The sequence below is a fragment of the Bufo gargarizans genome, chromosome 2, assembly GCF_014858855.1.
Source record: "Bufo gargarizans isolate SCDJY-AF-19 chromosome 2, ASM1485885v1, whole genome shotgun sequence".
In the NCBI taxonomy this organism is placed as follows: Eukaryota; Metazoa; Chordata; class Amphibia; order Anura; family Bufonidae; genus Bufo; species Bufo gargarizans.
In genome coordinates, this window is record NC_058081.1 from 474,358,058 (window position 1) to 474,419,005 (window position 60,948).

General features: G+C 44.9%; 1 protein-coding gene across 2 annotated transcripts; it reads left to right on the forward strand.

The window, feature by feature from the left end:
- Positions 1-23,433: 23,433 nt before the first annotated feature.
- NUP50 (nucleoporin 50) lies at positions 23,434-47,565 on the forward strand. 2 transcript variants are annotated; one of them, XM_044281097.1, is made up of 8 exons: positions 23,434-23,594; positions 28,269-28,347; positions 33,133-33,216; positions 33,295-33,469; positions 34,269-34,892; positions 35,948-36,029; positions 37,324-37,442; positions 45,511-47,565. In XM_044281097.1, the coding sequence occupies exons 2-8, from the start codon at positions 28,279-28,281 to the stop codon at positions 45,711-45,713; spliced, it is 1,356 nt and encodes a 451-aa protein (XP_044137032.1). In that variant the 5' UTR covers positions 23,434-23,594; positions 28,269-28,278; the 3' UTR covers positions 45,714-47,565. The 2 variants fall into 2 exon arrangements, with proteins under 2 accessions (XP_044137032.1, XP_044137033.1); XM_044281098.1 differs by lacking the exon at positions 33,133-33,216.
- Positions 47,566-60,948: the final 13,383 nt, after the last annotated feature.

The window sequence follows — 60,948 nt, forward strand, 5'->3', positions numbered from 1 at the left end:
ACTTAACCGGGACCACTCTTGCGGTAGCGACCTGGTGTCTCCCCTGCAGCTAAGACCAGCTTCCACATCTTGGAGCGGGATAAAGGGTGAAGACCAGGGGAACACTTAGATTCCGCTCCCAAGTTTGGCCCAAAGACAAACCGGTAAGTGGCACAGCGGGTCCACACACGTTGGAGCGTTACAGACATCATGTTTTGGATGTCATATTACTGTTATATTTTGTGTTCACAGAAGCTGAAAAAGATAATATGCCTTTAAGATTCATTTTGTAATGAAAGGTAAGCTCAGTGACATAGCAGAAACAACAGAAAGTATAGTTTTCATCTGTTGTTGCTGGGCAGAAGTCTAGACCAATCACAGCCAGCTGCTCACACAGCAAGAGCTTTCACCAATCACAGCCAGCCTCACACACAGCCTGTCTGGGAATTCCCCCAGCTCCTGCTGCAAAAATCATTATTCACCAAAGACAGGAGCTGAAGAGACATTCAATCCACTGGGAGCTGAGTTGTATGGGAACACAAGGCCAATATAGGTATTTAAAACAGTTATATAATGTTCATATTGTTAGTATTGTGTTTATAACTGTATATTGAACCAGTTATATGTGTGTGAACTACAGATACCATGCAAACAAATTGCAAATACAAATTGCAAGCTACAATTGCAACCATATTGCAATCTAAATTGCATAAAACCATACCAGATACAAATACAAATACTGAAGAGAGAAATATATCCACCGTTTTATGTTAAATGACAAGATTGAACAGTTGAACCACCATCTTATGCATACCACCATTTTGTGATATCTTTTTAACATGTGTTATGTACATGGACTATCTGCTGCGGAAGCGGCAGTGTTACATATGAAGAAAAGTTGAAGTTAATATAGAAGTAATTTGAAGCATTTGGTGTGCTCTTTAAACCTACTGTTTCCATAGAACTGCGTTAGAGCAATTACAGAGTAATAGACAGTCTGGTTAGACTAAAATTCTGAGATAGCAAAATTCTTCTAATGCCACAGCGCAAAAGGCACTTCATAGTGCTGCGCCTGCCACAGTGGAACTATGGCCCTCAGAGGGCGAAGTGATAGCGCTCCTCAACTTGCACAGTAAAGAGCGCATTAGAGCAGTGGAGTGCCAGCATATACTGCCGCGCAACAACTGTTCCCTAAGTGAGCAAGAAAAGACACATCAGCGGAGCTACCATAGAGGCCATAGAACGTGCGCATTAGTCAAACTGCAGCCGACTCTTAAAGTGGCAGAACGGCAAAGGCAAAATAGTCACAGAAAGAGCGCCACCCCTCCTGCGATCCCTAGAGAGAGAAAGAGACGCATGGTGGGAGGCCAAGGTCCAGAGCTAGAGTGCCTGCACTACTATCCACGGAGAGACCACGTACTGCAGTCAGCTAGTTTCCCGCCACCAGGCCCAAAGCCTGCAGCAGCGTATTCAAGCCAGCGCATCGCAAGTCTGCACAGAGCATCACAAGTCATTTGTTCAAGCAACCTTCAGATCGCAGTATCCTGCTCTTCAGAATAAGGTCAGAGTTTTCCTTTTTACTACTTATCATTGCATATAGGCTTTGGCATAAAGAGAATTTTTTTGTGTTCAGATATAAGAAACTTTAAATAAAAACAAAAGACAGTTTGTAGTACACGGACTCTAAAGCATTTAAAGTGAAAGTCATTTATTGCCTACATTTATCGCTGTTATATTGAAAGTGAGCTCCAGCGAATAAAGATGCAAACCAATAACGAGTCAATTAGAAAACACCTAGTTCCAGCAATAGTAATAACCCCCTAAAATGATACACTTTAATTATTAAATTTAAAAGTATGACATACGGAACACAAATTACTGAAGTCGATACAGCGTAGGCAAATATACCAAGTGGTAGGTGGGGAAGCTATCCCTATAGTCTCTCCCTAGTCTAATGCTCAGCCCAGGGACAGCCCCTGATGGTGGGGACTCCCTGTCCTCGAACCTGGACTAGACGACTCCTAGCAAACCCTACTACCAGGATATTAAAGGAGGGTAAGATAGGTGCCTAACGGTGAAGGACAAAATACACACAAAACACTGAATACATACACTCCCTAATAGACATAGGGTAGGTAGGTGGACTTTGTATACAGCCCTACTGATAGAAGTATTGATCAAAGGTACAAAGTACACCAAGGTATATAAAAACACCCCAAACGTAAGGTACAAAGAAAACCCCAACACGTTTCCCCCACTGTGTGGGATCATCAGGGGGTAGATAGGGTCAGAAAGCCGATATCAGAGAAAAACGGGTAGCCTTGCTATAAAGTGATACCCGTCATATGGGTGAGGACCACCAGTATTGATAAATCGGTGTCCATTATGTATTCATCTAAATTATCAAGGGACCATCATTTGATGAACGAAGGAGGTCGGAGTCAGTTGAACTGTACAGCGACCATAGATGAGGAAGGTGGTTGCTTCAGACAGTCAAATTTTCAAAGACACATCTGTGGCGGAGAGACACACAGTAATGATAGTGAACATACTAAGAAGTGACCTCCACCACTAGCCACCCAGATCACGCATAAAACTTACAGTCTCAACTGAGATAGGGAGTATCCAGCTAGGTAGCAGGCACCAACAACCAAAATAGATATCCTAGATAACAAGAGGGGCACATTCAATATCACCAGCAAGTCTAAATATAATAGCAGACAAAGTGGGAAAAATGTGTCCCTACTTACAGTTAGTTGTCAGGCTGTTGAGTGACCATACCGGCTCCTCCAAAGGTCCGATACCATAATGGTCCCTCTCCCTCATATAAATACCCCCCTGCCAATTACTGTGTCACTCAGTTCAAAACATCACTTCTGATTTCGCACCAGGTCACCAATACTATGCGAACCACATGTAAAGCGCAGACTAGCCCTTGGCACGCATCCCGGGGTTCCAGCTTCCGGTAAATGGAACGCATACTGCATGCGTCCTACTTCTGGTCACACGGACTGGCCCGTGGAAAGCATATCCCTGGTCTCTTCCGATGGTTGGAATGCATAATGCGTCATACGCACTTCCGGTCATATGGTAGGAAAGCTCCATAGCAAATAGATGAAGTGGGTAATTAAAGAGAACTACAACTATAGGAGCACAATCCAAGCCACCTGCGAGTGGCAAGAGGAGCGCAAAGTGCCGCACATAGGCATCCGGTCACCTGACCCCCAGCTTGCGTCACCTATGAATCGTACATATAGGTATCTCCATGGCAATAACCCAAACTTCTCCTGGGTACACTCAGCGCCAGAATATCTCAGTACAGCACATACAGGGGGACAGAGGGGCATAGTCCTGAGCGCTAACGGCCAGGACAGCAATGGGTATGCACAGAGGGAGTAGTAATCAAGGGGAACCATCATCATTAACTTATTAATAGGCACCCACTAATGATTATAGGGGGGGTCTAAGCGCAATGAACCTAATTACGTTCATTATTATTGATACTCAATTATTTAAGATGCTTCCCGCATCTGGCCAGTCACAGGAAACTCAATTTTACAGTTGGCCAAGCCAAGAAGGACAAGAACAGCCAACACACGACACAGGCTGCCATCTCATTGGTGGTAGGGAGTAACACAATTTGCGATCAGAGGAAGCAAGAGAAGGTCAATCTTTCATTAATCCCACGGGGGACTGGGACCGGAATCGATGTATCCATTCACTTTCTTTCTGAAGGATCTTCCTGTCCCAGTCAGCCCCACGGGGAGATGGAGGCACCAATTCCAGAACCGAGAATTTTAAGCATCTCGGGTCACCCCCATGGTGGTCATTAACATGCATTGCCACCGGTGTCACATTCTTTTTAATTACGTCATTGACATTCTCCAGGATCCTCCTTCTCACCACTCTCACCGTTTTACCAATGTAGTCCATTGGACATGTGCACTGGCATATATAGATTGCACCTTTACTCCTACAATTGATAAAATCCCTGATCTGAAAAAAGTCAGATTTCTCGCTGAGCATGTGATGACTTTAGCCGTCGATATAAACCACACAGGCCTTACAGGCACCACATGTAAATACACCTATAGGCTTGCAATCAAGCCAAGTGCCACTCCTGGCTGGTGGTGTGAAATGATTATGTACGAGGCGGTCCTTAATGCTCCTACCGCGTCGATACGACACGGCAGGGTGCTCAGCAACAATATCAGACAGATCAGAGTCCATCCGTAGGATAGGCCAGTATTTCCTCAACACACCCATAACCTCACGGTTAGCAACATCAAAAGTAGAGCTTATCTGCAGTGGTTGAGAGGCGTCAGAGGTTCTCTGCCTAGGAACCAACAGATCAACCCGGTTCATTCCTTGTGCATGTTGAAATGCCTCTCTAACACTGTCTGCGGATAACCCCTAGCCCTGAACCTCTCCTGTAACATTTCGCCTCACTGAAGAAGGACTCACTCTCGGAGCAATTTCTCCTGACTCAGAGGTACTGGCCTCTAGGTATGCCCTGTTTGAGGGGGAACGGATGGTGACTACTCCAGTGAAGCAGGGAGTTCGTGGCCGTGGCTTTCCTATGAATGTTTGTTGATAGTTTATCCCCTATCTTGGTAACCCGAACATCCAGAAACGTAATAGTCCGGAGGTCCAGTTCAAAAGTAAACCGAAGGCCGATTTCCTTTTTATTGAGGTCAGAGACAAACCTTTTGAAGTCCACTGATCCACCTTTCCACACTACAAAGATGTCGTCAATGTAGCGTGTCCAGAATAGGATGTTGTCGGCCCACCAGACGACGTGATCAGGGAATACATGAGTATCTTCCCACCAGCCCAGGAGAAGATTGGCATACGTAGGGGCCCAGGGGCTGCCCATTGCCGTTCCCCTGAGCTGGTGGTAGAAACGTGCATTAAACAAACAAAAAATTATGGGGTAATGTGAATTCCAATAGCTGTAGGGTGAAGTCGTTATGTGGACCGCAGTGTGTACCCCTGGTTCGTAGAAAGTATTCAACGGCTAAAAGTCCATGAGGAAGATATGAGTCAGAGTAGTCATAGGTTCAAATCTGTACTAACTGAAGAAAAAGAGTTCCTTCATACGCTTAAGAGAATGAAAGGAAATCTCCAGCTTCTAGTAAGGAAATAACTTATTATCCTCCAATCCCTGCTCATAAAAACAAAGAGAGGCCTAGGAAGAAGGTGTGTGAATCTACCCTCTATCTCTACCAGAATTAAAGAAAAGGACTCACCTAACTGAGAACTAAATAAGAAAATAGTATGATTCTATTCCTAGATGTCAAGGCAATGCTCAGGAGAGTGTTACAACTATTGTCCCAACAGGACAACAGAGAACAGTCCTCGCTAGACTTCCTGTGCCGCAACCCACTGTATTGTCAGGAGACGTACTGAAGTTCATAAAGTGGAAGGCAAGTTTTGTAATGATCATTGAGCATCATTGCTTCAGTCCAATTGACAAGTTATTCTACCTTCAGAGATATGTTGGTGGGGAAGCAAAGAAAGTTCTTGAAGGTAACTTCTATAGAAAAGATGAAGAAGCATACAAGCAAGCTTGGGAAAAATTAGATGCAAGATATGGTCATCCTTTCTTAGTACAAAGAGCTTTTAGAGAGAAATTGAATAACTAGCATCAAAGAGGTCCTAAAGAACACATCAGACTCCAAGAGTATGATTACTTCCTGCAAGCATGCAGCAATGCCATCCCACACGTTCAAGGACTGGAAGTACTGAATGACTATCTAGAAAACCACAGGATGATAACTAAGCAACCTGACGTACCTGAATAAGTGGCTTCTAGATGGAATCGCTATGTGACTGAACAGTTAGATCTAGGAAAAAACTTCCCAAGTTTTAAAGAGTTCTCTGAGTTCATCAATAAGGAAGCCCGGATAGCATGTAATCCAGTAACATCATCTTAGGTCTTAAAATCCTTAGAAGAAAGGCCTGCAAGAGAGATTAGATGTGCAAGAGTAACTAGCGTTGCAACCAACACAGCAGCTAAAGATCCAGATACCTATGAGAGTAAGTTTGAAGTCACTACTGGGATCAGTAGAGAGACAGAACCGACAAATCTTCAGACTACCTTCAAGTGTATGTTCTGTGAAGAGAACCACTCTATACATAAGTGCCAACAATTGAAGGAGAAGTCCCCAGAAGAAAAGAAAACATTTGTACTGGATAACCAACTGTGTTTTGGTTGTCTAAGAAAAGGCCATGTTACTAAAGAGTGTAAGAAAAAAGCCACATGCAGCATTTGCAAAGGACGCCATCCTACACCATTACATGAAGAACATCCAAATAAAGATAAATCCTCAATACCTAAAGATACTGAGGAAGGAACATAGAAACATAGAAACATAGAATGTGTCGGCAGATAAGAACCATTTGGCCCATCTAGTCTGCCCAATATATCTGAATCCTATGAATAGTCCCTGGCCCTATCTTATATGAAGGATAGCCTTATGCCTATCCCATGCATGCTTAAACTCCTTCACTGTATTTGCAGCTACCACTTCTGCAGGAAGGCTATTCCATGCATCCACTACTCTCTCAGTAAAGTAATACTTCCTTATATTACTTTTAAACCTTTGCCCCTCTAATTTAAAACTGTGTCCTCTTGTGGTAGTTTTTCTTCTTTTAAATATGCTCTCCTCCTTTACCGAGTTGATTCCCTTTATGTATTTAAAAGTTTCTATCATATCCCCTCGGTCTCTTCTTTCTTCCAAGCTATACATATTAAGGTCTTTTAACCTTTCCTGGTAAGTTTTATCCTGCAATCCATGTACTAGTTTAGTAGCTCTTCTCTGAACTCTCTCTAGAGTATCTATATCCTTCTGGAGATATGGCCTCCAGTACTGCGCACAATACTCCAAGTGAGGTCTCACCAGTGATCTGTACAGCGGCATAAGCACTTCACTCTTTCTACTGCTTATACCTCTCCCTATACATCCAAGCATTCTGCTTGCATTTCGTGCTGCTTTATTACATTGTCTTCCCACCTTTAAGTCTTCTGAAATAATTACTCCTAAATCCCTTTCCTCAGATACTGAGGTCAGGACTGTGTCAAATATTCTATATTCTGCCCTTGGGTTTTTACGCCCCAGGTGCATTATCTTGCACTTATCCACATTAAATTTCAGTTGCCAGAGTTCTGACCATTCTTTTAGTTTTCCTAAATCCTTTTCCATTTGGCGTTTCCCTCCAGGAACATCAACCCTGTTACATATCTTTGTGTCATCAGCAAAAAGACAAACCTTACCATCGAGGCCTTTTGCAATATCACTGAAGATATTAAACAAAATTGGTCCCAGTACAGATCCCTGTGGAATCCCACTGGTAACATGACCTTGTTTTGAATGTTCTCCATTGACTACAACCCTCTGTTGTCTGTCACTCAGCCACTGCCTAAGCCACTCAACAATATGGGAGTCCATGCTCAATGACTGCAGTTTATTGATAAGTCTTCTATGTGGGACAGTGTCAAAAGCCTTACTAAAATCTAGATATGCGATGTCTACTGCACCTCCACCGTCTATTATTTTAGTCACCCAGTCAAAAAAATCTATAAGATTTGTTTGACATGATCTCCCTGAAGTAAACCCGTGCTGTTTTTCATCTTGCAATCCATGGGATTTTAGATGTTCCACAATCCTATCCTTTAATAGGGTTTCCATTAATTTGCCTACTATTGATGTCAGACTCACTGGTCTATAGTTACTCGATTCCTCCCTACTACCTTTCTTGTGAATGGGCACGACATTTGCCAATTTCCAATCTTCCGGGACGACTCCTGTTACTAATGATTGGTTAAATAAATCTGTTAACGGTTTTGCCAGCTCACCACTAAGCTCTTTTAATAATTTTGGGTGTATCTCATCAGGCCCCTGTGACTTATTTGTCTTCACTTTAGACAGCAAAAGGAAAGAAAGTATCGATATTCTCTTGCAGAGTGAGGGAGGGAGAGAGCAATGGCACATCTATGGTTGTACGAGTGTGCATTTCAAATCCTAAAAGGAGGAACAAGAAGTATAACGCCTATGCGCTACTGGATGCCCAGAGTGACGTCACCTTCATTGATCAAGAAATCTGCAAGAAATTACAAGTGGCTACAGAACCAGTGAAGCTCAAACTCACCACAATGACGGGGAGAGACACATTAGTGAACAGTCAAAGTGTCAAAGGACTGAGAGTTAGAGGACTTCATTCAAACTGCACATTAGATCTACCTTAAGCGTATACAAAAGAAGATATATCTCTAGATCGAGATCGCATACCTACCTGTGAAACATCCAATGAATGGGAGAACCTATCTGTCATATCTCATGAAATGTGTAATCGAATATCTGTCCAAGAGTTACCAACTGTAAGTCCAGAAAAAGTAATCAAGATCCTTGAATCCGACTTTGCAGACATAAGTTCTAAAGAAAAGAGTGTATCTCAAGAAGACATAAACTTTGTACAAACACTAGAAGAAAGTATTCAGCAGAATCAACAAGGTCATCTTGAAATGCCCTTACCTTTTAGAGAACGACCTCGTCTGCCAAATAACAGAAATATTACCCTAGCAAGATTGAAATGTTTGAAGAAAAAGATGGGAGGAGATCCCAAATTCAAGCAGAATTATTTGAAATTCATGGAAGGCATCCTCGAAGAAGGACATGCAGAGAAAGTTAATAACCAACCTAAAGAAGGAGAATGGATATATAGGTGGGTGGCTCTCACCTAGTGGCTATGATGGGTGCTACTAGCTCACAAATTGGGTGCCTGGACCCAAGGTGATTGTAAAAAATTGGAAACAAGAGGGAGAGTGAGCACTCACAACACCTAGGTCATAGGATATACAGAATGTTTTAATTGTTAGGATAAGACCTGCACGGTCAAAAGGGTAAAATAATTACACACCATTCATAATATAAAATACATTCGAAATAAAATAAAATGTTGCAATTTGTACCAATATCTAAAATATACTGATGTCGGGGTAGAATCCTATTGCCACAGTCTATGTGGGTGTTAGTATTTGAAGAGAACTCTTTTTGGGGAGAACTCCTTTTAGCAATTTATATGTAGCAGTGTCCGGTCACTGCCACTGCCTCCTACACAACAAACCGCACATCAATAGGGACGTCCTGAAAGTTCCTCAGATAGATCACTTATGATAATGGCTTATCTCCGGTGCATGTAGTCACTATAGCCAAAAGCTCCTCCAAGGGTGCTTAATTCTTCTACCTATTTGTTAGCCACCCAAGCAGGTAAGTTATGGCGTGGTCCGTGTCCAAATTGCGTTGCATAAAAATGGCTTCACAGGCAAGGATATTGTGACTACTAAGATTGCACCTCAATCAACAATTTATAGGATCATCAAGAACTTCAAGGTAAGAGGTTCAATTCTTGTTAAGAAGGCTTCAGGGCGTCCAAGAAAGTCCAGCAAGCGCCAGGATCATCTCCTAAAGAGGATTCAGCTGCGGGATCGGAGTGCCACCAGTGCAGAGCTTGCTCAGGAATGGCAGCAGGCAGGTGTGAGCGCATCTGCACTCACAGTGAGGCGAAGACTTTTGGAAGATGGCCTGGTGTCAAGAAGGGCAGCAAACACAGCCATGAATAAAGAATGGTACCAAAACACCCTCCAACAGCAACTTCTTCCAACAATCCAACAACAGTTTGGTGAAGAACAATGCATTTTCCAGCACGATGGAGCACCATGCCATAAGGCAAAAGTGCTAACTAAGTGGCTCAGGGACCAAAACGTTGACATTTTGGGTCCATGGCCTGGAAACTCCCCAGATCTTAATCCCATTGAGAACTTGTGGTCAATCCTCAAGAGGCGGGTGGACAAACAAAAATCCACTAATTCTGACAAACTCCAAGAAGTCATTATGAAAAAATGGGTTGCTATCAGTCAGGAATTGGCCCAGAAGTTGATTGAGAGCATGCCCAGTCAAATTGCAGAGGTCCTGAAAAAGAAGGGCCAACACTGCAAATACTGACTCTTTGCATAAATGTCATGTAATTGTCGATAAAAGCCTTTGAAACGTATGAAGTGCGTGTAATTATATTTCACTACATCACAGAAACAACTGAAACAAAGATCTAAAAGCAGTTTAGCAGCAAACTTTGTGAAAACTAATATTTGTGTCATTCTCAAAACTTTAGGCCACGACTGTACATGGACTATCTGCTGCGGAAGCGGCAGTGTTATATATGAAGAAAAGTTGAAGTTAATAAAGAAGTTATTTGAAGCATTTGGTGTGCTCTTTAAACCTACTGTTTCCATAGAACAGCGCTAGAGGAATTACAGAGTAATAGACAGTCTAGACTAAAATTCTGAGATATCAAAATTCTTCTAATGCCACAGCGCAAAAGGCACTTCATAGTGCTGCGCCTGCCACATATAGTCCAATAAAGCCCTGGCCTCATATTTCATCCGCTTTAGGGCTCTTTCACACCTGCGTTCTTTTCTTCCGGCATAGAGTTCCGTCGTCGGGGCTCTATGCCGGAAGAATCCTGATCAGTTTTATCCTAATGCATTCTGAATTGAGAGAAATCCGTTCAGGATGCATCAGGATGTCTTCAGTTCCGGACCGGAACGTTTTTTGGCCGGAGAAAATACTGCAGCATGCTGCGCTTTTTGCTCCGGCCAAAAATCCTGAAGACTTGCCGCAAGGCCGGATCCGGAATGAATGCCCATTGAAAGGCATTGATCCGGATCCGGCCTTAAGCTAAACGTCGTTTCGGCGCATTGCCGGATCCGACGTTTAGCTTTTTCTGAATGGTTACCATGGCTGCCGGGATGCTAAAGTCCTGGCAGCCATGGTAAAGTGTAGTGGGGAGAGGGGAGCAGTATACTTACCATCCGTGCAGCTCCTGGGGCGCTCCAGAATGACGTCAGAGCGCCCCGGGAGCCGCACGGACTGTAAGTATACCGCTCCCCCGCTCCCCACTACTACTATGGCAACCAGGACTTTAATAGCGTCCTGGCTGCCATAGTAACACTGAAAGCATTTTGAAGACGGATCCGTCTTCAAATGCTTTCAGTTCACTTGCGTTTTTCCGGATCCGGCGTGTAATTCCGGCAAGTGGAGTACACGCCGGATCCGGACAACGCAAGTGTGAAAGAGGCCTTATATATCTAAGATAGTTTTTATTTATCAAAGCCAGATCTGTCCTAGATATAGAGTTTACAGATTTACTTACACACGAATATGCTCTTTTCCACTTCCCTAAATAACCCCACACATCAATGAAGCCAGATTTCAAACAAAATAATGCCAAGGGGGACCCTTGTGCATGAGTATGGGTATCGACCCCCATTGAAATCCTATCAATTCCTGAATTAATGACACAATTAAAATCGCCATTGACTATTGAGGGACATTCAGGTCATTGATCCATGAAAGTTAACTAACAATTAAGTACATAAAAAGAAAAGGGTGGAGGAATATAAATAAAGGCCAAAATACATAATGTCCAAGTGAGCTTTCCATAAAGAAACACAAATCTACCTTACTTATCAATAGAAGATGTCTGGCAAATAAAATAAATCTGCTTATGAACCAACACTGTCACTCCTCTAGAATAACTAGAAAAAGTGGAGTGATAAGTTTGCTTGGCCCAATCGCTAGTAGATGTCTCTGTACCAAATCAAAAACCGCCTGTCTTTTTAGCTTATCCCCCAGACCCCAAACATTCCAGGTTAGGTCTATAGTTGACAAGTCAACAGTTATTCTAAGCCGAACGTACCTGCACTCATCAGGATTTTAGTTGACATCAAACCAATCAATAGATTTCCAAGAAATAAAAAAACTTTAACTTCCCCATCTCCCAACCCCTCCTCCAAAGAGACGCACCACAATCCATCCCAAACACCCCCCAAACCTCTTGATCCGTCACATTACTGCATCAGTTCTCTTAACCAAGACCACTCCTCCCCCTTCTCAAAATCATATCCCTGTCTCGTGAGACCAATATCTTCGCCAAAAGTACCCGTGGCTGCCTTCCCGGGGTAGGTTTTCCCCCGGGACTCGATCTGCTCTTTCTACCAGGAATAATGGTGAAAAATGTTCCTTTCCAAATTTCTTAAGAATTCAATTTGTATCATATAAACTGAGCTTTTTCCTTCTGTACCTTCAGGTAGACCTATAATTCTCACATTGCATCACCTGGACCTATCCTCCAAATCAACCAATTTTTTTCTAAGGGTATTAACACCCATACTCAGGGTGGAGATTTCAGTTATAAACATTTTATCTTCATTCTCCAAGACCCCCACGGATTTTTCTATGGTTGTAACTCTGTCCCGTATACATCCTCCCTTATCAGCATCACATCAGTCTGGATTGCCCCAAGCTGCTTTGACATATCTTGTATTAGTTCTCAATTTTTTTTGAACCACCACCAAAATTTCTTTCAGTGGGGCAGATTCAGCAATAGGCAAGTCATTTATGACCTTTCTCGCCATCCTGTCTTCCTGAGAATAATCTGTACAAAAAAAGAGCAAGAATTTAACAAGGTAAAAAATATAATGCGGGAAACCCGGGGTCCTCCAGCCGCAACTCTCCCCGGCTCCGTTCTCGTTATAGGTGCGGGTCCCAGAGGTGGGACCCGCACCTATCAGACAATGGGGGCATATCCTTGCGATATGCCCCCATTGTCTAAGATGGGATAACCCCTTTAACCACTTCAACCCCGCTAGCTGAAACCCCCTTAACCCCTTAAGGACACATGACGTACCGGTACGGCATGTTTCCCGAGTCCTTAAGGACACATGACGTACCGGTACGTCATGGCTTTAAATAGCGATGCCGGCGCCGCGGGGGTTAATCGGAACGGGATGCCGGCTGAAATCATTCAGCCGGCATCCTGTAACAATGCAGGGGGGGGTCATTTGACCCCCCCGCATCGACGATCGCAGAAAACCGCAGGTCAATTCAGACCTGCGGTTTTCTGCGTTTCCGGTCCATTCGGGTGTCCTGTGACCCGATGAACCGGAAAAAGACTGCGATCGGTGGCGTAATTTTACACCACCAATCGCAGTCCGAGGATTTGCAGAGGCGGAGCTGGCCCTGGTGCTGAACGCCGCTGTCCAGGGTGCTGATTGGTGCAGGGGAGAGAGGCGCGAGATTCAAACTTCCTGCGCTCCTCTCTCCCCTCCTCTTCCTGTTCTGCACGAGCACCCGGCAGCATCGTCCAGCACCAGCTCCTGTGTCCCCCTAATCGCCATCCATCACCCTCCTGCACCCATCGCCACCCAGGTAGGTTAGGGTCAGTGAGGGAGAGGCACCTTTAGGCAGGGATAGAAGGGAAAAGTTAGAAAAAAAAAATAAAATCACATTTATTCCAAACTTTTTTTTTCAGCTACCAGACCCCAGACCCCCCTGCCACTTGCCCCCCCGCATCCCCCCCACCACCAGCCCCCCCCTCACCACCAGACCCCCCCCCCCCACCAGACCCCCCCCCCACCAGACCCCCCCACCACCACTTTTTTTTTTCTGCGTGCGCTGACTGGCCGGCACTTTCTGGCGTCCGTCCACTGTTAGCGCATCGCCCGCCCCACCGCCCCACCACCCCACCGACCGCTGATCAGCGTTGAACCGCTGATCAGCAAGTTTGAACTTTTTTTTTTTTTTTTTCTAACACTTGCCCATTTTTTTGCCTGGACTTTTAGTACGTGAACACCCGTGCCCCCACACACACGCACATAGAATAAAGGTTTACACGCACGCACATACACACGCACACACACACACCCATGGCCCGCCGGGTGTTCTCGGCCGAGGAGGCATATGCCCAGATTGCCTCCGACTCTGAGAGCCCCAGTGAGGATGAGGATGACCCCACGTTCCTTTTGTCATCCGCATCCTCCTCATCATCATCGGATGACGATGAGCCACCAAGGCAGCGGAGACGCCGCCAGGCGGAGCCAGGGGCCACACATGCTAGGGATCCTGTGGCCCACCCTAGTACGAGCCGCCCTGGGGTTCGTACTGGTTTCCCGGCCCACCAAATAAGTTCACCGGAGCCCCCTGCCGATGAACTTAGCTGGTGTCCCCCAGTGGACTTTGAGCCTGAGATTCCGGATTTCGCTGGCAATCCTGGAATCCAGATTCCCACAGTGGGGTTTACTGAAATAGACTTTTTTAGTTTTTTTTTCAGTAACCCACTGGTGAATCTGATGGTGGAGCAGACGAATCTGTACGCCCAACAGTTCGTCGCTCAAAACCCGGGCTCATTTTTGGCTAGACCCGGTGGCTGGACGCCGGTCAGTGCAGCCGAGATGAGGACATTTTGGGGCCTCGTGCTGCATATGGGTCTAGTGCAAAAACCCAGTGTCAGGCTGTACTGGAGTGGGGACGTCCTATACCAGACCCCACTGTACAGTACGGCCATGACACGCTCCCGGTTTGAGGCCATCCGGAAATGTCTGCATTATTCCGATAATGCAGCATGTCCCCCCCGAAGTGATCCTGCCTATGACCGGCTGTACAAGATACGGCCGGTCATCGATCACTTTGGGGCCACATTTCAGCAGGCCTACGTACCTGGAAGGGAGGTCGCGGTTGATGAGTCTCTCGTTGCGTTCAAGGGGAGACTCAGTTTCCGCCAATACATTCCCACAAAGCGGGCGAGGTATGGCGTGAAGCTATACAAAATTTGTGAGAGTACCTCAGGGTACACTTACAAATTTCGTGTGTACGAGGGGCGAGATTCCCGGATTCAACCACCAGAATGTCCCCCCACTCTGGGTGTTACCGGGAAACTCGTGTGGGACCTTATGTACCCACTGCTGGATAAGGGTTACCACTTGTACGTGGACAACTTTTATACCAGCATTCCCTTGTTCAGGTCCCTTGCCGCCAGATCCACGTTCGCTTGTGGGACCGTGCGGAAAAATCAACGCGGCCTCCCTGCCCACCCCCTCCAGGTACCTATCCCCAGGGGTGAGACCCGTGCACTTACCAGTGGAAACCTGTTGCTGGTCAGGTATAAGGACAAGAGGGATGTCCTTATGCTGTCCACAATCCACGGTAACAGCACCACCCCAGTCTCTGTGCGAGGTACCACGGCAACGGTCCTCAAGCCCGATTGTATCGTCGCCTACAATCGGTATATGGGAGGAGTTGATCTCTCTGATCAAGTCCTCAAGCCATATAATGCCATGCGCAAAACCCGGGCATGGTACAAAAAAGTTGCGGTCTACATGGTGCAGGTTGCCATGTACAACTCTTTTGTACTATCCCGAAGCGCTGGCAGTACAGGGACATTCCTCCAATTCTATGAGGCAGTCCTCAAAGACCTGATCTTTTCGGACCGGGAAAGAGCAGGCCGGAGTACCTCGGGAACTGGAGGCGCCCGGATCGTCCCTGGCCAACACTTTCCAGGTGTGGTCCCCCATACTGGAAAGAAGGGACGAACCCAAAAAAGATGCAGAGTGTGTCACAAGAGGGGGATACGGAAGGACACCACTACTCAGTGTGACACTTGCCCCGATCATCCGGGCCTCTGCATTATCGATTGCTTCAGGGAGTATCACACTTCCATGGAGTACTAAATTTTTATAATCTCCAACAGTCCCCTAGAGAACATAAAACACTATGGCTCTCAGACTTTGGAGACACAGAAACAATTTTTTTTTCCCCAAAAAAATATTAGTTTTAGTGCAGGCATCCTCAAACTGCGGCCCTCCAGATGTTGTAAAACTATAACTCCCAGCATGCCCAGACAACCTACAGCCATCAGCAGGGCATGGTGGGAATTGTAGTTTTACAACATCTGGAGGGCCGCAGTTTTAGGATGCCTGCTTAGTGTCTCCAAAGTCTGAGAGCCATACATATTGGGCATCGTCGCGTGCGTAAAAGTCGTCGCTATAAAAATAACATTTGACCAAACCCCTCGGATGAACGGTGTTAAAAATATAAAATAAAAACGGTGCCAAAACACCCATTTTTGGGCAAAATTTCCATTTGAATCCTTTTTTTCCAGTAATAAAGCAAGGGTTAACAGCCAAAAAAAACTCAATATTTATGGCCCTGATTCTGTAGTTTGCAGAAACACCCCATATGTGGTCGTAAATGGCTATATAGCCGCACGGCAGGGCATAGAACGAAGGGAACTCCATATGGTTTCTGGAAGGCAGATTTTGATGGACAGTTTTTTTTTTTTACACCATGTCCCATTAGAAGCCCCCCCTGATGTAGCCTAGACTAGAAACTCCAAAAAAGTGACCCCATCTAAGAAACTACACCCCTCAAGGTATTCAAAAGTTACTTTATAAACTTTGTTAACCCTTTAGGTGTTCCACAAAACTAAATAGCAAATGTAGAAAAATTTTAGAATTTAATTTTTTTGTTACCTTGCCTCAAAAAAGTGTAATATAGAGCAACCAAAAATCATATTTACCCCTAAAATAGTACCAAATCAACAACCACCTTATCCCGTAGTTTCCTAGATGGGGTCACTTTTATGGAGTTTCTACTCTAGGGGTGCATCAGGGGGCTTGAAAGGGTACATGGTGTAAATAAACCAGTCCAGCAAAATCTGCCTTCCAAAAACCGTATGGCGTTCCCCTTCTTCTATGTCCTGCCGTTTAGCCAAATAGTAGTTTACGACCACATTTGGGGTGTTTCTGCAAACTACAGAATCAGGGCAACCCATTTTGAGTTTTGTTTGGCTGTTAACCCATTTTTTTCAGTAATAAAGTAAGGGTTAAAATGGAAAATTTTCCAAAAAATAGAAATTTCTAAATTGTTTCTCCATCTGCCATTAACTCTTGTGGAACACCTAAAGGGTTAACAAAGTTTGTAAACCCAGTTTTGAATACCTTGAGGGGTGTACTTTCTTAGATGGAGTCACTTTTTTGAAATTTCTATTCTAGGGGTGCAACAGGGGGCTTCAAATGGGACATGGTATAAACAAAACCAGTCCTGCAAAATCTGCCTTCCAAAACCCATATGGCGTTCCCCTCTTTCTACGTGCTCCCGTTTGGCCAAACAGTAGTTTACGACCACATATGGGGTGTTTTTGCAAACTACAGAATCAGGGCAACCCATATTGAGTTTTGTTTGGCTGTTAACCCTTACTTTATTGCTGGAAAAAATGGGTTAAAATGGAAAATTTTCCAAAAAATAGAAATTTCTAAATTGTTTCTCCATCTGCCATTAACTCTTGTGGAACACCTAAAGGGTTAACAAAGTTTGTAAACCCAGTTTTGAATACCTTGAGGGGTGTACTTTCTTAGATGGAGTCACTTTTTTGAAATTTTTATTCTAGGGGTACAACAGGGGGCTTCAAATTGGACATGGTATAAACAAAACCAGTCCTGCAAAATCTGCCTTCCAAAACCCATATGGTGTTCCCCTCCTTCTATGTCCTCCCGTTCGGCCAAACAGTAGTTTACGACCACATATGGGGTGTTTTTGCAAACTACAGAATCAGGGCAACCCATTTTGAGTTTTGTTTGGCAGTTAACCCTTGTTTTACTCCTGGAAAAAATTGATTATATTGGAAAATTTTCCAAAAAATAGAAATTTCTAAATTGTTTCTCCATCTGCCAATAACTCTTGTGGAACACCTAAAGGGTTAACAAAGTTTGTAAACCCAGTTTTGAATACCTTGAGGGGTGTACTTTCTTAGATGGAGTCACTTTTTTGAAATTTCTATTCTAGGGGTGCAACAGGGGGCTTCAAATGGGACATGGTATAAACAAAACTAGTCCTGCCAAATCTGCCTTCCAAAACCCATATGGTGTTCCCCTCCTTCTATGTCCTCCCGTTCGGCCAAACAGTAGTTTACGACCACATATGGGGTGTTTTTGCAAACTACAGAATCAGGGCAACCCATTTTGAGTTTTGTTTGGCAGTTAACCCTTGTTTTACTCCTGGAAAAAATTGATTATATTGGAAAATTTTCCAAAAAATAGAAATTTCTAAATTGTTTCTCCATCTGCCAATAACTCTTGTGGAACACCTAAAGGGTTAACAAAGTTTGTAAACCCAGTTTTGAATACCTTGAGGGGTGTACTTTCTTAGATGGAGTCACTTTTTTGAAATTTCTATTCTAGGGGTGCAACAGGGGGCTTCAAATGGGACATGGTATAAACAAAACCAGTCCTGCCAAATCTGCCTTCCAAAACCCATATGGTGTTCCCCTCCTTCTATGTCCTCCCGTTCGGCCAAACAGTAGTTTACGACCACATATGGGGTGTTTCTGCAAACTACAGAATCAGGGCAACCCATTTTGAGTTTTGTTTGGCAGTTAACCCTTGTTTTTTTCCAGGAAAAAATTGATTATATTGGAAAATTTTCCAAAAAATCTAAATTCTAAAAATGTATGTCCATTTGCCATGAAGTGTTGTGGAAGACCTAAAGGGTTAACAAAGTTTGTAAAAACAGTTTTGAATACCTTGAGGGGTGTAGTTTCTAGAATGGGGTCATTTTTGGGTGGTTTCTATTATGTAAGCCTCACAAAGTGACTTCAAACCTGAACTGGTCCATAAAAAGTGGGATTTTGAAGATTTCCGAAAATTTCAAAATTTGCTTCTAAACTTCTAAGCCTTGTAACATCCCCAAAAAATAAAATATCATTCCCAAAATGCTACAAACATGAAGTAGACATATGGGGAATGTAAAGTCATCACAATTTTTGGGGGTATTACTATGTATTACAGAAGTAGAGAAACTGAAACTTTGAAATTTGCAAATTTTTCTAAATTTTTGGTAAATATGGTATTTTTTTATGCAAAAAAATTAACTTTTTTGACCCAATTTTAGCAGTGTCATGAAGTACAATATGCGACGAAAAAACAATCTCAGAACGGCCTGGGTAAGTCAAAGCGTTTTAAAGTTATCAGCACTTAAAGTGACAGTGGTCAGATTTGCAAAAAATGGCCTGGTCCTTAAGGTGAAATAGGGCTGTGTCCTTAAGGGGTTAATGACCAGGTGAATTTTACCTCCTTTTCTTCTCACTAATAGAGCTTTCATTTGGTGGTATTTCATTGCTGCTGACATTTTTTGTTATTAATCGAAATTTAACGATTTTTTTGCAAAAAAATGAAATTTTTCACTTTCAGTTGTAAAATTTTGCAAAAAAAACGACATCCATATATAAATTTTTCGCTAAATTTATTGTTCTACATGTCTTTGATTAAAAAAAAATTGAATGTGTGCCCCTATGCCCACCTAGGCTGCAAAAAAGTGTCACACATCTGGTATCTCCGTACTCAGGAGAAGTTGGGGAATGTGTTTTGGGGTGTCATTTTACATATACCCAGCATGGGTGAGAGAAATATCTTGGTCAAATGCCAACTTTGTATAAAAAAATTGGAAAAGTTGTCTTTTGCCAAGATATTTCTCTCACCCAGCATGGGTATATGTAAAATGACACCCCAAAACACATTCCTCAACTTCTCCTGAGTACGGCGATACCAGATGTGTCACACTTTTTTGCAGCCTAGGTGGGCAAATGGACCCACATTCCATGCCAACTTTGTATTAAAAAAATGGGAAATGTTGTCTTTTGCCCCTAAAATGACACCCCAAAACACATTGCCCAACTTCTCCTGAGTACGGCAATACCACATGTGTGACACTTTTTTGCACACAAATTTTCTGGCGTAAATACTGAACATTTTAGAAAAAGTGGTGAATGTGGCGTATATTCCAGAGAGCTGGCAAAGCAGCTTTAAAGGGTTTTTCTGATATATTTTAACTGATGATGTATCCTCTAGATCGGTCAACAGTATCTGATCGAGGGCGTCTGACACCCAGGCCCCTCGCTGGTTAGCTGTTTAAGAAGGTAGTAGCGCTCACAGTAGCTCTGCGGCCTTCTACAGTTTTTCCTAGGCCGAGTGACGACACGTTTATCGGTCACATGGCCTAGTCCCAGCTCAGCCCCATAGAACTGAATGAGGCAGAGCTGCTATACAAAGCATAGCCGCTATACGATTTCAAACAGTTCATAGGCAGGGGCCCCGGATGTCGGACCTCCACCGATCAGATACTAATCACCTATACAGAGGACAGGTCATCAGGAAAAACATCTCGGAAAACCCTTTTAATAAATTCCCCCATTCTCTCAGCTCTTTGTGCTCCAGTGTCTAAGGTTGAGGCTACATGGCGACATGTGTAAGGCTACTTTCACACTTGCGGTTACATTTTCCGCTATTGAAATCTATCATAGGATCTCAATAGCTGTGGAAAACGCTTTAGTTTTGTCCCCATTCTTTGTCAATGGAGACAAAACTGAACCGGAGGGAATGGAGTGCACCAGAATGCATTCCGTTCCGTTTCATTGCGTTCCCATGACGCACATAAAAGTACTGCAAACAGCGTTTCTAAGTGCGTCCACAGAAGCGGAGCAAGACGGATCCGTCATGATTTACAATGTAAGTCAATGGAGACAAAACGGATCCGTCCCCTATTGACTTACAATTGTTTTAGAGACGGATCCGTCATGGCTATTTTAAAGATAATATAACCGGATCCGTTCAGAATGGATGCAGACGGTTGTATTATCACGAAGAAAGCGTTTTTGCTGATCCATGATGGATCCAGCAAAAACGCAGATGTGAAAGTAGCCTAAAGCGATAAAAAAATATGTGTGACTTGTCTGCAATTTAGGGGGCATTCAAACAATCGTATGTTTTGTGGACCGCAAATTGCAGATCCGCAAAACATGGAAAGAAACATACAGTCGTGTGAATGGGCCCTAACTGTCACATAACTACTTTAGTGCGACCTGAGACACAAAATCCACCAGGTCTCACACTGTGACACCACTGACACTTATTAGACCAAATGTCACTTAAAGGGAATCTGTCACCTGCTTTTACCATTTTAAGCTGGCACCATTGCTATGTTGACTAAAGTACCTTATTTCCAGCAGTCTTCTTTTTACTTTATTTCGTTTTGTAGTTTTGATATAAAAGCGCTTTTTATGATATGCTAATTAGGGTCCAAGGTGCCCAGAGGGGCGTTTTTTTCACTCTCCGGTGCCCAGTGACGCCTCCCTGCAGTGCCCAAGAACGCCTCCTGATCATCAAATAACCTCCCACAGCCCGGCAAACGGTTCCGCCCCCTCCCCACGTCATAGTCTACCTTATAGAAATGCCCCGTCCTTCTTCCTGTCTGCGGCCAGAAAACTCGCGCAGGCGCAGTACCACCTGTGGCCTGCGCCTGCGCGATCATCAACCTCCTGAGGGCAACAGCGCTCAGGTCACATCACTGGGCTCTCTCAGTGAGACTTTTGAGGCTGTTGCCCTCAGGAGGTTGATGATCGCGCAGGCGCAGGCGGTACTGCGCCTGCGCAAGTTTTCTGGCCGCAGACAGGAAGAAGGACGGGGCATTTCTATAAGGTAGACTATGAGGTGGGGAGGGGGTGGAACCGTTTGCCGGGCTGTGGGAGGTTATTTGATGATCAGGGGGCGTTCTTGGGCACTGCAGGGGGGCGTCACTGGGCACCAGAGAGTGAAAAAAAACGCCCCTCTGGGCACCTTGGACCTTCATTATATCAAAGCTACAAAACACATGTGTAGCCCCAGCCTTATAACTGTCAATGGAGTCACACTGCTGCGACTACTCAGGAAAAAATCCAGACCTGATGGAGTTTGTGTCGCAGGTCGCACGCAAATTTTACTCCATTCGCTTTACTGTCAGTCCGATGCAACACGCTACTCACCTGTGACTCGGCTGTGTTTTTACAGCTATATCACAGCTCTAAAGTAGTCGCATGACAGAAAGTTGCACATATTTTACTGTGTAACCCCAGCCTCTTGCACACGAACGATGTGCATCCGTTCTGTTGGGGACTACAATTTGCGGTCCCCAATGCACGGGCAACATCCGTGCGGTGGCTGGGACGGATGTGGACCCATTCAACTTGAATGGGTCCGTGATCCTTCCGCACCGCAAAAAAATAGAACAAGTTCCGTGGGGTTCTGATCCGTGCTTCCATTCCACATCTTCGTGATTGGGAACCCATTCAAGTGAATGGGTCCGCATTCGTGATGGGAAGTGCACACGGGCCAATGCCCATGAATTGCGGACCCGCAAATACGGCCACGGGCACACAACGTTTGTGTGCAAGAGAGCTAAGTCAAAAATATGTGGACACCTAACCTTGTCAGCCATATTGGAAATCAAGGTAATGCTTTTTGTCACCAGGAACTTTCCGTCCTGATAAATGACATAAGGTAGAGTGAGCGGCTGAGCGGGTAGTGCAAGCCCTTTCCTGTGTGAAAAACTGCAGTATAAGGGCTTATTCACACGGCCGTTCCGTGCATTGGGGGCTGCAATTTGTGGTCTTCAATGCACGGGCAACATCCATGCGGCTGCCACGACTGATCCAGATCGATTCAATGGGTCCGTGATCCATCTGCACTGCAAAAAAAATAGAACATGTTGTATTTTTTCTGCGGTGCGGAGGCACGGAGAGAAACCCCACGGTAGTACTCCGTAATGCTTCCGTGGATCAGTTCCACACCGACCTGGGTTTGGATCCGTCGCGGCAGCTGCACAGATGTTGCCCATGCATTGGGGACCATGTGCATGAGCCCTAAACCAGAGGGTTTCTGTCATGGATTAGGCAAAATTCTTATTGTGAATGTTGCCTAAATCTGTACGCAGTGAGCTCCCCCTAGTGGTGACTGATCATAGTCGCTTTGACAGTTTCATCACAAGCAGGTCAGTGCTGGCCACGACAGCAATCTCTAGTAACCTGTTACAATCACATGACAACCATTTTATTCTACGTTTGGTTTCATTTTGATTTGTTACATGATAGTCCGTCGCCATTGAGACATAAACCTAAAAGAGAAAGCCATAGGGGGAGATTTATCAAACTGGTGTAACGTAGAACTGGCGCAGTTGCCCATAGCAATCAATCAGAGGCTACCATTCATTTTTCAGAACACCTTTGAAAAATGAAAGGTGGAATCCGATTGGTTGCTATGGACAACTGCGCCAGTATTTCTTCTCGCCAGTTTTCATCAATCTACCCCATAGAGGGTTTACCCTTACAAAAACGTTCAAATATATTCTGAATTATGACGAGACGTAAAAGTACATAACAATGTTCTATGACCACCAGAATAGTTAACGATCCAGCATACGGAACTACCCATACTCCGAATGCTCTATGGTTCATGTGTAAATTCTCTCACTAACTCATGGCTGCGACATGTAGTTCCACAGCAGGAAAATAATATAACCTCCCCGCTGCAATACACCGGGTTAGAACGTGAGTATGTAGCGCATGCGCCCTGCTCTCCCATCTTTCTCAATGAACGACGACGTCACGCATCCTATCCAATAAGAAGGAAAGAATCCCTAACGCACGCGCATTAGAACTTATCTTTTCATGAATGGACGGTTGAAGCCCCGCCCCTTCCTTCCTCCCTCCCGGCCGTTACTGTTGGAGTTTGCGCACTGGTTCTAACCTGTCGGCGCTCTTACAAAATGGCCGCCTGAAGACGTTTCCCGCCCTCTTCTTGTTGCCGGGTGGAATGTGCTTGTGAGGGGACAGAGAACAGCGAACAGACAGAGCCCGAACGGAAAGTCGTGTGTGGTGGTCGGAAAGTGACGAAGCCTCACTCGTGTCTACCGGAGGTGGGTATGGAAACCGCGGTAACAGCGAGGGCGGCGGGGAAGGCCGCGGGATGACAGGGGCCGGTGTTCTCTGTCACTGGGCGCCCACATGGTGGCTGCAGGAGAGCGGCGCTGCCGGGGTCCTGCATGGTGTATAGCGCTCTAATGTATTGTGTGTGTGTGTGTGTGTATAGAGAGGGACGTGTGTGTGTATAAATATATATATATTACTGTGTGTGTGTATATATAGACATTTATATAATAGTGTAGTATTGTGTGTGTGTGTGTATGTATAGAGAGGGACGTGTGTGTGTATAAATATATATATATTACTGTGTGTGTATATATAGACATTTATATAATAGTGTAGAATGGTGTGTGTATCTATAATGTGTGTGTATGTATGTATGTATGTATATATATATATATATATATATAATCACAAAAACTTATATTTGGCTTTTGGGTGAAATCTATGGAAAATGTAAGAAGTTCACACTACAGTGATATTAAATCATGAAAGTAGGGCATTTAAGTAGACGCACGCAATGATGATTTCCTCATCTCAAGCTATTTACTGAAATAAAAGCCAACAACAGTGGTGAGTATACCCCCATAAAAAATGTCAATGTCTCAATAACTTGTCATGTGGCCTTGAGCATCATTTACAGTTTGACAACTGTGTCTCATGCTGTTCACAAGTCGACTGATTGTCTGCTGAGGCATGGCATACCACCGGCCTTCAGGTCATTGAAGTTCTGCGGTACAGAGTTAGGCTATTTTCACACTAGCGTTCGGGGCTCCGCTTGTGAGTTCCGTTTGAAGGCTCTCACAAGCGGCCCCGAACGGATCCGTCCAGCCCTAACGCATTCTGAGTGGATGCGGATCCGCTCAGAATGCATCAGTCTGGCACCGTTTGGCCTCCGCTCAGCAGGCGGACACCCGAACGCTGCTTGCAGCGTTCGGGTGTCCGCCTGGCCGTGCAGAGGCAAACGGATCCGTGCAGACTTGCATTGTAAGTCAATGGGGACGGATCCGTTTGAAGTTGACACAGTATGGCTCAATTTTCAAACGGATCCGTCCCCCATTGACTTTCAATGTAAAGTCAAAACGGATCCGTTTGCACTATCATGAACAAAAAATAAATACATTTCTGAACGGATCTAAGCGTTTGCATTATAGGTGCGGATCCGTCTGTGCAGACACCAGATGGATCCGCTCCGAACGCAAGTGTGTAAGTAGCCTTACGAGCCTCTACACGGTGACAGTTTTCAATGGGATTCAGGTCTGGAGAAAGTGCAGGCCACTCCATTTGAGGTACCCTAGTCTCCAGCAGCCATTCCCTAATTATGTGACCTCGATGAGCTGGCGCATTGTCATCCATGAAGATGAAATTAGGCCTGTGTTGTTCATGCAGTGGCACAATGATTGGATTAATGATGTTAGTACCATTCACAAAGTGTAGGGCAGTTCTGTATTGACTAGACACACTGTAACACCACCACCACCAAAGGCTCGTCTGGTGACAAGTGGCTGATGCATACCGCTCTCCGTGACATCTCCAACATTGTTGGCGGCCATCATTTATGCTCAGCATGAACAGCACTGAGGCCCACTGGTCCCTCGTCCAACGTAGATGCTCCCTGGCCCATGCAAGACGATGACGCCTGTGGTCACGTTCCCTTGTAGGTCGTCTAGCACACAGACCACGCTGATGTAAATGTTTTAGAATGGTTTGGCACACTGCTGGGACTCCGATTGGAACTGCTGCTGCCACCAATGATGGGAGGGCGCACTGCCCACCAATGATTGGGGAGGCCACCCCCTATCGTACCTCCACAGTTCTGAGAAGGAGACACGCCGCAGCAATGAGGAGCCTGAGCCAGTAGCGGTCCTCTTCACTGTAGTCTGGGGCGGGAAGCGTAAGGGGCAGGCCTAGTAGTGCTACTGCTGCGCCCGGCTGCTGGTGTGCTGGCCCTATTTTCGAGCAGGGACAAAATTCCTGATCGCCATGGCGACATGGGGCCATGTTTGTCGAGCCCTGGTCTGACGTAACACCTGGGTGCCTCTCGCCTCCCTAAATGTGCCGGCGCCTCCTTCTCCCATGCTGCAGCGCTGGCCAATCACAGCGCTCAGCTCATAGCCTGAGAGGCTTTTTTCTCTCTCAGGCTATGAGCTGAGCGCTGTGATTGGCCAGCGCTGCAGCATGGGAGAAGGAGGCGCTGGCAGGTTCCCCTGGGTGGAGCCTAACTGTGAAGATACCGGAGGCAATAACGGGAAAACGGAGCGGCGCCCAGGTATAACAGTAAGTGCGGGGGGGTCCCTGGGCGCCGCTGTACATGTCTGTATAGTTAATTTAGAAGTTTTATTCTGGTGAAAGGTCCTTTTTAAGTTCACCTGTAAAGGTTAGGCTACGTTCACACTGGTGTTTCTGGGTCCGCTTGTGAGATCCGTTCAGGGCTCTCAGAAGTGGTCTAAAACGGATTAGTTCAGCCCCAATGCATTCTGAATGGATAAGGACCCGTTCAGAATGCATCAATTTGACTGCGTTTTGGTCTCCTTTGCGGTTTTTTAGAAGGTCACTAAAACGCAGATTGAGAAGGCATCGGCATGGCCTCACCAAGCACCGTGCTGCACATTGCATGGCATCTGTGTGCGGTATTGTGCTCAGCCCCATTCACTTGAATGCGTCGTCACTTAGCCTAGGAAAAGCAGAGAAGGCTGTGGTGCTCGCAGGAGTGCTGTTGTCTTAAACAGCTGATAGGTGGGGGTCTGGCTGTCAGACCCCCCACTGATCAGATACTCATGACCTATCCTGATCTAATAGAGAGACTCTAGTCTGTACAGAAATGACTGGAATCCCTGCACATATCTGAGGTGTACTCGCATGTCAACCTGACCAAGCACATGTTGCCATCTCCTCTGCGTCCTGCTGTACGAAGGGACTTTGGAACCAGAGACTACGTTGACAGATGTGCTCACAGAAGATCTAATCAGGTCTTCTACAGGGCAGTAAGGCTACTTTCACACTTGCACTTGATCGGATCCGTTCTGAACGGATCCGATCATATTAATGCAGACGGAGGCTCCGTTCAGTACGGATCTGTCTGCATTAATAACTTAGAAAAAATTCTAAGTGTGAAAGCAGCCTGAGCGGATCCGTTCAGACTTTCAATGTAAAGTCAATGGGGGACGGATGCGCTTGAAGATTGAGCCATAGGGTGACATCTTCAAGCAGATCCGTTCCCATTGACTTACATTGTAAGTCTGAACGGATCCGCTCGCCTCCGCACGGCCAGGCGGACAGCTGAACGCTGCAAGCAGCGTTCAGCTGTCCGCCTGGCCGTGCGGAGGCGAGCGGAGGCTGAACGCCGCCAGACTGATGCAGTCTGAGCGGATCCGCTCCATTCAGACTGCATCAGGGCTGGACGGAGGCGTTTGGGTCCGCTCGTGAGCTCCTTCAAACGGAGCTCACGAACGGACCCATGAACGCTAGTGTTAAAGTAGCCTGAATGTTCTTGATATTTCCACCCAAAAAAAAGCTTCAAAAATGTTATAGATTTTTCTTACTGATGTAATGCTGACCTATTCCATCATCACTTGTCTCCCCAGCGAAGCTTGCAATCTAAATTCTCTATCAGTAAGTCTTTGGAGTGTGGGAAGATACCCAAGCAAACATGGGGAGAACATGCAGATGCTGTCCTTGGTCAGATTTTGACCCCAGCACTACCGGGCACCAATGCTAACCGCTGTGACCTATACATGCACACTGTCAGGGGCAGATTGGCCATAGACCTTACAGGGAAATTTCCGGGTGGGCCGATACCTGGGGATGTATTTTGTGCTGCTGGCAGTATTTTATGATGGACTGTGGTATTTGGCTCTGTTGGGGTGGTATAATGTGCCACAATATGGTATTGCTGGCCCTGCCTTCCATCAATTTGGACCCAACTACAAAACTGGGCCACTTTTTTAGTAATTTTTTTTCAGGGCCACTTCAAGTTCCCAGTCCGCCCCACACACTGTACTGCTGATTTTGTTTGGTATACTTTTTGCTACCATTTTCCTATCAGTTGGTATATGTTGGAGAGTCCTGTCAGAGGTATATTAATATTGCGGTCTCGGGGGTCCGACCACGTGGTGCAGTCGTGTGGCGCTTGCGATGCAACCAGACAACCCGTTTAAAGGGCTTCTCTCATTTCAGACCATGCCTTAAAGAAGTTTTGTTTTATCGGGGGGCCTTTCTGCCTAGCACCCAAGCCCCCCTCTACCTTCCCCATGTGGCTTGTCCTGTGGAGGGAAACATGTTGATATGCTCCTGACCACTGGGTTCCAGCTCCTTTTGGTGGTCATGTGGCTGCTGTAGTGGTGATATCACCCAGTGACATGTTGCTGAAGCGGCCACAAGCAGTTGATATGCGGGACCTGAAGGAGCAGGCAAGTATGCTCCCCTCTGGCCACGTGGGGGTTTTGCAGAAAGATGATGATCAAAAGGGATTATTCAGCCTTTCACATATACATGCACACATAAACTTACTGATATACTGTGCTCCTGTTCAGCTTTTTGCCAGCCCGCTGTGAACGTTGTGTATCAGGGCATGCTGGGAATTTGTAGTTTAGCCGCTGCTCAGCCGCGTGCTTTTCTTCACGTTTACATGGCAGATTCTTATTTAACTTTTCACCTTATCTTTTCAGTGCAGGCAAAATGGCAAAGAGATTGGCAGACAAGGAGCTGACAGACCGAAACTGGGATCAGGAGGAAGAGTCTGAGGATGTGAGTGTGCGAGATGTCTTACCGAATACTTTACTTTGCCCTGTAAATGTATTTTTAATTTATTTTATTTTTTTGCTGCTGATATTTGGATAAACTGACAATGGCTGGATGTACACCACAACTACTGAATGGACCCCACTGACTAATGGTGTCCATTTGGGAGTCTGCTTTTAGCAGAAAAAAGGCCCGGACGCAGGACTTTGCTGTTTTTGACAACATCTGAAATGGATCCTAACAGAACCTCTGCAGACGTGAATTTAGCTTTAGAGAGGACCACCATTTTTTTCTTTAGAAAAGCAATCCCTCCGACTGTAGTCCAGGAGATGCCATCTCTATTTTATTTCATCATCTGCTCCTCTGCTGTGCCCTGCGTTTGTTTTTTGCGCCTAATATGCTAATTTATAGCATCGGTACAAGTGGGAGGAGACATCGGCTTTTCTCCCGGGCTGTGGCGCTGTCCAGTCGCTGTTGACCACTTCACAGCCAGGGAGGAGACGAGCTGTTCTCATGAGACTTGGTAAAGCTTGTGAGAACAGTACAGCAAGCACAGTGCTCACTTCCATAGTGCGAGAGGAGCCCGGGAGCAGCTTAGAATAAAGGGATAGCACAAAGCACTGAGAGGTTGGTTAATGTAACAGTGGTTTTCCAGGAGTATGGTACTGATGACCTATTCTAAGGATCAGTGGCGGATCCAGAGCCTGGTCTCGGGAGGGGCACTTTCAGATTATTTTTTGTCCGCGGCCACAAGACTACAGTGTAGAGGTATACTGTATATTGTGTGGCACAGTGTATGCTATATGTGTATAACAAACATATTTCACATGAAAACTTACAAATACTTGGCTTGGCCCTTAGGGATCTCGGACGCCGCTTCAACACTTTGGCCGGGGGCTCGGTGGAGCTGATGTGTTTTATCCTAATGAGGAAGATTTCATAAGGATTTGGAGAAGGGGCAGAGGGATAGCAGAGCAGGGAGAGGCTGGTGCTGCTACTAGGAAACTCATACCATGGGGTAGTAATAAAGCCCACCATAATGCCGCCCCCTCCCCCTGTAGTAATAATTCTCCTTATAATAGACAGTGCAAAAAATACCCCCTTGTAATGTCCCCATAGTGCCCCATAATGTGCCAGTATATAGTGCCCCAGTAGATGCTCTGTGCTCCTCATAATTTGCAAGTATAAAATACCCCGTAGATGACCCCCTAGTACGCCTCTCCCCCTTCCCCATAGTACCCACCATAATGTGTCCCAGTATAAAATGCTACTGTACAGAGCCCCCACATAAAATACCCCTTCTTTGTGGCCTCAGTAGATGCCCCTATAGTGGCCACAAATGATGTTTCAGTAAGAAGTGCCCCAATCATGGGCCAGTAACGAGAGCCCCCCCCCCCCCCCCCACACACACACACACACAATCATGGGCCAGTAACGAGAGCCCCCCAATCATGTGGCAGTAACACTATTGTACATATTTAAATAAAATAAAAAACTTACCTCCATTACCTCTTCTGGCCTGTGTCCAGCGCTGTACGGCTCAGGCCAGAAGCGTACGTTATAAATGTTACAACGTTCATTTTTCGGTATAAGTAACATATCTTTATTATCTGGGTCACTGCGATTACAGTGATGCCAAATACATACCGGTGTTTTTTTTTTTTTTTCCATTTTGCAACTTTTTTGTAATAAAACCCCTTTTAAAAAAATAAAAAATTGCATTGCTGCTTCCCAAGACCCATAACTATTATTATTTTTTTTTCTATGCAGTTGTGTGAGGGCTTGATTTTTGCAGGACGACTTGTATTTTTCATTGGTATCATTTTGGAGTAAATGGTGCTTTTTGATCGCTTGTTATAATTTTTCGGCGGCAACTAAGAATAATTTTTTTTAATTTTTTTTTTACGCAGTTCACCGTAGGGCATAATTTACTTGATATTTATGTAGTTCTGGTCGTTATCGACATGACAATACCAAACATATATGGGGGAGATTTTTATATATTTTTTTGTTTAAACTGACAACATTCTGATTTTAAAATGCAATGAATTATACCTATAGTGCATTGCATTTTAATCAGTGCTATTCTGATATTGACCTGACCAGCAGGCTGCACCAGAGGGGGGCAGCCTGCTGGAATTGACTCAAGACTGGTTTGGGGCCTACACAAGAACCCAGCCAGCCTTCACACACATCGGCACCCTGCGATTGCATTTGCGGGGTGCCAATGGGAGACAGCACTTTCAGCACTTTACATGTCGCGGGTACCATTGCCCACGGTGTGTAATGGCTCGTCTGGTGACAAGTGGCTGATGCATACCGCTCTCCGTGACATCTCCAACATTGTTGGCGGCCATCATTTATGCTCAGCATGAACAGCACTGAGGCCCACTGGTCCCTCGTCCAACGTAGATGCTCCCTGGCCCATGCAAGACGATGACGCCTGTGGTCAAATTCCCTTGTAGGTCGTCTAGCACACAGACCACGCTGATGTAAATGGTTTAGAATGGTTTGGCACACTGCTGGGACTCTGATCGGAACTGCTGCTGCCACCAATGATGGGAGGGCGCACTGCCCACCAATGATTGGGGAGGCCACCCCCTATCGTACCTCCACAGTTCTGAGAAGGAGACACGCCGCAGCAATGAGGAGCCTGAGCCAGTAGCGGTCCTCTTCACTGTAGTCTGGGGCGGGAAGCGTAAGGGGCAGGCCTAGTAGTGCTACTGCTGCGACCGGCTGCTGGTGTGCTGGGCCTATTTTCGAGCAGGGAGAAAAGTGTTAAACAGCCCAGATCGGCACTCCTGACGATCCAGGCTGTTAGAGCAGCGCTAAGACTGGGCCGCTGTTAAAAAAAAAAAAAAAAGCAGAGACCCAGCTTAAGGCCCCTTAGTGACCATTGTAAAAAGGCATATGGGTGGTCACTTAGGGGTTGAAGTTATGGGACTCCAGTCTCCTAGGCCAGTGACATCACATTCATTGATCACAAGGCCTTTGTGAATGGACCTGGGCTGCATTACCAAGCGCAACTGCCATACAGTGTATGGCACAGCCTGGCATGGTGTGAGAATGGACACATAATAAAGAAAGGGAAAAAAAGGAGGAGGTTAACAAACGCTACCTGGGTCAAAGGTATCCCGAGGGTAGTGTTAAGCCAGAGGTGCCGAAGGTGATTGTAGTGGAAGGGAATTAGAAGAGTAAAAGATGAAGCAGGTGGGTTGTGGGAAGATGGAGAAGGCAGCTGGAAATAGTGTCAGCACAGCTATACACTTGGTGATCAGGTAAAGGTGATGGAAACTTGGCAGGCAGGAAATAAACGTCACCAAATGGCGCTTACCGACTAGCACGTTTTTAGGATGAAACAATGTAAAAAGACACAAGGGTGTAAGCACCACTCTCTACTCAACCATAGGGGAAGAAATTATGGTGGCCCAAGAGACCGGGGTGACAGTTCTTCGAGTGGAGTAGTTTATCCTCCACACAGTACAAAGATAGTGATGGTAGTAAAAAAATACTTTGGAAGTGCCAAATGTTAAGATAAGAATCACAATAATGTAATTAAAATGTAAGACACGTACTGTAATAAATCATAAGGTAAAACTCTAGTGAACTCACTTCACTGGGGAGTTGCCACCAGGATAAAGCTCAAGACACCTGAGGTAAAACCCTCTGGGATCGCCTGTAGTGTGGTGGAGATTGAAGTCAGCGCTCCAGTCATGCAATAGAGATGGCAAGCTGCACATGGGTCAGCAACTTCTTCGCCAATCGCTTTGTTGCAAGGATATGCGGCTCAACGCGTTTAGGGGAAGGCATAAAATCCCCAGGTGTCTTGAGCTTTATCCTGGTGGCAACCCCCTCCCAAGTGAAGTAAGTTTACTAGAGTTTTACTCTGGATTGGTTTTATCTTATGATTTATTACAGTACAGTCTTGCGTTTTTAATTACATTATTATTGTGATTCTTATCTTAACATTTGGCACTTCCAAAGTATTTATAGCCATCACTATCTTTGTACTGTGTGGAGGATAAACTACTCCACCCGAATTACTGTCACCCCAGTCTCTTGGGCCACCATAATTTCTTCCCCTATGGTTGCGTAGAGTGGCGCTTGCACCCTTGTCTTTTTACATTGTTCCATCCTAAAAACTTGCTAGTCGGTAAGCGCCATTTGGTGACCTTTTATTTCCTGACTGCCAAGTTTCAATCGCCTTCACATGGTGTGAGTGCCACAGAGCTCACCTGAGCAACACAGCCTCTCAGTGCCCACCGATCAGATATTGATGATGTGTCCTGAGGACAGGTCATCTGTATTATACTCCTGGAAAACCAAGGCAGTATGTAACACATCATGACTTAAAATGCTTGCCATTGCTAGAATGTTATGACCTGGGATCACATTAAAGTCCAGAGTTTTAAAGGTGTTGGCAGGCAATATTGTAGTTGTATTTTTGGGGAGGCGAGTGTAAAAAGTTGCACCTCCTGGTTCTCCGTGTAAGAGTAGAAGAAAGATCCCAGCCTGCTACTAGTACCCCTTAGGCTACATGCATACATTTTTGAACAAATGTGTAGCCTCCAGACCTATTGGACATCACAATCTACCCTATATTACTGACTAGCTTTGTAACGGTATTAGAGAGGTCTGTCCAGTTAAAAAAACTGAGAAGTGGTTGCTTATGAGGTACAAAGTGTTCTTCTCTTCCAGCATTTGTACAAAAAGGGCACAATTAAGACATTTGACATTCGGCCGTCTTTCTGTACGTGTGTCTCGTCTCTCATCCGTGTAATAATCTCACAGGCGGGAACGTTCTCTGTTGCCAGCCAAGATGTTTTGAAGAGCAGAGAAATTAAGAAGGCAAAGAGGAGGAATGTAGGAAGTGAGGTAATAACCGTATGATTTCCATCACGTGTGCTCTTTTATCTGTGCAGCTAAACCTTTTTCTTTTTCTTCCCCCTTTAGTCCGAAGGCAGTGGAGCTTTTAAAGGGTTTAAGGGTTTGTTCCCAACATCTGGAGCAAGTTTTGGTGGATTTGGGAGTGACTCTGCTGCAAAACCGCTTCAAAGTTTGACCAACGGAAGTCGCACAACTTCCTTGTTCACCTCAAAGCCTGCTGGTGAAAGCAAACAGTCTTTTGGTGAGTTTCCGGTTTGGTGCCGCTCTATTTGGTAATTACCTTTTTAATGTGTCTAACATGGCAGCGCAGTACTTGATAGTTTTGAGAATCCCATCCACATGTACTTTATACTCTGTATTCCACCCATTCATTGTATATGGGAGAAATAGGCAGCAAATTTGAATAAGTGCAGAAATTTCTGTGACTTAAAATCAGTTTTGACAAGTATATAGAAATCCGCAGCACTCGCCAATTAGAGGAACAAATCTGGTAACTTTATTTGCGCCAGCAGCATAACAGCGACGTTTCAACCAGCTTGAGAAAGAGGTGGTCAAAACGTCGCTGTTATGCTGCTGGCGCCAATAAAGTAACCGGATTTGTTCATCTAATTGGCGAGTGCTGTGGATTTCTATATACTTGTTTATATGACCCGACCCCCAGCCTGATCTCTACCCACGAGCACAGTTACCACTATCCTCATCCCTGGTACGTCTATCCCAAATTGGGAACTATAGTGCTGCTCATCCCGTGTTGATCTGATTTAAAATCTGTTCTGTACATCTGAATGAATGAGGGTTACTTCTCCAGAAAGCACAAGGTTTTCTGCAAGCACCATTTAGATCAATTGGACAGATACAGAAACTTCTGCGGCATGTAAATATTCCCTAAATTTTATGTCAGCCATGGGGCACAACTTGGATTTTTCCAGAGAACATGTCAGCCGCTAGACATCTGCTGTAGAGCAAGTTACATTTCTCTTACGGCACCCTTTAAATGTTCACTTCTTCACTTTTATGGTAAGATCTGTTTTATTCATCAGGGTCTGTCTTTACAAATGGTCCAACGTCTTCAACCACTGATGGAACTTTTAGCACAGCCAAAACCAACGGAGAGAAACCTTTGCCTACCTCTGGTTCTGGTCCAAATAGGTCGGTCAGCTCAAGTGACTACAACAAACAGTTGGCATCCCTGAACTGCTCTGTCCGTGACTGGATTGTGAAACATGTCAATGCAAATCCACTGTGTGATCTGACTCCAATCTTTAAAGACTATGAAAAACATTTAGCCACCATTGAGCAGAAGTATGCCGTAAGTACAGACAGCGGATCTGAGAGTGACGGCTCCAAGGGAACTCCAACCATTCCATCATTTGTCCCCTCAAAACTGGAGACCAAGCAGTCTTTTTCTTTCACTTGCAAAGAGAGTAAATCTGAACAGCCAGCTCAGTCCTCTCCAGAGAAGAAGTCTCCGCCAGCTTCCCTCTTCTCATTTGGTCAGAAGACAGACACAAGTAGTTTTGGTTCATTCAGCTCTGGGACAGCAGCTGGATTCTCTTTCACAGCGGGGGCTGCTGGTCTCTTTGGTAAAGATTCGACTAAGAACAACATCGGGCCATCTTCGTTTTCTGTTCAGTCAGTGTCCACCAACAAGACTGAAGAATCAGGTGACTTTGGCTATATGTAACTGCTGGTTAACCCTACAGAATGTTATAGGGATATTCTGATCTCAGACACTGATGGCATATCGCTAGGTCATGATATTGGTGACGGGTGCAGGTCATGAGAGGTCATCCTTCTGTTGTCTTGGATCCTGTAGGATGTCGCTCTACAATGCTATCTCCCATATTGCAGACGGCAGGGCACTCTACCCTCTAGTAGATGGATATGAGCAGCCCACAGCACAGAAAGCAACTTGTGTAGGAAAAACCCTTATGATGTACCGTAATCCTCTGTGTAATTAAGGGTGCACTTTAAAGTAGATTACGAAGTTGATACTAGGGTGATCTGGGATGTGCTGTTCTTGAATAATACAGATCGAGGGGGTCGACTGGGCAAAATTAGAATGACTGTTGGCCTATGGTAGCTCATTTATTAATAAGTGATGTTTTAGCATAAACTTGAGTCCTTGATGGGTGATATGAATGAGTTATGTTGGGGTATAATAGGGTATATCTGGAATGGGGAGCAATCTGGGCATTTATTTTAATTTAGGGTTAATGAGAAGGATGTATTGCCCCTCCACAGAAACATATCGCCATAAAAAAATCATTATATAAAAAATCTATGCATCAGCAGCTAAATGTTAGGCCAAATAGTAAATTTGTCTATCTGTTCTCATCCCGATGATACGGTTCTCTACATTTTACAGAAGAACGCATTCCGCTTAGAAATGTTCATTTTTTTTAAGTGACTGAGCATAGACTAATAGCAGTGGAGTGTTCGGGGGTGTATGGAAGCAATAAATGTCCTTCCTGATGTTGTAAAGTTCAGGGTCCCAGCAGCAGAAATGAAAGTGGTTGTCTCATCTCGCCTTCACCAAGGTAGTCGTCAACCAGCGGAGCAGGCTGCCTTGGAAACGTGCTGTGCAGCAATGGAAGCTACTGGCCCGCTCCACCAGGTAGTCAGGGCTTAGACACATCTCATCAGTGACATTCGACAACCCCTTGGACATGTTTCTATTGATTTTATTTATTCATTTATTTTTCCTGTAAAATTTCAGGAGGAGGTGCTGATGAGGAGGAAGAGCCACCAAAAGTAGTTGTTCAAGAAGTAAAAGAAGAAGATGCCTTCTATTCCAAAAAGTTAGTATCCAATGTTCTCACCGCAACACAGAAAAATAGAAAATGTATTGTCTCATCAGTATACCATGAAAAAGGTTGTGTCTTCAGTCAAGTGCTCACCCGAACTCTATTCATTCATATCCCATCATATGCAGTTGTAATCCAGGCTCAATTTCCTCATCTTGGGGTGGAGTAATCTAGAGCATATTGCTGGATTAAAATCTCCTCTCCAGTAATCTCGGATGTATACTTGTAATGTTGTTACTCTCAAGAAAAGCATCCAGACTTCTTTTTAAAGAGCACCTGTCAGCAGGATCGTAATAAATGTGGCATATTGCCTGGTAGGGTTGATCCTGGTGAAATGATACCGATCTTCTGAAAATCGGTTGTAGCATTCCCAAGAAAAGAGGCTTTTATTTTTTGTGCATATGAGGGCTTCAGTACACTGAGGAGCCTGGCCAGCACTGGAAAGCTTAGGGAAGACCTAATTTATGTGTGTTCATCTTGTTCATCGGGTAATCTCCTCTTTTTTTTTATATGCAGTCAAAAAATCGTTTACCAGCAGCAAATTGTGCCGTATAATCATGCGCTGCTGCTGGCAAACAATGATTCTGTATGGGGACGAGCGATGGCATTAGCGATCACTCCTCCTCATTCTGTGGAGGAGATCGCTGCATGTAAATGCAGCTGTCTGCTTCACTGATAGCAGGAGATTGTCGGGAAGGAAGCTTTTTTTCCCTACAGTCGGCCGCATGTTCAGTGAAGGAGACCACTGCTATTACATGCAGTGGTCTCCTTTACTGTATGAGGATGAGGGGTCGCTACAGAATCCTGGTTTCTGGGCAGCAGGTCGCTGTTTGGACAGCACGATCTGCTGCCCAGGAACGATGATTGGATTTCCTGCCCGACGACAGGATCACCTGATGAACGAGCGTTTCACCCGTTCATTAGGTGATCGGCGGCACGTTTACATGGCCAGATTATCGGTAACGAGTCTTCTCAGGAATCGTCCTTCCCGATAATCTGGGCAATTTATTGGTACGTGTAAATCCACCTTTACTGTACACTTATGGCCACATACTTTATTTAGAGGGAGGATAATCCGTGTTCTCCCCAGCAGGCTCTAGCTGCCCATGCGCTGCTGTGCTTGAGGCATCATAATGGCACTAACCAGAACCTTGGTAAGTGGAAGTGATTACATTGTATGTAAAAGAAGCCCAGAGAGACAATCCGGTGAGGGAGGGGGCGGCAGCAGTGTTAGTAAGTTGTTTTTGAGGTCTTCTATGAATTGCATAATTTTACATTTTCATTCCAGGTGCAAACTGTTCTACAAAAAAGATAATGAATTTAAGGAGAAAGGGGTCGGCACCCTTCATTTAAAAACGTTAGGAGATCAAAAGACTCAGCTCCTGGTCCGTGCTGATACCAACCTAGGTAAGTTCCAAATGCTCAGCACCATAGACAGCTTGATATTATTAGACTTGTATAACGTATAATCCTGTTACGATGTACACCTATTCTATTTGATCATGTAAGGCTACGTTCACACTTGAGCCTAAACTAGGTGCAGGTCAAATACATAGAACAGGTGCAGATCTTTCCATTATACCTTATCCATTGGTTTTATCTCACAATAGCTGAAGTGTGAACTCAGCCTAAAGTGTATTTGGGTCTACATCAGAGAACTCAACAATCGTCATCATGTGACTTTTTTATTGTATTAAGTAGACAGTCATTGAGCCCATTCAGTTAGCAAATGCCAAGATGGTAATAAGATGTCTGTCTTCTGCTTGGCATCTGCATCAGAAAGCTATTTCTTTCCTCATGTGGCTGCATTTTTCCAGTTTAAAAAAAGCTGTCCTGCAGAAATACTTGTAGATGAGCCAATGTTTAAAGCAGGGCTGTGGAGTCAGTAAGCCAAGGTTCTGACTGACGCCTACAGTCTCACACCGACCTATTCCTACGTGGCCAATAACTTACCAATCACAAAGTTACTGTAGTGGGCTTGTAAGTATCCGGCTACTTGGATAGAACTTAAACCATACTACTGGAATGCAATTTCTGAAGGTCCTGAAATTTGATACATTTCTGTAAGTAGATATGTAATGTGCTGTGCTTTTAATAACTGGAAAACCGTTATACACTTAACTAATGGTAGGTAATGTACAAATGTGTAATCACAAAAAGCCTGAAAAACCCCATATGGATGTCCTGGAAATGCATTCTAAATGGGACTAAAGCATTTTTTAAAGTGTAGCTGCTAGATCTAGTGCTTGCCATGAAAGGGTTGTGTGGGAATAAATAACTTTTCACAAGTGCCTGCCTCCACTATGGAAAGACTCGTTCTTACCTGCTATCTCCAGCTCTGGTCCTGCACATCGGCTCCCGTGTCATCTTCCAGTCCACGGCTTGTTTACGTCCTCTCTGGCATGGACATGATCATCTGCTGTAGTCAGTGACTGAATTCACTGGTAACGTCCACAACAGACACCACCACTGAAGCCAGTTATTGACTGCAGATGACCATGCCTGTGCCAGAGATGAAGATAGATAGGGTTTGGGGGGAGACTTCATGTCAGGCCAGCTTCTGCTGTTTCCCAGCATTCTGGTAGTCTTCCGCTGGGGCCTCTAGTAATCAAGGCCCTGGCTTCTCTGCGGCCTACTCCCCGGTGTATGTGGCAGGTTTGTTCTCCCGCTCCCTCACTGCATTGCCGCTCTAACCGGAAGTTCTTCCGGTCGGCCCTGCCTGTACTTGAGGAGGCCACATCTTCAAAACTGTTTCGGGGGCGGGAACTGTTCTATCAGAGTGAAAATTTTGCGCCATTTCTTCCTCCCACCAGCAGCCAATAAGCTCCGCCCCTGGGCTTAACCCTTTTCTTGCCTTCAGTACTACTGCGCTGGGCAAAATGATTCCTGGACTCGAGACAGCTGGAGGTTTAGATTTGAGCTGTATGTAATTAAAAACTATATATATTATTAACCCTCTGAGCTATCTGGTCCTGTTGTAAAATTTTTGTTTTCTTCCAACTTAGACATTACACTAAGTCAACGAGTTTACATGTTCATTACAACAGTTGGGTACTTAGTGTTACAGTTGAGTATTCATACAGCACAGTAACCAAGTGCAATTACAAAGTACAATAATAGATCTCTATGCAAATCTATAAAACATAGCGTTACATTACAATAACGTAAACATTTGTGAACAATAATGGGAAAGGTCAAGGGGGAAGGGGCGAAAAGGGAATCGCAGGAGTGAGTAATCAGAGGCTAGTTGTGATTGAGCGTACAATATTTTCTACGCTCAATTACAACTACTGCACTACTTAAGTCATTTCACCCAGGGAAATATCCACTCTCTATTTTCTATCTTCATCTGGTCCTGTTATGGACAGAGTTCCCACCGCCATTCCAAAATCAGAGTTCTGACCGCTACAGCTGGATGCTCGCACTACCGCTAAATACCGCATTCCTTGTAGTTCCACAGGCAGTCGTTTCACTACTACTGGATTCTGTAGGTACTGTCACATTCCCCTCCTTCCTTAGGTGGAATATGTGTGCTTACCACTGGACCCTGTACATCCTGTAGCATACCCTGCTTCCAATGGCGGAGTAATTGCATTTGGACTGGATACCGTACAGTCTGTAGCATTATCCTACATAGGCGGAGTACTTGCACTACCACTGGTTACTGTACAGCCCATAGCATTGTCTTCCTTCCATAGGCAGCGTAATAGCACTACCACTGGATACTGTACAGCCTATCGCATTACCATCCTTCTATAGGTGGAGTAATTGCACTTCCACTGGGTACTGTACAGCCTGTAACATTACCCTTCCATTGACAGGGTAAAAGCACTTCCATTGGGTCCCGTACAGTCCATACCATTATAAATCCAGGCTACGTCTGTCTCCTGTATCTTCTGCAGTCTCCTAAGCTGTGATTTGTATTCCCTGGGCTGTTCTTCTGCCCAGCCGGAGCCTCTGCGTATTCAGCCGCTCTCTGGCTGGCCCTCCGGGGAATGGGTCTTCCTGTCCCTTTTTCAGGGTTCTGTTCTTGTTCCCTCCCCATAGTACTGCTTTCTAACGTCCCATGGTCTTCTGTAGGGCTGCAGCTAACGATTATTTGAGTAATCGATTAGTTGCCGATTAATTTCTACGATTAATCGGGTAAAACAACAAAATTACAAAACAGAGGTTTATGATTTTACTTGAAAAATTATGTTCAAAGGCCATATTAAAACAAATTGTGGATGGCACTCTTATGGGGGGGGGGGGTCTGTGGGCGGCGCTGTTATGGGGGAGGGGGGATCTGTGGGTGGCGCTGTTATGGGGGAGGGGGATCTGTGGGTGTTGGGGGGGATCTGTGGGTGGCGCTGTTATGGGGGAGGGGGATCTGTGGGTGGCGCTGTTATGGGGGAGGGGGGATCTGCTGTGGGTGGCGCTGGTATGGGGGAGGGGGATCTGTGCGCTGATCTCCCTTCCCCATAGTAGTGCCATACACACACCCCCCCCACCCTCCAGTAACAGGCAGAGCGGACGGCGGCGTAACATCACTCACGTGACGCACCTGCTCCGCCCACTTTATGAATGGAGGCGGAGCAGGCGCGTCACACGAGTAAGTGATGTTACGCCGCCGTCCGCTCTGCCTGTTACTGGAGCATCATTGTAAGGTAAAATAAAGATGCAGTGATTTAAAGTAAACCGCCCGTATAGCAACGAATCGGCGATTATTCGATAACTGGATTCGTCAGCAACGAATCCTATCATCGATTAATCGTTGCAGCCCTAGTCTTCTGTGTCGTCGTCGCCCCCCCCCCAATGATACGAGCAAGAAAATGGGATTTTTTTTTGTGTGAATGAGACCTTTAAATAACATTTTGTAATACGAATAACAAAGTTAACCAAATATATTATGCTTTTAGCAATCTAAGGCCCTTATCAATCTAGTGGTGATCGTAAAATCAGTCCTCACCTCTCCTGTGTTGTCCCCTGTCACCTCATGCACACAACTATGCATTTTGCGGTCTGTAAACTGTGGATCTGCAAATATAGGATTTTTTTGTGCTTGCCCGTAAAATCCTTTTCTTGCTGACTTCATTGGGGGACACAGCTCCCAACATGTATTGTACATTGCTGTCTCTCCTTGATGGGTCCCTCCAGTTCTTGATTCTAACCCATCTTCGCATTTCTTATTTTTTTATTGTTTTCTGTTTGCTTCTCATGGCCACTGCTCCTACTGTTTTTGTGCAAACTGATTAGCTCAGTGTCTGCAGGAGGGGTATAGCTGAGAGGAGGAGCCAACACTTTTTTTTTTTTTTTTTTTTGCCTAGTGTCATCTCCTAGTGGCAGCAGCTATACCCATGGTCTTGTGTCCCCCCCAATGAACTCTGCGAGAAAAGGATTTTACAGATGAGCACAAAAAATCCTATATTTGCAGATCCACAGATTACAGACCGCAAAATGCATAGTTGTGTGCATGAGGTCACAGGGGACAACACGGGAGAGGTGAGGACTGATTTTACGATCACCACTAGATTGATAAGGGCCTTAGATTGATAAAAGCATAATATATTTGGTTAACTTTGTTATTAGTATTACAAAATGTTATTTAAGGTCTCATTCACACAATCGTGTTGCGGTATGCAAACCGTGGGTCCGCAAAACGGGCACAGGCCATGTGAATGCCACATAGCAGTCCATGATCAGCAAAATGTGGTGAAAGATGGGACATGGCTTGTCTTTTATGCACGGCGGCACAGACTCGGAAGAAGACTGAAGAGCATCTGTGTGCTTCTGGGTCAGTGGTGCAAATCTTTCACAGCATTAGTAAATTTTCGATTAACTCCACCCAAAACTAGCTTTGACTCCGACTCCACATCCCTGGTTTGAAGAGGTCAGGTGGGCCTTCGGTGAATGATACACACACGTTTACTTGCATTCACAGCTTTACTTACATTTGAGTCTATGTAATATTGCATGCACACTATAGAGCACTACTTTCAGACTGCTCAAGAGAAGATGGTGCAACTACTGGTGATGTCAGGGCCCACCTCCCTGTCCATAAGCAGAATAACTTGATCTTTCATTTCAGAGAAACTGATAGCTGTGCAGCCGTGTCTTAATCTCTTTAGGCCCTACACACAAATTTTAGTCTGGCTTTTTACCACCACTTAAAAGCCTTAGAAACCACAGATTTCAATATTTTTTTAGTACCAATGGTAGATTTTTAGGGTTGCTATTTAGTGTGTTTTTGGTAAAAAATATTTTTTCCTCCTACAGAGAGGAATTAAAGGATTCAGGTTCAACATGCTTTTTATTTTTTAAACTGTGACAAAAAATAAATCTTACCAAGTAGTAGGATGAAGGTTTTTAGCTAACATCTAAAGCTGGTGTTTATACGGCAAGAACCACACATTGCAAAAATGCAACCGTGAACAGATGGCGTCCCCTCCCTGTGTCTAATCACTTAGATGCTGTGGTAGCTATTCACTGTGGAATCTAAGGGGTTAAAGTGAATGTCCAGGATTATAAAACATGGTTGCTTTCATTGCTTCTCCCATCCACATGTTGGCATCATTCACCTTTTAAGAGAACTGTTCTGCAATACCATATACAACCCATGGGCATGTGGTGCAGTTTCTGGCAAAAAGCAGCATGGAGATCGCCACGCCTCCAATATATACTACAAAGAAAAAAATATGGGGGGTTCAGTCAGCACAGCCCTGTATGCAGGTGCACATTGCTATGGTGAAATACAAACGTAAAAACACAAATGCAATCGCGCTCTATTTTTTTATTTGTAGTATATATTGGAGGCGTGGCGATCTCCATGCAGTCATGCACACCTGACCAGTTAGTCTGCCCTGGAGGCTAGTTTTAAAGACTGTATAAAACTGATTCTGCTTATATAGCACCTACCAGTAGCTATTTGGCTCCAGGAGAAGTATATAGTGGGCTCAGCATGCATGTTGGTACTTGCATCCCTGGATCCGATGAAAGGTGTAATGGCACCGGACGGGGTTAGAAGCTGAGTGTGCTTGGCGTGCATGCTGTACCTGCGCTCCCTGGACTTTGTGGGGCTGTCATGGCCCATAACGGGTAGGAACTAGTGTTAGGGACCACTCATGGAGGCGACCTTGACGTGGTGAGTGGCTTATTACGCTTTGGCCAAAATGTACACCAATGCCTCATTCAACATCCAGCATAGAGGCAGGGCAGAGTGCTGGTTGCAGAGTGCAATTGCATTTGTATTTTTGCGTTTATTTGTATTTCACCATAGCAATGTGCACCTGCATACAGGGCTGTGCTGACTGAACCCCCCCCATATTTTTTGCTTTGGGGTATAGTTTACAAAGTGAGGGTCACTTCTTGAGGTATTCACACTGTTCTGGTACCTCAAGGCTCTGCACATGCAGCAATTAGCCCAAAAACCATTACAGCAAAATCTGCGCACCAAATGGTGCTCTTTCCTTTCTGAGCCCTCACATGTACAGCGGCTGTCAAACCCCGAAGTGTGCACTTTCAGGGCAGGGAACGCCTCCCCTGGTTGAGATTGGAAAAAGGCATTCCATTGCAGTAATAGGCCAGGGCCTGTATTAGGCTTCTAAGCCTATTACTAGCCTATTCCAATAGGCCTTTTAGGTGGCAGCACTGTATTGGAAATGGTGGGGTGCAATTTTAATGTATAGACTTTATTTTTTTTGTCCGAATTCTAAAACGTATGGTCAGATGCTCACTATACCCCTAGATGTATTCCCTGATGGGTGTACTATGAGGTTTATACCATAAAAGTACAGCAGGGGCTCTGCAAATGATGCCTGAAAACCAGTCCAACAGTCAGTTCAAAAGCCAAATTCCACTGCTTCCTTTCTGACCGCTGTCATGTGCCCAAACAGCAGTTTATAACCACATGTGGAATATTGTCTTACTTAAAAAAATTCCGTAATAAATTGTGGAGTGCTTTTTCTGTTGCATTTCTTGTAAAAATGAAAAATCTTGAGCTGAAAAAAAAAAAAAAAAAACTCCTGCCGTAAAGCATTCAAAATTTATTACCACATAAAATGACACGTCACATTTCAGAAGTTGGGTTGTATCCCTAAGGATAGGTGCTAAATGCTAGATCAGTCAGGGTTCTACCTTTTGGGACTCCCAAGAAATTACAAAAATTAGGGATTCTAGGAACCATATAAGATCTCCTATTGTATACTTCTAAGGCTACTTTCACACTGGCGTTTTGGCTTTCAGTTTGTGAGATCCGTTCAGTGCTCTCACAAGCGGTCCAAAACGGATCAGTTTTGCCCTAATGCAGTCTGAATGGATAAGAATCCGCTCAGAATGCATCAGTTTGCCTCCAAACAGTCTCCATTCTGCTCTGGAGGTGGACATCAAAACTGACTGCAGCGTTTTGCTGTCCGCTTGACTAAGGGTACTTTCACACTAGCGTTTTTCTTTTCCGGCATAGAGTTCCGTCACAGGGGCTCTATACCGGAAAAGAACTGATCAGGCATATCCCCATGCATTCTGAATGGAGAGTAATCCGTTCAGTTTGCATCAGGATGTCTTCAGGTCAGTCGTTTTGACCGATCAGGCAAAAGAGAAAACCGCAGCATGCTACGGTTTTCTCTCCGGCCCAAAAAACTGAAGACATGCCTGAACGCCGGATCCGGCATTTTTTCCCATAGGAATGTATAAGCGCCGGATCCGGCATTCAGAATGCCGGATCCGTCGTTCCGGCATGCGCAGATCGGTAAAAATGAGAAAAATGTACAAGACGGATCCGTCGGTCCGCATGACACGCGGAGAGACGGATCCGTCCTTGCAATGCATTTGTGAGACGGATCCGGATCCGTCTCACAAATGCTTTCAGGCAGCAGCAGATCGGCGGATCCGGCGGCCAGTTCCGACGACGGAACTGCCCGCCGGATCACACTGCCGCAAGTGTGAAAGTAGCCTTAACTGAGCCAAACGGATCCGTCCTGGCACACAATGTAAGTCAATGGGGATGGATCGTACACAATCTTGAACAATAGAAAAACAGATCTGTCTCCCATTGACTCTCAATAGAGTTCATGACTGACCCGTCTTGGCTATGTTACAGATAATACAAACTGATCCGTTCATGATGGATGCATGCGGTTGTATTATTGTAACGGATCTGTTTTTGCAGATCCATGACGGATCTGCCCAAAACGAGAGTGTGAAAGTAGCCTAACAGATTCGACAGTGGTGTACATTGCCCATTGAGTTCAATCCAAAGTTGTTGTTTTTTTTTTGTTTTTTTTTCTCCTGTGGTGCCCCTTTGTGTAGGATTACAGCCTGCTGAGCTTTCCAATGCACAGCTGTCTGTATACCTGCCACCCAAACATGTGCCAAAAGAACATACTCCGCTGGGTGACTAGAGCCCTGTGAATGTTTGCCATCTGAAGGAATGCAATGCACAATCACCCGAAGAGAAGTTTGAGTGGAGCAGTGACCACTAATGTCCATTTTATCATTTCAGGCAACATCTTGTTGAACATTTTGGTCCAGCCATCTATGCCGTGTTCAAGAACAGGGAAGAACAATGTGATGATCGTATGTGTTCCTAACCCTCCCATCGCTGAGGAAAATCCAACTACTCCCGTCACCATGTTAATCAGAGTTAAAACCACAGAGGATGCGGACAAGCTGCACAAAATTATTTTGGAGAAAAAGGGGGCTTAATACTCAGATGCCTTCTTGGGATTTTTCTTTTTGCCAAGTTGCTGCTCATTAATCAAACTCAAGGGTTGCCATTCGTCGAGTAATGATCTTTTGACCCACGTATCTTCTCACTGCAAAAAGATTGTTTTCGTAAGGTTTTTTTGTCAGGAAAGATTCGGATGGTAATAAAGCTTTAAGGAAAACAGTGTTTGTACAATGTCAAAGGAATGCCTGGTGTCAATGTGAATGGCTAGATTATCACAGACTAGGCCTTAGCCAGCCCTCATACAAGAGGAGGAGCACAAAATACCAGTCGAGAACTCAACGTGCGTTCTGCTCCATGTCCTTCTTTCTGCTTCTTCTTTCAACTCGAGTTTTCTCTTTCCTGACATTGGGCAGTTGATTCTTCTATATTATGTCTATTTGGAAATGATCTTCTGAAGTGTGTCCCCTCCAGAACAGCACCAGTGTCTTAAAGCGATTTTCCCATCTTCGAAAGTGATGGCATGTAGCTAGATGTCATTTTATGATTGGTGGGGGTCTGACCTCTTGGTTCTCCACTGATCCCAAGAAGGAAGGGTCCTCTGACCATGAGCTGTGCAGGGGTCTGCAGTGGGCCCCATTAGAGTAAATGGTGTTGGTGGAACTTTTGGAATTGCACTTCTGACTTTAATACATAATAATTTTTTCCTTTTTTTCTTTTCTAAATGTGTAAGGGCTGCGGAATTAATTTCAACTTGTTTTCTCTGTAGGAACAACGTCGCCATATTTCTCTCGTGATCTGAATGCTTGCAACTGGGAAATATTGCGTTTAAAAATGTGGGAGGGTGGAGATTTTTATTTATTTTTTTCCTAGAGGAAAAGGTGACAGTGCATTAAAACAAATGGTACTAATGAGGTCTCGGTATTACGAAGGGGTCTTGGGTGCTTTGTCTTGTGCTAATGGTCCCATTCTTGGGATTATTGGAGGTCCACAATCATTAGCCCCTAAAGAAAGTAGCGTTTTGATATATTGAAGATGGATTATTATGGAATTCCCTTTTTAACCTTGTGTTTAATAAATGTGGCCAAGATGTTTGAAGAGTTGGCATTGCCCTACCCATCTGAAACCTTTTCCAGTAATAGGCTGATCGCATGAGATGCCAGGACCTGCATGTAGAGATTATTGTTGGGGGGAGGGGTAGCAGCTATCAGCTAGTCTTTATTTCCCCTGCAGCAGTCCTGAAGGAAAAAAGGAAGCCTTTACCTAGCACCTATTGAAACCAGTAGGCAACCCATGTAATGTACAGAAAGCCCTCAAGATGGAGAGGCTCTGCAGCTCTACACTTAGGCTTCATGCACATGGCGGTACTGTGTTTTGCAGTCTGCAAATTGCAGTTAACAGCTGTGTGTTCTGCATTTTGCAGAATGGAAAGTCTGGCCCTCAATAGACCAGTTCTATTGGACATGTTCTAGTTGTTTGTTTTAGATGCAGATAGTACACAGAGCGCTGTCTGCATCTTTTGCGGTCCCGTTGAAGTGAATAGGTCTGCATCGAAGCCGCTACAAAAATAAAAAATTCAGAACCAAACCACATTATTGTGCATGAGCCCTTAGGCTAACGGAGAACATGTGGCTCTTCAGATGTTGTGGAACTACAAGAATGGGTATACAGGGAGTTTTCAGTCTGAAGGGCCACAGGTTGCAGATCAACTGCATTTTCGTATATTGAAAGGTGGTAGACAATACTTTTCAAGCCATGTCTTACATGGACCAATTGATATAGTAATTGCTAGAGATGAGCGAATTTCATATTTTGAAATTCGTTCACACTTCGTTTACTGGTAAAAGGTGAATTGCGTTATGGATTCGGTTACCATGGACCATAATGCAATTCTATAACTGAATACCTTTTTAATAGGCATTCCATCATAATAGTAGTGTATGGGCTGCAAAACGGATCTGTCCCGTTTTTTCTGTTATGCAGGGGCGTCCTCTCCTGCATAACTGAAATGGAAACGATCTGTTATGCAAGCCCTAGACTTCTATTATGACGGAATGCCTTTAAAGGCATTCCGTTATAGAATTGCGTTCTGGTCCGTGGTAACGGAATCTATAACACAATTCTGCTTTTACTAAACTGCGTGAACAAATTTTATAACATGAAATTCGCTTATCTCTAGTCACATTGGTCTGTCTACTGAGGCTCCAGAACAAATATGAAAAGCCCTGGTCTGAATCATGTGTTACATCGCTATTGATGATATCTGGAGGTTGATGAGACTCCATGTTTTGCATAACTTTCTGCATATCCTGCTGTGACTTGTAGTTCCACAACTCTGAAGAGACCACAGATGCCTCTTGGATTCGAGCTCCCTTTTATGGCGTTAGTCACATCCTGTGGTGCCACCCAAATTGTTCTACACCTGAAGCAGGTGCGAAGCAGCCTAGGGATGCCTACCTCTGCGGTAACACATCTGCATTACCTTCTGTCCAACCTATTTCTGTGGACGCTCGTATGGCAGAGGCTATAAATCTGATGGACTGCACATCTGACTGACTTTGTACAATTACTTGATGTTTAGTTTTTTCTTTCCTTGAGTTTTACACATTTACTTTGAATTGCACAGAAATATACTCATTATCTGACTAATAAAATTATTACTGGTTACCCCACCTCAAAATAAGACCTGTCCATTTCAGTGAATATGGCTGGGATCATGGGCTTCACTTTTTGCAAGCTTGATTGACCTTAAGCTTTAAATCTGCAGTGTTATGATTGGCCTTGCTTCCTTTAGACCTCACCATTGTTATTGGAAATGTGTCTACTTTCATCCCAAAATAGTGCCACTCTTGCCCATGGGCTGTTGTGTATTGCAGTATTATACAGGATGGTGCGGACTGCAATACCAGACTTTAGCGCATAGGGTAAATATGGCATTGGTTTGGAGAAAGCACTTCTACCAAATTTTCTTAAAGGGATATACCCATCTCAGTCATTGATGGCATATTGCTAGGATATGCCATCAGTGTCATATAGGTGCTGTTCCACCTCTGGTACCCACTCCTATCTCCAGAATAGGCCCTGCAAAGTCTTGACAACTATGGGGGTTAAAAATAAAATAAATTCTTGGCTGCCCCTCAGGATCTGATCAGTGGGGCTCCAACTCCTGGCCCTACCTTCCTGAATGTGAATAACTGTTTGAAGAACTTGGGGCAAGCACTTGTAATTACACTTCAAACTGTGGGGGGGCTAGGAGTCAGGCCCTTGATGATCTATCCCAAGAATAGGTCTTCAATATGTACTGCCTGCACAACCCCTTTAAGGCTACTTTCACACTAGCGTTCAGAACGGATCCGTCTGTATTATATTGTATAAAATTTTCTAAGTGTGAAAGTAGCCTGAGCGGATCCGTCCAGACTTTTACATTGAAAGTCAATGGTGGACGGATCCATTTGAAGATTAAGCCATAGTGTGTCATCTTCAAACAGATCCGTCCCCATGGACTTACATTGTAAGTCTGGACGGATCCGCACGGCCACCCGAACGCTGCAAGCAGCGTTCAGGTGTCTGCCTGCTGAACGGAGCGGAGGCTGAACGCTGCCAGACTGATGCATTCTGAGCAGATCCGCGTCCACTCAGAATGCATTAGGGCTGGACGGAAGCGTTCGGGTCCGCTTGTGAGCCCCTTCTAACGGAGCTCACAAGCGGACAGCCGAACGCTAGTGTGAAAGTAGCCTAAGCTCACAACTCTACTTTTGCCATTCCAAACCACATCTTATTTTTCAATCATTCTTTAATTGAGACTACTTTCACATATGCGTTCTTAATTCAGGGTTTGTGATTCAGCAGAGGATCTCAGAACCTGAATTAAATGGATACATTTAATACATCCTGATGGTGCTGTATTTGGCTGCATCCGGTTGTAAATCATTGTAAGTCAATGAATGAATTGAAATGAATGAGTCTGCATCCAGTTTGCAAAAAATGCCAATCGGATGCGGACAAAAATGGGGCCGTAGGGAGAGTAGAAAAAGTGCAGAGTTTTCTCAATTTGTAGATAATTTATCTAACCATGGATTGATATACACCCAGATCTTTAGCAATGCTTTTGTTGCCTTTACCGGCTTCATGAATCCCTATTTCACATCTTAAACTTGTTTCCATTGAGGCATGATTCGTGCTAATCGGTTTTTCTGAAGAACAGATTTGTCAGAAACCAGGCTTTGTGTGCCTTTATCTAATGGGCAAAGCACCTGTCAAACGTCCGTCTCAACTCATTAATTAAAGCACCTTCTTCCAATTGGCTCTAACGCAGAGGTTCACAGGAGCAGTACATAATGAGTCGTGGTCTGTTGCCCCATACATGTATAGACTGTGCAATGCTCAGGTCCAGGAAAATTTCATCAGGTATCAAAATTAAATATCAGATGAGAATCTGTTTGTTGGAGTTGTCTTTAAAGGGGTTACGCCATAATTTGTTAAAATGAAAATCATTCATGCAGTACATGAATTTTATTTTTATTATAACAAAGCTAGAACCAGCCCTGTGCCTCACACGGTTTCATTGCTCTGCTAGGTGCATTTCAGACCAGCATCTCAGGGGTGTGTTCTTTCTGGGAGGGGGTTACTGCTACAGCTTCTAACAGTAGGTATCGCTGGTGGCAGATGATGGGTGAAACTGAGCATGTGCGCCCACCTCTGTAAGTGGATGTGCACATTAATGTGCAGATTAAACACCAGGGGGCACCGTTGTAACGAAGGAGCATTTTATAACACTGTAAATTTTATTACGATTGCATTTAATGGCGAAAACCTCTTTAAAGGGTGAGTTCAAATGATTGTAAAGGATATCTTTCCTCCACCTTAGTCTACCTGGGGACTTACTCCTGGTAAATTGAAGGATTCAGAAGAGGTGGTATTATGTATTCCTATGTGACAGCGGCACTCCTGCTCTATTAAATGACACCATTTCATCTCGGCGGGAGCTGGATCTCCAGTGGTGACACCTGTGTCCTGCAGCGTCTGTTGCTAGGCAGCTGCACAACTTGTCACAGCTCCTGCTGGAAATATGCATTAAGGAGTCTGAAGGACTTCCTCGTGAATAATTTCATAAAACTCCCATTTTCTGTGGTGCAAAAATACAGCTCTCTTAACCCTCTCAAGCTAATTTTTCTAAAACTGTACAAAAGGGTCAGCGGAAAGAAGTCTTGTTGATACATATTGATAAAATAACGTGTTGGTTGGTGCTCTTGGTATGCTGTCCTAGGATTTTTACAGGAATAAATGAGACATGGCTGCCTTCTTCCAGAAACAGTTCCGCTCCTGCCAGTGGGCTGTTTCTTGAACTACAGCTCAGCCTTATCCATGTAAATGGACCGATATGGTGTGTGTGGGGCAGATCCTTTTTACTGATCTCCGACTTTTTTCCTGCATTATAAATTTATTGCTTTTTGCCTTCATTCTCTAACTATGTGGTGATGATGGCTGATGAGCTTTGGCGGATTTGATTGGCATAATGTGAATCCAGTTTCTACATTTTGCCCCACAGGTAGAAAAGGGATTGTATGGAGTGTCATTTGATAATTGCCAGTTCAAAGCACCATTATATCCCTGGTTGTGTACTGTTTACTACTATGTATCACTACAGGACTGACTCCAGGAGCCAAGACCTTATTTTTGCAGCTGCCCGGCAGATGGCTTGTTTTAGGGATCTAAAGGCAAGACATCCCAAAAAGTTAGGTGACAGTAACCCTAGGTTGTAGTGCATTTAACTTGATGAATAACATAATGAGGTGATTAATATATTTTTATACAATTAGGGTTAAACAAAGCGACTTCAGATGTAGCATCCAAAGCTTACTTCAACACTACTCAAATACTGTGCACAGACATGGCTTTTTAAATGCTAATGTGTGCAATCGCCACTAGAGGGAGCAAGCAACCTACATTGAACACAGTAACAAACCTGTATGCAAGTATGCTCATAAGCTCCCCCTGTGGTGGCTGCAGCTGGTCATAATGGTCTCTAAATATATGTTGGAGGTTATGCAATGAAAATCGGACATCATATAGTGCACAATAAGTCTCTCTCTTTCACAAAGGCAGAATCAGCCCTGTATCTCACCTAAATTCAGAGATCTCCCTATTTATTGCTCCAATCGTTCTGCTAGATTTCTCAGGCTGTAACTGCTACAGCTTCTAACAAAACATATAGCTGGTGGCAGTTAAAAATTTAAATTGAACGTTTGCGACCACCTCGGTGAGGTGGACAAAGGAATAAGCAAAAAAAAAAAAAACAGCAGGCGCTGCTATACAGCTAGATTTTATTGAATAAATCAGTGGTTGTATTAAATTTGTTTTTATTGCACATAATTACAAAAGTATTCAGATCCAGGTGCGGTTTTGAAAAATGTAGAAATTTTTTTGTGGGACATCCCCTTTTCAATGAAAGAATGCATAATTTCAGACCTAAAACAAAGTAAAGTCTTTTAAAAGTGAAACTGTATAGTAGATCTATTGTCTTGCAGCACTGTAACCTTGCTTTCATATTCTACTTTCATGGAACTTTTAAATCTTATTCACTGGCGTGGACTGTGAGACTACTACCAAGCTGCCTTCCTATATCTGCATGGTGCCCAATGTGAAGTGAGGCGAGTTATTAGTGTCTCTCTGACAACCCTGAGAGACAGTCATCAGTAAACTGGAGGGCAGAGAAGGGTCTCCGAGGCCTCACTCAAGTTTGACTAATATTTTTATAAATGTAAAGGATGCATGGATTTTTATATTGGTGTCGCCGTATGAAAAAAAAAAAACGAGCAGACGTGAAAACTGAAATGATTTGTTTTCTGTTTTTAGACAGTGTTTTACAGATTTCTAGTAATACTTCAGAAAAATGTTTGTCTAATTGACCCTTTAACTAAAAGCACTAAAACTCGTGTATTGAGGAACTGCACATGCAGGCTTAGTAGAAAATGCTATTTCTAAGCCGGCCATTAGTACTCTGCAGGACCCTGGTGCTTTCAGTGTTTTTCACAGTGCTGGGTATGTTTCACTCGTGTTGGAGCATTAGTTGAAATGGTGTCTATTAGGGCCCATTCACACGACTGTATGTATTTTGTGGTTTGCAAAACACTGATCTGCATAAAAACAAAAAAATACGGATTATGTCTGTGTGCATTACGTATTTTGCGGAACGTAACAGCCGGCCCCTAATAGACCAGTACTATCCTTGTCCGTAATATGGACAATTTCAAATTTTTTGCGGAATGAACATTCAAACATACGGAAACGGAATGCACACGGAGTAACTTAGTTTTATTTTATTTTTTAACTGAAACCGTACATTTTTTTTGTCAAAAAAAAAATATATAGATCTTGGACAGAAATGGCTCAAATGGATGCCAAATGTGCATAACAGGATGAATCTATTTATATATCCGTTTTGCGGTCTCAAACACTGATACCAGGCCACGTGCATTCTTCATTTTGCAGCACATCCGGCCCCAATAGAGCAGTCCTATGCTTCTCTATGATATAGACCAGTGTTTCCCAACCAGTGTGCCTCCAGCTGTTGCAAAACTACAACTCCCAGCATGCCCGCACAGCCAAAGGCTGTCCAGGCATGCTGGGAGTTGTAGTTTTGCAACAGCTGGAGGCACAATGGTTGGGAAACACTGATCTAGACAACTATAGGACATGTCCTGTTTTTTGTTTTTTTTGCGGGGCCACGAACGGACGTGCAGATGTGGACAGCACACTGACTGCTTTCCGCATCTTTTTAAATGAATGGGTCCGCATCCGACCTGCAAAAAATGCGGCTCAGATGCAGACCCAAACCACGGTCATGTGCATGAGGCCTTATGGAAAAATAATGATGTGAACTCTCCCTTACTGGGCAATTCAGTTATAAGGGTTTTCCTGCCTCCTGATCTTGATGACCTCAGGTTGGCTGCTTCCTGCAGCCTCTGGTGCTGGCACTAGCTCTTGAATGTGAGGTGGCCACGCTGGGTTACTGCACCTCAGCTCCACTGAAGTGAATGGTCCTGGGCTGCAGTACCAAGCATAGCCTCTATATAATGTATGGCGCTGTGCCTGGAGGAGAGCTCCAACATTTACCAGAGAGCTGCAGCTTCTTCAATCAGCTGATCAAGGGTAGGTCCCCCACAGGCCAGATACCTACGACCTATCCTGAGGATATGTCCGCTCTGTAGGGTTGAGCTAACCTGAACTGCAAAATACCCGGACGTTTGCACTGAAGTTCGGGTACAGTGTTCGGCTGATTTTATTATTTTCTGTTATAACAGAAAATAGCATTCTTAAGATAGAATGCTAAATTAAATGGTCATTGAGGGGCTAAAAAAAAAAACTTGCCTCATCCACTTGATCTCGCGGCCAGTATCCTCTTCTTTCCTTAGGAACTGCAAAAGGACCTGCGATGATGTCACCACGTGATGAGCGCTGTGATGTCATCGCAGGTCCTGAAGAAAGCAGGATACAGGCTGTGCGATCAAGTGGATGAGGTGAGGGCTTTTTTTAAACCCTCAATGTCCATTTTATTTAGCATTCTATCTTAAGAATGCTATTATTTTCTGTTATAACGGAAAATAATAAATTGAAGTTCAGGTCCTCATTGACTTTAATGGGGTTCGGGTCCTGAACTTGACCCGAAGTTCGGCCGAGCCCAGCGAACCTGAACTTGAACTTCAGCGGGTTCGCTCATCCCTAGTCCTCTGTATTCTATATCCGGAAAACATCTTTAACTAGAAAGGAACCTTTTACTCTGCTGGCAATATGCAACATGATGCGCCCGCATTTATGTAGTTAACCCGTCCATTAGCCTCTAATTATAGTGGTGGATTTTTTTTGTGTTTTTTTTTTTTATGGTATTCTGGATTATGTAGATTAAAATGACTAAACCTTGTCATATTGCTGCTTCAGATGTTTCATTTTAAAGACTGTTTTGCCTTCTGTGAAATACTGTAATTAAACACTGATTTTGAAACTTTCAACCTGAGAGCGGTCTTATTTCTTCAAAAAGTTGGTAGAATACATGGTGATGTTCATCTCCTTGCACTATTTCTATGCACCCAGTCATCTGGACCTGTTCATACATTTCCACACTGTTTTCTAAGGCCACTGCCTTTTTTTGGCATCTGCGGTCGGCTGTTCAGTAGCATTTTTGGTGTCACCCCACAAGTTTTCTATTGGATTAAGATCCGGGAATTGGGCTGGCCACTCCATAACGTCAATCTTGTTGGTCTGGAACCAAGATGTTGCACGTTTACTGGTGTGTTTGGGGTCGTTGTTTTGTTGGAACACCCATTTCAAGGGCATTTCCTCTTCAGCATGAGGCAGCATGACCTATTCAAGTACTCTGATTAGGGTTGAGCAAACCCAAACTGTAAAGTTTGGGTTCGTACCGAACTTTAGGATCCCGAACATTTCATGTCTGAGTTTGGCAATTTCTTGGCGCTTTATGAAAGGCTGCAGAGCAGCCAATCAACAAGCGTTCAACTCTGCCCTTAGAAGCCATCACAGCCATGGCTGTGATTGGCCAGTGCAGCATGTGACCCAGTCTCTATATAAGCTGGAGTCACGTATCGCTGCACGTCTGCTGTGCTTAGTGTAGGGATAGGATGCTGCTGCTGTGAGGGAGAGAATAGGAAATAATTTGTATCCGTCTGTTAGGTGGGCGGCGACGGGCATTTTATGCAAGCTCAGTGCACCAGCACTGCATATGTGCTTTTGTGACATTGAAATCCAAGCTTGAAATACTGCAATAATTGTCTGCATCTGTACGTGTGAAATTCAAGCGTTATATACTGATGTCATATTCTGTTATTAAAAAAAACAAAAAACACCCATTTTGGGCAATATGAGGAGAGCATCAAATAAGGGAGGTGGCCCCAGTCGTGGTGGAGCTCCTGTTGCAGGGAAGGACGTGGTCGATCTGTGCCAGCTACACGCACAAGTGAAACACCTTCCTCAGGTGCGAGTAGGCGACAGAACCTTCAGTGGTATTTGGTCGGGCCTAACGCGGCTCTACGAATGGTGAGGCCAGAACAAGTACAGGCGATAGTAGATTGGGTTGCTGACAGTGCCTCCAGTTCCTTCACATTGTCTCCCACCCAGTCTCCTGTTGGCACCTGCAGCTTATGTCCATCATTTTTCACCTCACCCCCTTGCAAATCAGCCAAGCAGTCTGAGCCCCAAGTTATGCATCAGTTTCTTCTTATTTTTGGTGACTTTGTTAGCAGGGTTTCCCAGGGCCATCCACCTAGCCCTGCCCCAGAAGTGGAAGAGATTGAGTGCATCAATGCCCAACCACTTATGTTTCAGGATGAGTACATGGGAGGACCACCGCAGCACGTCTCGGATGATGACGAAACAAAGGTGCCAACTGCTGTTATGTGCAGACCGACAAGGAGGGCAGGGTGGAAGATGATGTGGAGGACGATGAGGTCCTCGACACCACATGGAATCAAGACCATGCGAGTGACCTGTGTAGTTCTGAGGAAGAGGCGGTGGTCGCACAGAGCCACCAGCATAGCGGAAGAGGGAGCAGAGTGCAAAAGCGGAGCGGCAGTCCCCTAGACAGTACACCTGCTACTACCCACCGCAGCAAGGGACCGAGTACACCAAAGCCAGCTCCAAGGAGTTCCCTGGCGTGGCAGTTCTTCAGACAATGTGCTGATGACAAGACATGAGTGGTTTGCATGCTGTGCAATCAAAGCCTGAAGTAAGGCATAAACGTTCTCAATCTGAGCACAACCTGCATGACCAGGCATCTAAGTGCAAAGCACGAGCTGCAGTAGAGTAGACACCTCAAAAACCAAGAAAGGTCTCTGGTTCCTCCTGCTTCCTCTTCTGCTGCAGTCTCTGCCTCTTCATCCACCTCTGAAGTGACAGTGACAGTGCCACCTGCCACCCTGCAAACAGAGGATCTGCCAGCAACACCACCACCTGGGTCACCAAGCATCTCTCGTTCAGCTCTCCATCTCCCAAACACGAGCGGAAGAGGAAGTAACCCCTACCCACCCCTCGATCCCTGGCCCTGAATGCCAGCATTTCAAAATTACTGGCCTTTGAAATGCTGTCATTCCGTCTGGTGGAGACGGAGAGTTTTAAAAGCCTTATGGCAGTGGCTGTCCCACAGTACGTCGTACCCAGCCGCCACTACTTTGCCAGGTGTGCCATCCCTTCCCTGCACAACCAAGTGGGGGACAAAATCAGGTGTGCACTTGCCAACACCATCTGTGGCAAGGTGCACCTCACTATGGATACGTGGACTAGTAAGCATGGTCAGGGACGTTATATCTCACTAACAGCACACTGGGTAAATGCAATGGCATCTGGGACTGAGGCGGATAGCAGTTTGGCGTATGTCCTTCCACCACCGAGGATTGCAGGGCGCTTCAGTTTGCCTCCTGTTGCTTCCTCCTACTCCGCTTCCTCATCCTCTACCGGCTCCTCATCCGGACAGCATAACACCTTCACCACCAAATTCAGCACAGCCAGGGGTAAACGACAGCAGGCAGTTTTAAAACGTATCTCTTTGGGGGGGACAAAACCCACACTGCGCAGGAGCTGTGGACGGGCCTTGAACAACAGACCGATGAGTGGTTAGTGCCAGTGAGCCTCAAGCCTGGCCTGGTGGTGTGCGATAATGGGCAAAATCTCATAGCAGCTCTGGGACTAGCCGGTTTGGTGGTGCAGAGATTCCTTAAAAATTACACCGATATGTCAGAGCTGCTGCATAAAGTGCGGGTTGTCTGTGTGCACTTTCGGCATTCTCACCCTGCTGCTGATCGCCTGTCAGCGCTGCAGCGTAACTTCGGCATTCCCACTCACCGCCTCATATGCGACGTGCCCCCAAGGTGGAACTCCACCTTGCACATGCTGGCCAGACTGTGCGAGCAGCAGCAGGCGATAGTGGAGTTTCAGCTGCAGTACACACGGGTGAGTCGCTCTGGGAACAGCACCACTTCACCACCAATGACTGGGCCTACATGTGAGACATGTGTTCCTTGTTGCGCTGTTTCGAGTACTCCACCAACATGGCCAGTGCCGATAACGCAGTTTTCAGCGTTACTATCCCACTTCTATGCCTCCTTGAAAAAACGCCACTGGCAATGATGTAGGAGGATGTGGCACAGGAGGAGGAAGAGGGATCATTTCATAGGGTTTCCGGCCAGTCATTTACAAGTGGCTCTGAGGGTGGGTTCCTGCACCCACAAACGCCAGGTACACAATTGTCCAGCCAGGGCACAGTTCTGGAGGATGAGGAGGAACCATGTTCACAGCAGGGTGGCAACCAGACCAGCTCATGTCCATCATTGGTGCGTGGCTGGTGGGATACAGAGGACACAGACAATACACCTCCGACAGAGGACAGCTTTTCGTTGCCTCTGGGCAGCCTGGCACACATGAACAATTACATGCTGCAGTGTCTCCGCAACGACCGCCGAGTTGCCCACATTCTAACTTGTGCGGATTACTGGGTGGCCAAGCTGCTGGATCCCCGCTACAAGGACAACGTACCGTCCTTAATTCCGTCACTAAAGCGTAATCGTAAGATGTGCAAGTACAAGTGCACGCTGGTAGATGCGCTGCTGGTGGCATGGCAGGGTTAGCATGACCGAAATGTGGAAAAGCGTTGTCAGCACGCCACAACAACTAGCACCACCAGCTGACATGGAGCATCTTAGTAGGAGGCAGCATTTCACCAACATGGTGGAGCAGTATGTGTGCACACGCCTACACGCACTGAATGACGGGTCTGCCCCCTTCAACTTCTGGGTCTCCAAATTGGTCACATGGCCTGAGCTTGCCCTTTACGCCTTGGAGGTGCTGGCCTGCCCTGCAGCCAGTGTATTATCTGAACGTGTGTTTAGCACGACTGGAGGGGGGTTATCACAGGTTATATTTCCCAATGTTTTGGGGTGTACCCTAATAAAAAAAATATATTAAAAACCAAAAAGCAGTGTAGGCTACCTCTTCCACCACCGCTTCCACCTACACATCCACCGCCTCCTCAACCTCCTACTCCATATGGACCTCGTCCTCCTAGATCAAGATTATTATTTTTTTATTTTTACGTATTTTGTGTTATTTAAAGTTATTTCCCTATCCACATTTGTTTGCAGAGTACTTGCCATGCTCTTAACCACATTTTGATGCCATTTGCAGCCCTCTAGCCCTTTCCATGACATTTTTACAGCCATTTTAGTGCTGTTATCCTCGGTGGGGCTGGACGCCGGTCAGTGGGACATCTAAATGTATCATCCTATCAGTGAACTATCCCACTACAGGTGCGTGCGTGCGTGCGTGCGTGTGTGTGTATATATATATATATATATGGAAAAATGGGCAGCACTCCAAAGAGTCAAATGTAAGAAAACTTTATTTACCCCAGTGGGAAATGCGCAACGTTTCGGCTCCGGCTTATTATTTTTTTTTCCACCAGCCCCACCTTTATCTACAAGCCCACTTTGTTGTTTTGTGTGAGCACCCGTCTTTTGTACCCCCTGACGAACCTAACGAGTGGGGGAAACGCATCAGGGTGACGGTACTTTCTTCAGGGCTAACCAGGGTTATCCAGGATAGGTACGAGGACGGGGCAAGTCACCACCATTAGTTGATACCTCTGGGCTAGCATTAATCAGGAAGATAATAGGGATAGTACTGTCCCTTTAACTATTGATATCCTCTTGTTAACTGAATCCTGGACCCTTTCTCATCCCATTTAGGGTATATGTGTATTGGTTGACTGGTCAAGGTCATTTTAAGTGTATTAATAAAAATCTAATAGTTTTAAGGGTTCTTTAGTTTATTCATATAAATTTTTTTCAAAAATAGGACACATTTATCGACTTCATCTGTATGCTGCTTTGTCGTTTATCTAATCTATCTAGTTTATGATCCTTCTTTCACCTGGTGGCAGACAGAGGACATGAGCTAAATCATGCTAAAAATACAGGAGTTTGACCAATGTCTATAGTTTGTGAACTGCTCTTAAGGAGCCCACAGATAAGAAAGAGATGCAAGGTCATGGGAGAGGAATAGTATAAACCAGGGTTCCCCCAACTCCAGTCCTCAGGCCTACCTGCCGGTCAGGATTTGAGAATATCCCACAGAATGAATACCTGTGGTAAGTCCTGATGTATTGACACTAATTATATCACCTGCTCAATGCTAAGGAAATCCTGAGAACATGACCAGCAGGTCAGTCGTGAGGACTGGAGTTAAGGAACATTGGTATAAAAGACTTGAGATGAGCACCAAACATTGCATTGAAAACTGGTCTTCTCAGTAGGCATAACATATGGTGGAAGGCTGAAAATCTGATGTGGGTAAGGCCTCATGCACACGACCGTATTTTGTTTCGTACAGTGTCCGTTCCGTGTTTTTTTTTTTTTTTGCTGATAGGATGCGGACACATTCATTTCAATGGCTCCGACATACGGTCGTGTGCATGTAGCCTAAGGGTTGAAGTGAATGGGATCTGAGCTGCAATAACCCAGCACGATTACAACACTTTGAACATAGTTGTGGTTCCCTCTCTATTCACAGTAGTAGTGACAGTGGCTGCAGGCAGGGCAGGTGCAAGGATTTTTGCCGCCCTAGGCAAGATAAAAATTGCCGCGGCCCCCCCCCCCCCCCCTTTATCAGATGATCTGCCCATATCATGACATCACATATGTTCCACCCCTTTCTCAGCATTTAAATGAAAAGAACTGCTATGTTTCTCTTAGGGTTTGGCCTCATGCACACTTTTTTTTTTTTGCGGTCCGCAAAAACGGGTTCCGTGATCCGTGTCCGTTTTTTCTTCCGTGGGTCTTCCTTGATTTTTGGAGGATCCACGGACATGAAGTAAAAAGTCGTTTTGGTGTCCGCCTGGCCTTGCGGAGCCAAACGGATCCGTCCTGACTTACAATGCAAGTCAATGGGGACGGATCCGTTTGACGTTGACACAATATGGTGCAATTGCAAACGGATCCGTCCCCAATTGACTTTCAATGTAAAGTCAGGAGTCCCTATTATACCATCGGATCAGAGTTTTCTCTAATCCGATGGTATATTTTAACTTTAAGCGTCCCCATCACCATGGGAACGCTTCTATGTTAGAATATGCCATCGGATTTGAGTTAGATCGTGAAACTCAGATCCGACAGTATATTCTAACACAGAGGCGTTCCCATAGTGATGGGAACACTTTAAGTTAGAATATACTACGAACTGTGTACATGACTGCCCCCTGCTGCCTGGCAGCGC

Bases quoted from the DNA above. Each gene is read 5' to 3' on its own strand.
- NUP50 (XM_044281097.1), top strand. From the start codon at position 28,279: ATGGCAAAGAGATTGGCAGACAAGGAGCTGACAGACCGAAACTGGGAT. The intron at 36,030-37,323 runs GTTAGTATCCAA...TTTTCATTCCAG, and splicing joins GATGCCTTCTATTCCAAAAA to GTGCAAACTGTTCTACAAAA. The intron at 37,443-45,510 runs GTAAGTTCCAAA...TTATCATTTCAG, and splicing joins CCGTGCTGATACCAACCTAG to GCAACATCTTGTTGAACATT.